We start from the raw sequence: 72,089 nt of genomic DNA, 5'->3' as shown, positions 1-72,089 counted from the left end.
AAGATAAGAATGTCTCCTGAAAGATTCCATTTTTTATAGAGCTTGCGCCTTACCAAAGCTATGCTCCCTCTCATCCTTTCTTTATGCAAGTTCGGAAACAGCTAATCCTACGAGTTTAAAGGGTTAGACCTACAGGTTTAAAGGGAGGACCTAAAAATTTAAAAAATAAATAGTCGCCCCTTACTTGCACTCCAAAAGGTTGCATGCCCCCAGGTATAAAACAGAGTTTCAAGGTTACCTCTACTTACCCTCCGCCAAAACATCTATTTTAATCGAGAGAGGCTTACCTCTTTCAGGTTACCCAAAGATTGTCTTGTTATTTTTTCAACAAAACACTTCCTCGGCAATGTCTACCGAAATAGACAAGGGTGAATGACCTTTGTCAAACATGTAACTTTGACAAAAGAATCTTATTCTAGAACAACCCCTCTTCCATCCATGGACGGGGTACGGACTAGTCATATTCTCCCGCGGAAATTCTACCTTACACCCAGGGTTTTTTTTGCCCGAAGCAGACCAGGATGCATGCCCCCTGGGTTCCAGTCCCATCTTTCCGAATCACTCGCATTCATCGGGAAGAAGGACTGGGGGTGGAGACATTTCTTGATTGAATAGACCATTCACGGTTGGTATGTGACTATTTGCGATGCGTGATCCCGGAAATGAAAGTTGGTCTACGAGCTTGACCATTCTTCCTTCGTGTGGAAAACACATTACTCTAAAGAGTCAGGAGACTATTGCTCCCATGCAATATATATAGTCTCGTCCAAGGAGTAGGTTATAATCCAAGGGTCCTTGAACGACCATCACGTTCATTTGAACGGTCTTCCCTTTCAATGTAACAGGCACATTGGGGAGGATCCCTAATGGTCGACTGGTTCCTTTATCGAAACCCGAGAGATTTCTTATCTCAGGCAAAAGCGCCGGGGAACCCAGTGCTTTCCAAGCAATAGAGGAAAGGATACTCACAGATGCCCCTTCATCAATGATAGTGCCAACCATTACCATTTTGTATATTTGGACTATGATTCTGAATGGTATACTGGCTGGCAACCGGGGTCTGCCTAGTTGATTCCAATCAAAGGATACAACCAGGTTGCTTGGTGGTGGGACCGAATATACGGCCGGATATGACCCTGACGATGTTCCTTCCTGTGATAAAGGAATGGGCGCATTGCCCTGATGCTCATCAGAGTCTGTGTTGATGAAAAGAATCTGGATGGTGTCATCCTTATTCTCTTTGGTGAGGGTGTCATTTGAAGATGAATCTTCAGTGACGGTGTCATTTGACGATGAAACTTCTGAAGGAAGAACCGGGTCAACTGCCATTTCGACCTTTGGACTTTCGTCTGGTCTGGATTCAGTAGGTTCATTTTCAATGACTAACGCTTCAGCTGACCACTTGAGTGGGCCAGCTGTATTCTCAACCAACGAAGGACTTGGCACGAGTTTTTTGTATCTAGGAGGAAGTCTCAACGGTGAAACTGGATGATCTTCCAAAACTCTCTTCGCTTCATCTAAGAAGGGACAACGGTGGATGGCGTGATCGCCTTCACATAGTCTGCAGGGGGATCTTGCTCCCCCTCTTTGTCTTGAACCTTCACTTTCGCTGGTTGACAGTAAGCATTCAACATGGCTATCAGAGGTTGATGCTCCCGAATTGTGCAAACGAGGGGACCAGTTCCTTAGTATCCGGGGAATACAGGGACAATCTCTATGGAAGTGGTCTCCTCTACATATGACACATGGTGATTTAGGCCCGGTCTGTGCTGTGTGTGGATTTTTGTCAGATGTCTTTTGCTTGCCCCCAGTCGCCTTAGGCTCCTTCTTCTTCTTCTCTCTCTTCTTCTTCTCCTTCTTCTCCATGGGAGCTTGGCTTTTGCCGGCTCTACCTTGCGAAGATGAAAGATCGGAGGAAGAGTTATAGGAAGTAGAAGGCTGGTGGGCAGCTCTAGACTGATCTAACTGTTGACTCGACTGTTCAGGAACCATGGTGTTCTGAACTACATTGGTTGAGAATAGCCAAATTGGCAGGCCAATTGTCAGTCCTGGAAGCGAAAATGTGGCCATGTGGGGCGCACCAACTTCTCCCCAAGAGGAGAAAGGACTAGGATTTCCATCATGGGGAATTCCTCGGTTGGGGCGTTCCATGTTCTCAACCTACAGATCAACGCAGGAATAGGAGGTGATTATGTTCCGTTTAAAATAAATTTTATAACGACGCTTTAGACACAACTTTCTTTTTCACTTTTTAAGAGTCGAGAAAAAGCTAAAGATGACTCTAGTCTCCTTCGATGTTTTAACGAGCCTGAAGTGACAAATGCTCGGATGGACTTTTTCAGTTATAGAGTTTGAAAAAGGCCAAAAGAAACTGCTCTGGAGATCTAGGCAGAGGGTGTGCCAAACTTTTCGCAAAACCACAGAATACGTTTTACGGTACAAGTGGTCGATCTTCGTGAATGCTGTGTTCACTGCATTGCGATCAGTAGGGCGGCCGACACGGCTTTCTATGGATAAAGGCTTTGTTCCTATAGGGGTCTCCCAATATATACGCGACGGTACGTGGGAGCACAAGTCTGTATTGATACTTATCGCTTCACCGTGGAGGAATCACCCAACCACTCAACGCTAAGATATCACGTTTAACGACGCCGGAACACGTCTCTAGCTTAGACCTCTATGTGTTTGCGTTATGTTTCAATGCGTTGTTATGTAAATTCAATTCATTTTAAGTTGATCTTGTTTAGCAGTTTGCCTTTATGGATCACCACGAGATGTATAATACAACTTCCTAAATGCAGTCTAAGATGATAAGCAAGCTTTTCAATCTTTCAACTTTGAAAATCTTAACTACTGAGGGAAAAGAAAGACATCATCTTTTCACACAGATCATAGAGCACACACTAATGCACTTTTCCCTAAATCAACATACAAGCTGTCAAAATGCACATGCACAATGCAGGTATTTCTTTTCTCTTTCTTAATGTTGATGTACTACAAAAAGAAAGCTGTTGTATAATTTCGAATTCAATTTCAAGTGAAAGCAAACAAGCTTTGTCCAAAATCAAAAGACACCTTAAGATTTACTTGTTTCAACACTATAAATACATAAATTCAAACCATACGACGAAAGAAAAAGCTCAATCAGCTATGAACAGCAAACAAACTAACTCTTAATATCAAAACGACACTTATCACAGGTCTAGATCTAAGAGGCCATAGCAAGACTAGTTCACTTTCGCTATGGGAAACTGCAAATGATATAAGAAATACACAAAGAACAAATACAGTTTCTTTATACAACCGAGGTGGAATAGTGGCAAGGAAAGGTGGTTTCAGATAGGTACATTGACTGATAACAGGCTGCAAAAACAAGGATGAAAACAGGGCAACAAACAGCAGGGAACCCCAGTAGCACAAGGCAAAACTGGTTCAACGCAGGTAGTACACTGTCAGTTTGACATTCAGTGCAGGTAGCCCCTTCGGGACCTGCGATGAAATGCTGACTGCCTTCACAGTGCCTGCAATGAAGAGATAAACTTTCGTTTTTCTCAGTTTTCAGGCTACAGATTGCTCAAAAATCCACAGTTTTTGGCCAAATCAAAGGCTATCAATCAAGTACACACTAAAGGGTAATTAGGAGGATGAAAAGCTATCACTAAGAGCTGTTCAGAGTCCTTGTGGATCAGCTCTTCAAATCATAAACATGCTCAGAAACTGAGCTAGAGTAGCTGCCCTCTACTTTGCATTTGAAAGACCCAAATGCAGTTCGATTCGGTACTCCCTGTGTTTAGGAAATGAATAGCAAAAACACAAACAACCAACAAGATACGATCCCCAGTGGAGTCGCCAATTTGTTGTTGGGAAAAGTATCCAATACGGAATGACCCTATCCCACTCTAAGGGTGATAGTACCTCAGCAACAATCGAAGCAAAGCTATCTAAGATTTCTTCTTTATGAAAGTAAAATAGAGGAGAAAGAGATCCACTAACCGATGTCTTTTGCTAATGGTTGATCCAATCTTCTCTCCTTGCTGCTTGCTCCTAGCTCCTTGCTCTTTCACTGGCCCAGCTACACCAAGATCCTGCAAAATGGCAAGAGAGAGAAACTACAAGAAGCATACATTCATAATTGATTCAAGGATTAGAATAAATCAAATACAAAAGTATAACAATACACCATTGAGACACATGCATATAGAAGAACCTCAAATGCTTTATTAATGGAAGAAGTAAAGTTCAGGAAGTGATACAACCATAAAAGGTCCAATCCAACATCACCTCCCAGCAGAAAGAAATCTCCTCTTCACCTCCTTCAAAGCAAATCACCCAATAGTTCTAAACTCAAACCAACAGCACTTCCTTACATTCACAATATTCCAGCCTCCCTAGACCTCATGAGAGAGCTCTATATATAGGAGTTTTGGAGAAAGGATGAGTCAGCTAGAGGCTGGTATGAAGCTGACTAGTGTCCTCTCTCACTTCAGTTATTCTTCAGTTCTTGAGTCCACTTGGAGGTTCTTGCTTCCACTTGGAGATCTAGACCCTCTTACTCTTCACCAGTCGAATTCCCTGATCCAAGTGTCATTTTGGAAGCTTCCTGGGCATTGACACCTTGAGGAATGATTGTGCCACATGTCCCAACTCGCCCAGCGCAGGTAGCCTTCTTTGCAGTTGACATTCAGCGTAGGTAGACAGTGGAGCAGTTGACATTCAGCACAGATGCTCAGTGGAGCAGTTGACATGATCCAGAATTAGCTTGTTTTTGAGTGTTTTCAGGTGGAGAACTGCTATTCAGTGCTGTGGTTTGTTGACCTTGTTCCTCTAGGGGTAGGAACAACATGTTTAGGGACTTTGGATCCCTTAGATTATGGACATTTCATGCTTCATGCTGTAAGGCACAAAAATGTCTATAACACCATGGACCCATGTAGCCCCCAGATTTCCCATAAAACGTCGTTTAGGGCCTCAAAACGACTCCAAAAGTTCAGGACCTGAAAAACTGCTAAAAATAGTAAGTTGTGCTACAATTAAGGAAACTGAAAATGCTGAGAGAAACAATGATGGGGGTCCAGGTGGACTTGGCAGGTGGCCACCAATATCCACCTGGATCAGTTATACCTTTGGAGGAGATACCAGCTGATGTCTGAGATAAATTTTTCAGTTCTGAGATTTTGCTAGGATTCAGATTCCAAGATTGTAGTCAAGTGATCATGTATTTCAGAGTTAACCGAAGAAGGTTCAGAAATAAAGTTTCTAATTAATTCATCTTCGGTTGAATCTTTAAAAGTTAAAGCTTGTCCGACAGTCAAGATGGGCTGGGTCTCATCATCCTCATAATCTAACCATACAGAGTTATCATTATTAATCATAGGTGTAGCATGACGGTAAAGAGTAAGCTGTTTGGGTTCACATCCATTAGAAATTGTCATTGAGCCTGACCTATAGCTGATGAAGGCATCTGCTGTAGCCAGCCAAGGTCTCCCTAAAATCAATGGATAACCCCCCAACTTTGTTTTGGTCTGTAATACAACAAAATCAACTGGGTAGTTCCAAGATTCCACTGAAATTATCAGGTCTTCAATGACTCCTTAAGGTTTGATTGTGGAGCGGTCAGCTAGCTCTAGAATGGTTGGGGTTTCCCTAATTACATTCTTTAACTGTAGTAATTGTGCGGTTTCAAGTGTCATGATGTTTATTGCAGCACCCAGATCTACTAGAACTCTAGAAACAAAAGTTTTTCCAACCTGCACTGTGACCGTAGGATGACCAGGGTCACCATATTTCACAGGAGGGTTTTTTTCTGACATTAGAGTAGCTAGATCACCCATCACATGAACTGTGAGGGGATATTTAGATTTTCTTCTAGGTTTCTTAATACAAATATCTCTGACAGTTCTAGCATAAATTGGTACATCTCTCAGTGCTTGTAAAAGTGGAATTTTAACATATAAATTCTGCAATTCTCCTAAAATATTAAAAGCAGGTGGCTCAAGTGTTTTGGTAAGAGCCAACCGTTCAGGGAATGGTGGCTCTACTGCTTCAGCAGTCTTATTAGAGGATGTTTCAACTGTTTTAGCATTGTTATTAGAGGATGATTCAACTATTTCAGCATTGTTATTAGATGACTTTTCTTTTCCAGTTTCTTCTTTATCAGAATCGAAAGAAGTAATGTCATCAATAATGGGTTCAACTATTCTCCCAGAGCGTAAATGAATATCATTACATTGCATAGGGGAAACAAGTTGATTTTGAATATCAATTACCTACATAGCTTTATTTTTATTTGGGTTGGGGTTAGGTTGCACAGGCAATTGGGGTCTCATTGTCTGATTATTTGGTGGAGCATTTGATGGTAAGGAGAGAGATTGCTGATACTCATGAAATTGGTTTGGAAATGGGATCTGTTGAGCTATCCAATTTGGGTTCCATTGATTAAAATAGGATTGCTGTAGAGCCCAGGGATTCCATACCGTAGGATCAACAAAAGGAGGATTTGGTTGCTGCATGGGTGGGAAATTCATTTGATTAAAGGGTGGGTACTGCATTTGATTGAAGGACGGGTAATTTGCTTGAAAAGGAGGATGATTATTGCAAATATTAAATGGCATGTTAGAATTCATACCTTGTCCTCGTGGTTTCCATTGCCTCCTCTAAGTCAGCAGGTATGCTGCTTCAGCTTCTTCTTCAGTTGGCCGCAATGCTGCTTTTATTCCTGGCAAAGAAGGGCATTGTTGAGTCTCATGGTCCTTTTCACAGATAGTGAAAATTGGTAACTTGTCCAGTGGGCATTCCCTTAGTGGGTTTTTTTTATGCATTTAGAGAAAAAAATAGCCAGAGTAGCTTCTGCTTCTGCCTGCTTCTTTTTAACCTGCAAGGTATCAATTTGTGAAGCAAAAGAGCTTAACATTTCAGTTTTAAATTCTTCAAGTAAGTTACCTATTTCGGCCCGTGTTGCTCCTCCACTTGTTGATTTCTGGACTCTTGAGTATGTACTATCTTTGCTTTTTGGTCTGCTTGCTGCTCCTCTTGAACATCTCTTACAGAGGTTGACAATCATCATGTGATTCCTTAGATATATCCCCTTTTCCAAGCATATTCAACATATCTAAACAATCATGTCATACCCCTTTTAGTAGTATTGACTTAAGAATATCCTTACTCATATCTGGATGATCATATCGCTGCAAATTATACTGTAGTCTTTCCACGAAGTCCTCCAAACTTTCGTCCTCCTTCTGAGTCATCTTAAATAATTCCTCCTTCCTTTCTCTTGTTCAGCAATAATCTTGGTATTTGGCCAGAAATTTCTCCTTCATCTGGTCCCATGTCGTAATCACATGAGCTCCCAAGCTCATAAACCATCTTAGTGCATTCCCTTTTAATGTAGCTGGAAACAACTTCAATTTATAAGCATCATTAACATAGTCATTGCTTCTACACAATATATCAAATTCAAAAAGAAATTCATGAGGATCTTCTGAGGATAAACCATGGAAATTGGGTAATGCTGAAAGTGGGATATTCTTCATAGGAGTTGCTCCTCTGGGGAGATCCCCAATAGGGAATTCCAGGGTGGAGAGAGAATTCTCTCCCCTTCCTTCTATCCACCAAAAATTCCTTCATTGTTATCCTCCATTGGTTGTTTTCCTGATGCGCTTGCCCGGTCTTCGGTGTTCTCTGTTGGACTTTCAATGTCCTGCACTGGTTCCTCCACTTTAGTTTCCTCTATTGGCTCCTCGATATTTTCTACTGGTCCTTCGACTTCTTCCACCGGTTCCTCAGTATATTCTGATGGTTCTATAACCCTCTTTGGTCCCACTACTTCTTCTGATAGTCTGTTTGGAAAGAGTGTTGGGTCTGTGGCCTTCGAGAGCTTAACCTCTGGGATGTCTCAGCTTTTGAAATAATATCGTCAATGAAAGTTTTTCTTCCTCCTCCTTTGCCCTTGCCGCCTGTAAGGTTAGCCTTCCTGCATCCTCACATGCATCCTGCATCTCTAAAAGAAAATCATTAATACTTTTAGAATCTTCAGTCGCCTTCACCGGCAACGGCGCCAAAATGTTGGTCACTTTAATTGTTTATTAATTAAACAGTCGAGTGCCACATAAATTATCAACCCGAGAAAGTCTGATTATTCCAAAGGTGACTACGTACTATATGTACTCAATTTTAATAGTAATAAAAGATGTAGTATAAACAGTTCACTCTCTGTTAAACCCCTACTTTGTGTTACAACAGTTATAGTCTATTGCAGGAATGGAATAAGAACAGATAATTAATTAAAGAAAATAAATCTGCAAACGGAAGTGATGGTTGTCCTATAACAAAGGATCAGGACCCTATCCCCAGAGTAAGGACATTCAACACCTACCTCTGTTATCAAGTTTGCCAATACACTCTATAAATCCTAGTCACCGGTGAGGCACTCATATACAACATCAATCAGTTAAAAGGAAAACAAAGTCTCAGCAAAAGTAAAATATCATTAGAAGAAGTACTCGTGAATAATGTATAAACATAAATCACACACAACACACAACAGAAAGAAGATGGGTGAATCTTGTGATGAAGGTGGGCCCTGTCCTTCTCGCAAGATTCCCCAGGACACAGAAACTAAGATGAAATACTTAGAACAGAACTTTATTCATCTGTCAATATACCATATTACAAGAAAGATTCAGTCTCGTCCTTCTACTACAATTCCTCTGTTACAGCTTGTTCATCCTCTCTCCATACATCTATATCTCCTCTAATGTAGATGTCTCCTCTTTATAGAGGAGACATCTGTTACAAAAGATTTTCATTATACATTCTAGTTCGACCCTTTGTACCAAAAATGGGGAAATCAATTCCCATTAATAGAATGTTGTTACAGTAATGTGGATCATGATCGTTACGACCAATGTAATGATCGATTGGATTCCTTTGTTGTTGCAGATTTGATATGCAAATATCAACTGTCTCCTCGAGGTTCGCATGTTGTCCTTGCTGTTTCAGCTTCGAGGTTCGTGTTGTTCTTGTTGTTTCAACTTCACAGTTCGTGTTGTTTCCGCTGTTTCAGCAACTGCAAAATATGGTCCTGCCAGCTTTAGGCAGTTTCAACAATTGTTCAGCAACTTAGTCAACTTCAAGGATCAATTATAAAGATAGCATGATTATGTGTTGAATAATTAAACATATAGCAATGAGGAGAGTTACTGTATACCTTTGGAATGATTAAGTCAAAACACTAGCAAAGGCTTTTAAATAAGGGTTGAAGAGGGAAATATAATGACAAAATATAAGGTCAAAAATAGACAATATGGGATCCTAACAGTCAACTATGATAAACCAAGTTCAACCATAATCTTTCATATTAATTCCTAGTCAACCATGCTAATCATTATCAATCATGGTCAACTTATCAATCATGGTGAGGTTAACCATAGTCTACCTTGACCAACAATGGTCAACTCTCTTTAGCCATGGTGAACCTTGTTAACCATGGTCAACCCTATCAACCCACTTCAACCATTAATGCAACCATATGTTACATTAATGTAACATCAACCATTGTCAACCATGGTTGCTAATTGTCAACCATGCTTAATCTTAATGTAACAATGCCACTATGGTCAACATTAATGTAATATTGTTATATCGATGTAAAAATAATACATTGTTACATTAATGGTTGACCATGGTTAGCCTTGGTTAACCCTCTTCAATGTTAGTGAACCTTGTCAATCATGATCAAGGTTCATTAACCATCTTCAGCCATGGTCAACCATGGCCAATGAATCCAACCCACACACATTCGCTGTCAACTAATACAACCACATTAGTAAATGTGGTTGATCTACACTAATCGACAACATTTTCCACCTTTTATACACTAATCAATGTATGAAAATGACGTTAATCAACATATATCAACCACATTTGCTAATATGATTATTCTAATTTTGTCCATTATATTTTAAAATATATATATGTATGTATGTATGTATGCCATAAGGCATTCCCCTTTGAAAATCACACCTTGACCTGCCACTGTGCACCGGTTTGCATTGTTGATGGAATGTTATATGACTAAAAGTTCTTCCACCATTAGATCTGATTGCTTCAACAGTCAACCGAATCTTGATTTGTGTAACTGGTCAACTTGTTGATATTTAAAATCATTATAACTCATGAACATAGTGCATGTACCCATTCTTTATTCTACGAATTTTCCTATTCTTAAAGTTATATTGCTATTGTTTTGCAAGGAAAAGGTTTTCAATAAGCCTCTCCACCCAACCCCTTTCCAAGTTCTGAATTTGTTTTACAAAAAATGGTTTTTGTGATGACATAGCCAGCTTCGTCCAATTCTTATTTTGTTTTATAATTATTGAAACATATAATACAACCTTGAAGGCTATGACCATTCTTATTGTAAAAATAATCATTATAATTGTATTAATATTACATCTATTGTCGACCTTTCCTTCAATTTGTACCTGATATATGGTATTAATTACTACAATTTATTATGTTTTTCTACATGTATTTGACACCAAATACTGGTTCTTCATTTTTCTAGTGTGTGACCCCTTTGTTTACTTATGTGCACATGCTACCAACTAGGCTTTTCCTCCCTTGGAAAGCCCAGACATTGTGAAGGCTTCTTTGAAAAAAAATACTATTATACCATCCTCAGAGTAATCATTGACAAAGTGAATAGCTAGAAAGTTTTGTGCAAAGAGATTACCAAGATATTAAATAACAAATATGATTTTTTCAAGTGATCCCAAGTGTACCTCAATACCTGTAGATAGTGAGAGACCTAGTGTCTTGACTTTTTTTTGTTGGCAGCAATAGATAGCGCGTACAATATCATTTTGATAACTTTGTGATGTAACTTGTAGCTCGAACAACTATATGTGTTTGCTAATAATATATAGTTCGTGATAAATTTATTAATTTTTCCGATCAATTCTCAATAGGTTGTCTTCACTTGCAAGATGTTGTTGTGTCTGATGTTATGTTGCACTTAGGATTTTGTTACGAAAGTTTTATTTAAAAACACCATTCGAAATACACATTCAAAAGGTTATTTTGAGATAAAATTTGTCCTATGAACTGGGTTTAGAAGATATGTGTAGTGATATTTTATTGCCCGCTTGTTATAACTTTGTGGAAACCAAAAAAATACCTGTGGAAAATAACAAGAGATGGTTCTTCGTATTTTTGTCTCTTGTTTTTGTTTTGTTTTCAAGTGTGTTTCATTCTCTCATTCTATCTTGGAAAAAAATAACATTTCTCATTTTGTGGAAAACCAGTAAGAGAACAGTAAGAGAAAAAGAAATATGGATTGTATGTGAGTATTATATGTTTTTGTAAAGATTAGAAAATTTCAATTTAATTGCTAATAATATTAAGTGGATGGTAGAGATGTAATATTCATATAATAGTTTAGAATATTCTTTGTAGTACTCAGAGATAAAAAATTGAGTTGTATCCCAAAAGTAATTTTGACCTTTACGTTATTTTAATTAGATTGATTAACTAAAAAATTGTCTTATGAATTATGGAATTTTGGGTATGCGATATTAACCAGTATAGACCTATCTTAATCACTACACTTGAGGTGTGAACCTTTTTTAGAGTGAATTTTTTTTACTAAAAATATTGCACTCGATAAATTTGATCCCTTTGGAAGCCTAATAGATTAGTAACTAGAAATTGCATTACTCGTTGCAAAGGAAATGTTGGAAGGTGGTAGCATACAAGAAAGAAATAAATTTTTTATGCAATTTTATGAAACTACCTTGCTTTTCATTAATTTTGACTCAAATTTTATGTCTAAAACTAGAAAAAATCATAATATTAAAAAACAAATTTATTAAATTAATATTTTAACAAAATAAAATTAAATAAATGTTTAGTTTCTAATCTAAAACGCTCGTTTTAAAAGAGAAATAAATAAGTAAAGAATGTAGAATATCATAGTCGCTAAAATATATGGATATTGAGTGCACAATAAGTTTAATGACTTTAAACTTGGATTTTTCTATATTTTTTTTCTATTTTCAAATCAATTCTAAACTAAGACCTATATTCTTTTCACCGATATAATAATAATAATATATCACTAAAAAAATCATATGCCTAATATTTTACATTAGAAAATAAATAAATATTTATAATAAAAGTCAATGATAAATCAATTGCTTATGATACACAATCAATGACGAATAAAATATTATAATCCTTGCCTTTGACAAGAACTGACAAGTAACCAAAATTTATTACACAACCAAGATATCACAAATTTAAAATGCTTAGTAGTAATCTAAAATAATAGTAATATTTCTCATGCAATAATAGAGAACAAATCATCCTACACTATTATGGGTTAATTGAGGACTAAGGGAAAATATATGGATATTGTGGGTACACCATCTTCATCTTCGCAACAAACATCAATGTCTAAATAATGACGAGTATATGTACAACTATCTCTACATTTGGGATGTCTTTTACCAGGTATATCACCTTCTTATACAATCTTTCTCTATGGTTGGGAAATATTTTGGTGTAAATCAATGCATTGTGGTGCATTATGGAATGACAAACTATTGGAATCCAATCCTTTATCTTGGAACCAGTCCAACAGGGCTTGCATAGTTGGATTTCCATGTATGACACATCAACCCATTAAGGCTAGGTCAGATTCCCATGTTTAGTTAAATGTGGGGGAACAAGTTAAACTATAGAAAATAGAGGGAGTGCCAAGTCTGAAAATTTGTTGCGATTATTTTCAACCTTGTGGCCTAATGTAACCTCATAAAGTTCTAGACAAACTAAACCAGTAGTCATCGCAGTGGTAGTTGCAATAACAGGAATTATTCTGCCAACTATGAACTTTGCCTTAAGCTTATCCACTTCAAGTATGATATATTTCCTTGCTCGCATATTGGCAAGTCCAACGATAAGATCCATGTGATAATTTGTGCTCCATAAACAGTTGTGGATATTCCACTGAATAGTTTGTCACAACATATATGATAATAATATATTAAAATTATGAATTTCTACACCATTATAGTTTATCTAAACCTCTAGATCTATAAATTTAACTATAATTAGTGCATGCATCTGAATGGAAATTATGAAAGGAAGTAGAGAATGAAAAAATAAGCTCACGCACACACATTAGACACAAGATATGCTCTGGAAAACCCTTTCGTGCAAAAACCCAGCTGGAAGGTGAGGTCACTTCACCCTCTTTCCCTATCTGAAAAATAAGGCTACAGGTACAAAGAAGTAAATGCCTGTGGCCCATGGGCTGCTACAGTGCACAGATCCTCTCTATGTGATTTACCTCCTCTCCCTCTCCTGGCTATATTTTCTCATCCATGGAACAAAATGCTCTTGAAAGAACGGAATGCCTCTTCCTCCTAGTGGCCCAGTTATAACACAACCCGATAGCCTACAAGTGGTTAAGTTTGGATATATCAACTCTTAAATAGAGTTACAATATATACTCCTCTAGAGTCTTTTACTTCAAAAACACGTGGCTAGCCCCTTTTCCATGAATAATGGGGGCTGATGCGGCATCCTCCCGGACTATAGGTGTGAAAATAGGAAGGTCAACTTATGAGTGGCATAACGTTTTCATACAGACTCCAATTGATGTGCTTCATGCACCATTGGAAATATCTATGTTTGTAGAACAACATGAAAAGGTTTTTTGCTAAAGTGAAAAAGTTTTACCCCCAAAAAAATGCCATTTAATGTCTCAAAACGCTCCTAGAAGGTTTCAAAGCTTGTTTTGCTACTAGGTCTCGCTGGTAAAAATGGTCTCGTGAGTTGATTCCTCCACTTTTTCCATTATGAATGCATCAAGATGGATGATAAAAAGTACAATGATCCAATCGGTATCACACCTCCCCATTTTTGGATGCTTTTGGTCCCCAAAATATTCTATTGAATGAGATGAGAAAAGTTTTCCTCCACCTTCTCTCTGGTCTACCATTTTTATTTTCCTGGAAGTTTTCCATTCAATCCAATGTGTCGAAGGTCATGCTACCTCTATCTTGTAGTTCTGGACCTCTTGTGCAAAACTATATCTTTTTTTAACTCTTCTTGAGCATCGGGTGTGAAATCCTCCACTGAAGGTAGGACATATTCCTCTTCCTGATCTAGCATGGAAGGTTCATAGAGTTTTAAATTCTCCACATTCACAACTGAGTAAATGCACATATATGGTGGTAAATTGAGTCTATAGGCATTATCACCCACCTTTTCTAGTATCTCAAGGGGACCATACCTCAAAGCCTTGATTTTCTTACCAGGCCTCTGCAACCTCTCCTAATTCAACGATAGCCATACTTTGTCTACCAGCTTGAACGATTTCTCTTTTTTGTGTTGATCGTGCCTGGCCTTATACTTCTCCTGTGACTTCTCCAGTGTTTCTTGTACCTCTAGATAGATATACTTGAACTTCTTTATAAAATTTTCAACCCTCAAAGCATATCCAGTAAGATCTTCCCTATCTCCTCCATGCTACCTATATGCAATATCCAAAGTTGAAGGTGGAAAATATCCAAAACAGGTTTGAAATGGAGACTTTCCTGTAGAAGTGTAGATTGTTATGTTGTAATAATTTTGTATATATACCATATTTCCATCCTAGGTCTTCATATTTTTCTTGTTGTATCCCCTCATAAATTGCACCAAAGTCTTGTTGACTACTTTTGTATGCCCATTTGTTTGTGGATGGAATCTTGTAGATCTCTTCAAATTTGTATCCATATTCTCCTACAATGTAGTCCAGAATGCGCTGAGAAATCATTTATCCCTATCTGAAATGATGCTCCTTGGTATCCCAAAGTGCACCCAAGCCTATCCAAAGAACAAGTTTTCTGCTTATTTTCTATTGGTGGTCTTTTAAAAGTTCATTAAAACACACATCTTGTTGAACCCGTCAACTACCACAAATAGGTAGTCATGTTCCTTCCTAGTTTTCGATAAACCCCCCACAAAGTCCATGGAAATTCTTTCCCAAGGATGAGTAGGTACAGGTAAGGGATGATATAGACCCTATTTCCTATTACTAGGCTTGTTGGTACAACAAAGCATGTATCTTCTTATGAACCTAGCTACATGCTATTACATCTTGGGCCAATACACATACCTCTGCAAGTTAGCCATAGTCTTGCCTACACCAAACTACCCTACAACCTTAGAGGTGTGGGCCTCTCTAATCAACTACAGTCAGTCACCTTTAGGAACACATAGCTTATCTAGCTTGTAGAGTAAGCCATCCTAGATATGGTAGTGAACAGTGTTGTCACCATCGTGCACATGACTCTAACTCTACAACTACTGATACACCTCTTTGAAGTCTCGATCCTCTGAATATGCCTCCCTATATGCATCGTGGTTGAATGGATCCATGTGCATAGGAGTCCCCAAACTTTTAATCTTTGATGTCGGTGGACTTGAAAGCATGTTGACCAACTTGTTTATGCTTCCCTTATATTTGATCACCTAAAAAAACTAGTTTAAAAAACCCATCCACTTGTAATTCATGGTATGTTGTAGCATACCCTCAGCCTGCAAGTACTATAATGGATGGTGATCTGTGTGGATTACTATATCCTTTCCCATCAGATAGTTCTTCCATTACTTCATAGCTTGCACTATGAGATAGAGCTCCTTATTGTGAGTAGGGTAATTAAGAACTTCCCCATGAAATACTTTAGAATGGTAGCATACAATCCTTCCTCCTTGAATCAAGACAATTTTCATAACATACCCACTCACGTCTATCTCGACTTCAAAGGGTTTCTCCAAGTTTGGTAATGCCAGAATTGGTGCTTGACTAGTATTCTTATTTAGCTCCTCGAAAGCCTTTTGCTAACCTTTTCCCAACTGGAAACTCTTGCCACTTGCTATTATTGCATGGAGAGGTGTTGCTATCACTAAAAATGATGCTACAAATTTCCTCAGGTACTCTGCTACCTCAATGAAAATCTTGACCTTAGAAACATTAGTAGGCATTGGTCATTTCATGATGGCCTCCATCTTGGAATGATCTATCTCCAGTTCTCCTCCATGAATCATATACCCCAAATACACCAAATACTACTACATAAACTCATACTTCTTGATATTTTCTAGTATCCAATGCTTCTTCAATGTTTCTGGTACATACATCAAATGTGAAATATGCTCCTCCTGGGTAGCACTATATACGAGTATATCAACCAAATATAAAATAACAAATGAATCTATAAAAGGGTATATTACATCATTCATTAATCATATAAATGTAATTGGTGCATTACATAGGCCAAATGGCATGACTAGCCACTCATACAAACCTTTCTTGGTTTTGAAGGCGGTATTCCAAGTATCTTCCTCTTTGAATCGAACCTGGCGATATCCAAACTTCAAGTCCAGCTTGGTGAAGTACTTTTCTTACTGTAACTGATCCAATAGATCATCTATCTTGGGCAAGGGGTGTCTATTATTCAGCATGATTTTCTTCAACCCTTGTAATCTATACACATATGCCAAGTCCCATCCTTCTTTAGCACAATGATGATGGGTGATGCACCTAGTGATGTGCTTAGTCAAATGATACCCTATTCCAACAACTACTGCAACTATTTCTTCAATTCACTTGCTTCTATAACATACTACATGTACAACCCATTATATGGCAATGGCAAGTCTGACAATAGTTGGATCTCATGTTCCACTTCTCTCTTAGGTGGTAACCCTCTAGGATCTCGAAACACATCCATGTATTCCTATAAAAACTCCTCCAATTGTTGTTTTTGTTTCTTCATACACCCCTCTAGGGATGTCTTGTCTCTTATTGACTGCTCTACATACTGAATTTCTCTTAAAAACAACAAAACACTCTTTTTTATCTACATACTGGTTGGATCTCCTCATAAATATTGCATCACACATGTACATGTATGGACTCTACATACATAAAGGAGGATCACATCGAGATCTACTTCATTAATAAAATAAACATCGATAACAAATCTAATTTTACACTAATTTATTACCTTCATTTTTGCATCCTTAATTACCAATCCCAGTGGATATGGATTGATATGATCACAAACTTCTAGCCCCAACTTATTGACCATATCTACTACAATGAGATCTTCCTATGATCTTGAGTCAAACAGAGCATCAATATTTTCCTTCTTGACTTGTATCTTTATATGGAATACTTTGGTCATTCCTTTCTCTTCCTGTTGTTTAAGGCTACTCAGATTCACCTCCTTTTTCACTGACTTACAAATGATATTCTCATCCACGTCTAAGCTTATTTCAACTTTGTTGCTTGAATCCATGGCCATGAGATTCTTCTTCTTGTTCTTGTTTTGTATGGCCATCAATGTTGTATTGGTTGTTAGGATCTTGACATTGGTGTGTTGTGGCTACCGTCTTTCTACATTTCCCCCTTTCTTCTTTTCTTTCGCCTCCTTAGAAGCTTCTTGTTCATCCTTATGCTTGGATCCACTGGATTGTGCTCACTTTAGGCCTATGCTTTCCAGTTATTATGCCTGTACATAAGCCTCATCCACTTAATTGGGCTTGAACAACATCACTTGATCATGCAGATGGTGATGCAAACCACCCAAATACTTGAGGAGTACATTTGGGTTCTTTGGAGAGATACCCAACATTATAGTCATCTTTCTAAATTTTGTGGTGTACTCCTGCACGCTTTGGCCTTGCTTTTTCTTGAAGTAGTGCCACCGGATCCAATGGTCCTCCACATACCCAATGGGATAAAATTTTGACTTAGTGTGGGTTTTGAAATCTTCCCAGTTAGTCAGTGGAGGTTCTCCCTCCAACCTCAGGGTTTCTGTTTGGCTCTCCCACCAAGTCAGTGCATGGACCTCTAATTTCAACTGTGTGTTGGCTTGAGGAGGCATGACCAAGGTTCAACACTAGTTATCCAAACATATCTCCACACTACTGGCCCTTTCGGCATCAGCCCGCAGAGCTCGAACCAAAGTCTCACCCGAGCACTATGGGGGGATTCTGGAACCAAGTTTTCACACTGTGAGATGGTCGTGATGTCATTTTAGTCCCTTTATTCCTACCTATTGTGGGGAAAAATGCCTATGCAGGACGATCCTATCCACCTAAGGTGTGACAGTGCCTTAGCAACAAACAGAGACAGCTATTCTAGTATTCTTCCTTTATGAATTAAGAATGAAGAGAGATGGATGGACTAACCGGTGTCTTCCGTCTGTCCCTCGATCTGGTTTCTCTTCTCTTTGAGAGTTCCCAGCTACTTGCCTTCTCGCTCGCCCAGCTTCAACAGGTCTCTGCAAGATCACAAGAGGAGAACACTACACAAAGACATAGATTCATATTCATAACTAGTTCAGGATTAGAAATAAATTAAACATACTAATGCAATCATACATCAAAGATACATCAGTATATAGGAGAAACCAAGATAGCTTTATTGATGAATAACAAGGTTCAGGAAGAGATACAACCAAGAAGGCTCCAATCCAGCATCTCCTTCCCAGCAAATGGAATTCCTATCTTCACCTCCCTTCAAAGCATTAAGCACCCAATGATTCCAGTCTCAAACCAACAGCAATTCTTTGCAATAACAAAATTCCAGCCTCTAGATCTCATGGAGGAGAGATCCATATATAGATGTTTGGAGAGAGGATGAGTCAGCTTGAGATCTGACTAGTGTCCTCTCCCTCTGTCAGTTCTTGTTTCCACTTGGAGGTTCTTGCTTCCACTTGGAGGTTGAGAACCTCTTACTCATCACTAGTCGAATTCACTGAGGCAAGTGTCATTGAGGAAGATTCTGGAAGCTTCCAGGGTCTTGACACCTCGTTGAATGAACATGCCATTTGTCAATTCCCGTTCAGTGCACCCTGGTAGTGCTTCTACCTGCATTGCAGTGTAGGTAGCCAGTGCAGACTTTGCATTTCAGCGCAGATAGCTAGTGGAGCCTCTGAATTGATCCTGAATTGACTTGTTTTTGAGCAGTTTCTGGTGGAGAACTTCTGTGAATTGTTGTGGTTTGTTAGCCTTGTTCCTCTAGGGGTAGGAACAACATGTTTAGGGACTTTGGATCCCTTAGATTATGGACATTTCATGTTCAATGCTGTAAGGCACAAAAATGTCTATAACAGTTGCCCCCTAAAGTATGAGGTCGTTTATCGGGTGAAATGCTTTATCAGGAGGATCCGAAGTTCATCCAATGCTGGGAGGAGACCTGTAATAAGATACAATACAATACATTATTTTTCATACTGCTTTCATGATCTGGCTGAGGCGGGCATTCCCATGCTCAGCTTTATAAATTCATTTTTCTGTACATAGAACAGAAATTCGTCTGATGGTAGACTGATAATTTTGATGAAATTATCATCCTTTGGGTAGGATGATTATTTGCTGCAATGATGTACATGTCAATGTCTTTATCTTTCCTGAATATATATCGTAGCCCGGATGGATGAAACTAGATCCGGGGTCTTCAAACTCATTTGATCTTCACTCTAAGTACAAGTCGATCCATGTGAGAAATGTTCTAAAGTCGAACATGGAAAGACATCGCTTGATTACCGGTCAATGAGGTAAACCGTTAACAAGTGCGAGAGGAATCACCGATAATGATAATGACCCTCAAGGTACTGCAGTACAATTCACGTGGTGTGAATAAAGGACTTGGCATCGAACACCACGCAAAATCTTTCGGTCGAAGGTCATTGATGTATACCTGTCGCCGGAAGTGAGAAACTTGCCATTGAGGCATGCAAGCTTCAAAGTACTGAAGGGGTTGTTCCTAGATCCACTTCTTGGATAATGAGCTGATGTTGACAAGAAGCGATCCGTCAAAGGAGGGCCTTAATGAATCCCACATCAATGACACGGAACGGAGCTAATGATTTTGATGGAGGCGAAAACGATCTGATGACATATGATTCAGGGTGGCGGTCATGAAAGGATGAAGGATAATGTATGGCAGTGGATGGGACACGGTTGACTTCTCTGAACGACTTCTCTTGAACATATGGCGACACTGATGTGATGGATCGGTAGCATTGCCCCAAATATGGATGGTATGGCGAGACCATGGTGATGTGGCCGGTGAATGAAACAACCCAACCCGATTGTGGTACGGAGGAAAAGTGTCATGTTCAAGAGCGACTTGCTACCATCAAAGTTTTCTTGAGTTTCTCCCAATTTTTCCCCAGTCATTGCTGACCAGTACCTCTTTATTTTTGTCAAGCTTGAGGAGGATAACATATGCTTGTTCTATAACTTGCCCTTCGGGCAAGCCCATCGCTATGTTTTAACGAGCCTAGCGATAGTGAAACTCGTTCTCGTCTAAAGACAAGTTTGTCGCTATTTAATGATTTTAACGAGTCTAGCGACAAAGATAACTCGGTCCTTTTCATTTTTAGAGAGTCTGAAAAGGTACATAAAGTTAACTCCAAAAGTCCTTTTTCGTCATCTAATCCCTTAGGTCCGAAAAAGTATAAAACAATACAGAAGGGATGAGTTTTCGATAGTTTTAACGAGCCAAACAAAACAAGCGCTCGATCTTTTTGTGTAATAATCCCTCAGGTCCAAAAAGATTAAAATCTAGAGGAGGGATAGCACTTCCGGTCGCTTTAATGAGCTAGAAGGCCGAAACTCGGCAATCTTTTCATATTTTACGAGTCAGATGAAAAGAGCTTAAAGAAGACTCGTCTTTTGAGGAACGAGTGATAAAACGGGTTAGCAGTTGATTCCAGGTACAGGTTGGAATTTTCCAATCACGGCAGTGTCACAAGGATGGCTAGTGAAATCACTCTTCGCAGTTGTTCCTCAAAATGGGTAAACAATCAAATGGAGGTGAATGATCAGCCAATGGAAAAGTGGAGGTGACGGTGCAAACACGACCAAGGCTTTAATGGCTGATAATTTACGTTCGCAGTGGTTATTTACCGGGTAGTTCATCTTTTAACGAGCTTAAACGCGGATTGAAACACTTGCTCGATCTTATGTTTATTTTTTAACGAGCATGAACTATGTGCTAAAACTGCTCGGATCTTGCGTTTATTTTTTAACGAGCATGAACTGTGTGCTAAAACTGCTCGATTAACCCAGTCATATGATAAGAATGTCTCATTGAAGATGCTATTTTTTATGGATCTTAGATCTTACAAAGCTTTGCTCCGGATCCTTTCGCTATGCAAGTTCAGAAATGACTAATCCTACGAGTTTAAAGGGTTAGACCTACAGGTTTAAAGGGAGGACCCAAAAATTTAAAAAATAAATAGTCGCCCCTTGCTTGCACTCAAAAAGTTTTGCATGCCCCCAGGTATAAAGTACGATTTCAAGGTTACCTCTACTTCATTTCCGTCAAAACATTTGTTTCACCGAGAGAGGCCTAACTCTTTTAGGTTACCCAAAGATTGTTCCATTAATCTTTCAAACAAAACACTTCTTCGGCGATGTCTACCGAGATAAACAAAGGTGAGCGACGATGCCCGCCAACTCACATAACTTTGACAAAAGAATCTTATTCTAGAATAACCCCTCTTCCTAGACGGACGGGGTACAGACTAGTCATATTCTCTCGCGGAAACCTACCCTATACCCAAATTTTTCCTGCCGAAGCAGACCAGGACGCATGCCCCCTGGGTTCCAGTCATATCCTTCCGAATCACTCGCGCTCATCGGGAGGACGGACCGTGGGTTGAGACATTTCTTGCATGAAGAGACCATTTAGGGATGGTACATGACTATTTGCGATGCGTAATCCGGGAAATGAAAGTTGGTCCACGAGCTTGACCATCCTTCCTTCGTGCGGAAAACACATTACTGTAAAGAGTGAGGAGACGATGGCTCCCATGCAATATATATAGTCTCGTCCAAGGAGTAGGTTATAATCCAAGGGTCCTTGAACGACCATCACGTTCATTTGAACGGTCTTCCCTTTCAATGTGATTGGCACATTGGGGAGGATCCCTAAAGGTCGACTGGTTCCTTTATCGAAGCCTGTCAAATTTCTCATTTCAGGCAAAAGCGCTGGCGAACCAAGTGCTTTCCAAGCAATAGAGGAAAGGATACTCACAGATGCCCCCTTATCAATGATGGTGCCAACCATTACCATTCTGTATATTTGAATGATAATTCTGAATGGTATGCTGGCTGGCAACCGGGGTCTGCCTAGTTGGTTCCAGTCGAAGGACACAACTAGGTTGCTTGGTGGTTGGACCGAATAGACGGCCGGGTATCGCTCTGACGAACTTCCTTCCTGCGATAAAGGAATGGGTGCATTGCCCCCGTGTTCGTTGGAGTCTGTGTTGATGAAGAGAATTTGGCCGGTGTCGTCTTTATTCTCCTCTGTGATGGTATCATTCGAAGATAGAGCCTCTGAAAGCAAAACCGGGTCAACTGTCGCCTCAACCTTTTGACTTTCGTCATTTATGGATTCAGACGGTTCATCTTCAATGATAGGTGCTTCGGTTGACCACCTGAGCGGGCCAGCCGGGTTTTCAACTAGTGAAGGACATGGCAGGAGTTTTTGATATCCAGGAGGAATTTGCGCTCGTAAAATCAGGCGATCTTCCAAAACTTTTTTAGCCTCGTCTAAGAAGGGACAATGGTGGATGGCATGGTCGCCTTCACACAGTTTGCAGGGAAACATAGCTTTCCCTCTCTGTCCTGTGGCTTCACTTTCACTAGTTGACGGTGTGCTGTCAACATGGCTGTCAGAAGTTGACGCCACCGAATTGTGCAAATGGGGAGACCAGTCCCTTAGTATCCGAGGGATGCAGGGACAATCTCTGTGGAAGTGGTCTCCCTTGCATATGACACATGGCGATTTAGGCCTAGTCAGTGCTGTGTGTGGATTTTTGTCATACGACACTTGTTTGCCCTGAGTCGCTTTTGGCTCCTTCTTCTTCTTCTCTTTCTTCTTCTTTTCCTTCTTCTCCTTAGGAACTTGGTTTTTTGTTCTACCAGTTCCGTCAAGCGAAGAGGAAGGAGGAGAGGAAGAATTAGATGAAGTAGAAGGCTGGTGGGTAACTCTAGTCTGGTCTAACTGTTGATTCGACTGTTCAGGAATAGTGGTGTTCTGAACGACATTGGTTGAAAAGAGCCAGACCGGCAAGCCAATTTTCAGTCCTGGAAGCGACAATGTGGCCATATGGGGTGCACCAACATCTCCCCAAGAGGAGAAGGGACTAGGATTTCCACCAAGGGGAATTCCTTGGTTGGTGTGATCCATTTTTTCAGCCTAAAGATCAACGCAGGAATAAAGGGTGATTGTTCCGTTTAAAATAAATTTTTAACGACGCTTAGACACAACTTGCTTTTTCAATTTTAAAGAGTCGAGAAAAAGCTAAAGATGACTCTAGTCTCCTTCGATGTTTTAACGAGCCCGAAGTGACAAATGCTCGAATGGAATTTTTCCATTATAGAGTCTAAAAAAGGCCAAAAGGAACTGCTCTGGAGTTCTAGGCAGAGGGTGTGCCAAACTTTTCGCAAAACCGCAGAATACTTTTTAGGGTACGGGCGATCGATCTTCCTGAATGTTGTGTTCAGTGCATTGCGATCAGTAGGGCAGCCGACACGGCTTCCTATGGATAAAGGTTATATTCCTATAGGGGTCTCCCAATATATACGCGACGGTACGTGGGAGCACAATCCGTACTGGTACTAATCGTCCCTCAGGAGGAATCACCCAACCATCAGTGAGGCGACCAGTGACCAGGTTTTACGACGCCGGAACACGTCTCTAGCCTAGACCTCTATGTTGTGCGTTATGTTGCAAAGCGTTGTTAAGTTCATTCAATTTATTTTAGGTTGATCTTTTTAGAAGTTTTCCTTTCTGGATCACCACGAGATGTATGATACAATTCCTAAATGCAGTCTAAAGATGATAAGCAAGCTTTATATCTTTTCAACAATGAAAATCCTAGCTACAAAGGGAAAAGAAAGACACCATCTTTTCTCAAAGAGCAATCAGCACACTCTAATGCACTTTTCCTAAATCAAGCATGTAAATTATCAAGATGCAAATGCACAATGCAAGTGTTTGTTTTCCGCTTTCCTAATATTGATGCCTAAAAAGAAAGCTTTTTGTACAACTTTGAATTTGCTTTTAAATGTCAAATACAAACAAGTTTACTTTTTTGAAATCAAAAAAGGTAGAAGAGAATACAACACTTTACGACTTTCGAAATGAACACTTGTTTCGACACTTAAAAGAGACAAACTCAAACCAAAAGCAAAAGTAAATGTATAATCAACTGTAAACAGCCAATGAACTCTCTCCTAAGATCACAATCAACAGACCTGAATCAAGGGCTACAGGATGATTATTTCTCTCTTGCAAAGGAAAACTGTAAATGATGCCACAAACACATAAAAACACTCACAGTCTTTTTGTACAAAAGGAGGCGGAATTTAAGCAGAGAAAAGGAGTTATCAGACTGGTACCTATGCTGGTTACTGGCTGCAAAAATCAGAGATCAAAACAAGGCAAAATAGAGCAGAGAACCCCAGCTGCACAAGGCCTAACTGGATCAACGCACCCTCAACATAGGGGTTTTGACATTCAGCGCAGGTAGCCTTCACGGGACCTGCGTTGAAATGCAGAACCTCTTCACAGGGTCTGCGCTGAAGGAGAAACAAGAGTTTCTCACTGGGTTCTGGGTCACAGTTTGCTGATTAATCTACGGTTTCAGGCCAAATAAAAGCAACAAGCAAGGTACAATCAAAGTGATGCTTTGAGGGAGGGCTAAGATCTATCACAAAGGATCATCAAATCATTTGTGAGTCCATTTTTCAGATCATAGACAAATCCAGTGATTGGATCAAAGCAGCCGCTGTCTTCTTTGCATCTGAGAATAGCAGATGCAGTTCGATTGTTGCTGTTGAGTCTATGAAACAAAAAATGATAGAGACACAAATAAAATGCCCAAACAGATCTCCCCAGCGGAGTCGCCAATTTGTTGTGGGGAAAAATGCCTATGCAGGACGATCCTATCCACCTAAGGTGTGACAGTGCCTTAGCAACAAACAGAGATAGCTATTCTAGTATTCTTCCTTTATGAATTAAGAATGAAGAGAGATGGATGGACTAACTGGTGTCTTCCGTTTGTCCCTCGATCTGGTTTCTCTTCTCTTTGAGAGTTCCCAGCTACTTACCTTCTCACTCGCCCAGCTTCAACAGGTCTCTGCAAGATCACAAGAGGAGAACACTACACAAAGACATAGATTCATATTCATAACTATTTCAGGATTAGAAATAAACTAAACATACTAATGCAATCATACATCAAAGATACATCAGTATATAGGAGAAACCAAGATATCTTTATTGATGAATAACAAGGTTCAGGAAGAGATACAACCAAGAAGGCTCCAATCCAGCATCTCCTTCCCAGCAAATGGAATTGCTATCTTCACCTCCCTTCAGAGCATTAAGCACCCAATGATTTCAGTCTCAAACCAACAACAATTCTTTGCAATAACAAAATTCCAGCCTCTAGATCTCATGGAGGAGAGATCCATATATAGATGTTTGGAGAGAGGATGAGTCAGCTTGAGATCTGACTAGTGTCCTCTCCCTCTGTCAGTTCTTGTTTCCACTTGGAGGTTCTTGCTTCCACTTGGAGGTTGAGAACCTCTTACTCATCACCAGTTGAATTCACCGAGGCAAGTGTCATTGAGGAAGATTCTGGAAGCTTCCAGGGTCTTGACACCTCGTTGAATGAACTTGCCATTTGTCGATTCCCGTTCAGCGCACCCTGGTAGTGCTTCTACCTGCATTGCAGTGTAGGTAGCCAGTGCAGACTTTGCATTTCAGCGTAGACAGCTAGTGGAGCCTCTGAATTGATCCTGAATTGACTTGTTTTTGAGTAGTTTCTGGTGGACAACTTCTGTGAATTGCTGTGGTTTTTTAGCCTTGTTCCTCTAGGGGTAGGAACAACATGTTTAGGGACTTTGGATCCCTTAGATTATGGACATTTCATGCTCAATGCTGTAAGGCACAAAAATGTCTATAACACTACCTTCACGCAGGTCACTTCGCTCTAAGATTTGGCAAACAAGCCTTATATTCTGTCCTTCAATACCTCTACAAAAGGGTTTAGCTATCCTTCGCGTAGCCCTGGCCCTTGATCTATACTCTTTCGCGATGCCAAGGCAGCATACCGTACATATTCCTAGATTAGTCCAAGTGTCTTACTTATATTAATAGTTATTGACAATTAGCACCACGTAAACAAATATTCTTATATGTGTTCAGTTAACCAACATAATCATACACATTTGCGCATCACATAAGTATTACAAAGGAAATTCATACATATATTGACAAGATGCCTCAATCCGAACAAAGACATAGAAATCGCAGAATCCTTCTCTTCATCAATATCTTCCAAGTGATTACAGACTCTAACCACCCTGCACACACAGCTATAGGGGTATATGCACTCAGCTACAGAATTTCTACTCTATGCCTCTACGCACTCAGCTGCAGAGCCTCTACCTATGCTATGACCTAAAAACTTAGACTTCTTACTTCAGAGCTATCACTCTCTTACATTGTGTGTCTCTAAAACTACTTAGAGATTAACTCTTTGTATATAATCCCATGGGCCGTGGGCAATGGGTAGATCTCTTATAGCTGACTTTACTTTACAAAACTAAGGGTGGACAACCCTTTATGACTTATAAGACCTACACACTTCACGACCACAAAATGTGGAGTCTTTACAAGTTTCTTACAAAATTTGACCAAAATATGGGCTTTTAGCCCCAAAACTGTGCTTTGGGGGATCTCGTTCCCAACAGGCCCTCAACACAAACATCATGACTCGCCCTTGAGTCACTCGATAGGCATGGAGATCTTTGCACGAAGTCCTTCCAAATCAACCCATATGACCGCAACTTCGGTTGTGCACTGTGCTCCCACCTACTTTACGTCTTCCATTGTCTTCTCACTCATTGCTCCTGCACTGTCAGCCTAAAGATTTTGTTGTGTTGCCTACAGAGTTGCAAGATTGCCTTCGATATTCCCTGTTATTGTGTAAGCCTCGTCCAGCTATGGCTTTAGTCTTGCCTTGATCACTGCTTCCTTGTGTAGTGATGTGTCCAACTGTTCCTTCAGTTGCTTCACCTCCTGTAGCTTGGCTAGTCTCTGTGTCACCGCGACGCTTGACGTTGTGCCCTTAACCTCATCGTAGTGTTTTTGTAGCTCACACACTTCCGTCTCTAGCCTCTGTACATTGGGATCCTCCTCTAAGCTTTTCAGGACCTCAAATGACTCTTTGAACAATTCCGTGTAATCTGCTACTACACTGTCCACTGTCGTTACTGCTTCTATGACAATGGTCGCCCACTGTTCCTTCACTTCTAGTAGAGTTGAACGTTGGGACCTCAACTGTAACTCTGTAATTTGTAGGTTCAACACTAATTAAACCTGTGCCATCTCGGTCTGAGTGTCACACACCCCTGTGGCCAACTTGCCGATGCGTACCTTGACTAGCTCCTCCTTCGGAATGGCCAACTCTGGGACCATTCTGCATGCCTCCTCACTGACCTGCAAAATTTACTTTCTCTGATTGGTCACCTCAGTCTCAGCAGTGATCGTAGCATTTCTCTATAGGGCCATCTACTCATTATTAATCCATTGTTCACTAATCACCTAGAGGGCACAGTGCTCTCGGGCCCTTAATTCTACAATTACTCCATACTGTAAGAGGTGTAGTGCTTCGCGCAGGAGTGCTATTGGGTGCAACCCTACTCCCTTTAGGGCACTGACAGTGGGCCTGTCAGCCTCCTTATCTATGGTCAATGCTCTATCTAGTAGCACTATTTCACTAAAAGTCTTCGTGTGTAGCATATCGACAACCTCTAAAGTGCTAATAGCCAAGTTGGTAGACATAGTACTATCCTACAACGCGCAGGTCTGCAACTCCTGCAACCCTATTTGGATGGCCCCTAAGATGATCTGCTGCTACTATTCAAACTACTCCAGGGCCTTTGGGGTGACATCCCTCACTCTTTTACAGATATCATGTAAATCACCCTCTGTTAGTGTAATGGGGTCCAGCGAGGTCGTGGTTTCCTTTGATTTCTTCCTGGGAGCTCCTTTCTCTAGCTCTCTTGGGTGCTTGATGCGAGTGGATGTCTCCTGAGGGTCTGCAATGTGTTGTTTATTTGTTTCCTCCTTGGTCTCAAGTGAAGGAAACCTCACGCCTTTGTCAGAGCCACGCTCTATCCCACATGTCTGCTTCGCGGCCTCGCACTCTACCTGAGCCTTATCAATAGCCTCCTTTTTCCTCTTCTCAGCTAGTTGTGCCATCTTAAGCTTAGCCTCCTCTTTTTTCTTTTGTTTGGTAGACTACCTACCGCCAAATCTATTATAGAGTTCCACTCTACCGACCATTGATTAAGCACTGCATCAATGGCATCATCTGTTGCCAAATATAGCAAGTCATGTAATTTCTGTACAGGGTCCTTCCGAACCCTGATGGATACTCAATGGAAGTCTTCTTTAAACTCAGCGTATCCCTGCAAGTTGGCGTACACCATAGGCAAAAATCATGGCTTTCAATTGATGGCCATCCAAATGTTCATTTCCATCAAGATCCAAAAGATCTTCTTGTCTCAGACTCGCTGTGTGTCCTTAGTCACCCATAGCGAAGTGTACTTCGCTGCTTCATGGAGGTTTGGCGCGACCGAAGGGAACTGGCTGTCCTCTGGCAGCTCTCACGCTACCAGCACAATTAATAGAAAAATCCACACGTAGTGGAATGTCTTTCTTAGCTCTTGTGCTTCGCGGCAGCTTGCTAGGAACTCTCCGCGAAGCTAGTCCGACCAGTTGAACTAGACTCCTGCAGCGCACTGTGTTGTGGGCGCAATGATAGGCACTAGTACCTAATCGACGTGACACTTCCTCATTACCTTCCCTGCTAAGATCTACATTGTTACCTTCATAGCGGGGTCATAGATACTGGATATAGTGTATCTGAGCGTCTTCTTCACCAGTTTAAATTTTTCCTTCATTGACTCCGCAAGAGCCTCTTCGCCACCTTTTCCACCAAATATCATGGCCATATTCTCTCCTGTATATGGCAAGCGCGTTATTCAATGAATTAATCTATTTTTGTTGGGTATCATCTCCTCTAGCCACAAACACCCATCATGCACCAAGAACAATAGCTAATCGATGACCAAAATTGTTACCCAAGTGCAGTCATAGTGTGACACCCAGAGCAGGTTGAGAAACCCTACCTTTTCTATCACCTTGTGCGACCTCCATGGCTCCAATGTGGTCATTCCTAAATTCATGTCAATGATGCAGCACATTAGTTGCTCGGTCATGAGATGTGGGAACCTTTTGTGGGCCTCTAAGTCCCAGTCTTCAAGTTTCAGCATCGGCACTCATGCCAAGCGCAGACGATTGAAAACAATGTCATCTAGCAATAGAGGGGTTTGCACGGGAGTCTTGCTCTCATCAATGTCCTTCGGCACCTTGGACTTAGGCTTGCGTGGAGGGACATACTCCAGCAACCGAGTAATAGGGTCCATGCCCTCGATTTCAACCTCCTCAACTTCAACTCCCACATCCTCGTTGTTGTGGGGAAAAATGCCTATGCAGGACGATCCTATCCACCTAAGGTGTGACAGTGCCTTAGCAACAAACGAGTACAGCTACTCTAGTTTCTTCCTTTATGAAATGTGAAAGAAGAGAGATCAATAGACTTACCGGTGTCTTCCGTTTGTCCCTCGATCCGGTCTCTCTTCTCCTTGGGTGTTCACAGCTACTTTCCTTCTTGCTTATCCAGCTTCAACTTCCTGCAAGATCACAAGAGAACAGCTACTTGTGACAAGAGAAGAACACTACACAAAGATAGATGTTCACATTCATAACTAGTTTAGGATTAGAAATAAACCAAATACACTAATGCAATCATACATCAATAATACATCGGAATATAGGAGAAACCAAGATAGCTTTATTGATGAATAACAAGATTCAGGAAGAGATACAACCCAGAGGGCTCCAATCCAGCATCTCCTTCCCAGCAAATGGAATTCCTATCTTCAGCCCCTTCAAAGCATTAAGCACCCAATGATTCCAGTCTCAAATCAACAAAAATTCTTTGCAATAACAAAATTCCAGCCCCCTAGATCTCATGGAGGAGAGATCCATATATAGATGTTTGGAGAGAGGATGAGTCAGCTTGAGATCTGACTAGTTTCCTCTCCCTCTGTCAGTTCTTGAGTCCACTTGGAGGTTCTTGCTTCCACTTGGAGATTTGGAACCTCTTACTCATCACCAGTCGAATTCCCTGAGGCAAGTGTCATTTTGGAAGCTTCCTCGGTTTTGACACCTTGAGAAATGAGCCTGCCACTTGTCCATTCTCGTTCAGCGCAGGTAGCTAGTGTTCCAGTTGACATTCAACATAGGTAGCTAGTGTTGGCTTTGACATTCAGCGCAAACAGCTAGTGTAGCCACTGAAATGATCCTGGATTGACTTGTTTTTGAGCAGTTTCAGGTGGAGAACTTCTGTGAATTGCTGTGGTTTGTTAGCCTTGTTCCTCTAGGGGTAGGAACAACATGTTTAGGGACTTTGAATCCCTTAGATTATGGACATTTCATGCTCAATGCTGTAAGGCACAAAAATGTCTACAACAATTGCCCCCTAATAATGAGGCTGTTTATCGGGCGAAAAGCTTTATCAGGGGGATCCGAAGTTCATCCAATGCTGGGAGGAGACCTGTAATAAGATACAATACAATACATTATTTTTCATGCTGCTTTCATGATCTAGCTGAGGCGGGCATTCCCATGCTCAGCTTTATAAATTCATTTTTCTGTACATAGAACAGACAATCGTCTGATGGTAGACTGATAATTTTGATGAAATTATCATCCTTTGAGTAGGATGACTATCTGCTGCAATGATGTACATGTCAATGTTTTTATCTTTCCTGAATATATATCGCAGCCCGGATAGATGAAACTAGATCCGGGGTCTTCAAACTCGTTCGATCTTCACTCTAAGTACAAGTCGATCCATGTGAGAAATGTTCTAAAGTCGAACATGGAAAGACATCGCTTGATTACCGGTCAATGATGTAAACCGTTAACAAGCGCGAGAGGAATCACCGATAATGATAATGACCCTCAAGGTACTGCAGTACAATTCACGTGGTGTGAATAAAGGACTTGGTGTCGAACACCACGCAAAGTCTTTCGGTCGAAAGTCATTGATGTATACCTGTCGCCGGAAGTGAGAAACTTGCCATTGTGGCATGCAAGCTTCAAAGTACTGAAGGGGTTGTTCCTAGATCAACTTCTTGGATAATGAGCTGATGTCGACAAGAAGCGATCCGTCAAAGGAGGGCCTTAATGAATCCCACATCAGTGACACGGAACGGAGCTAATGATTTTAATGGAGGTGAAAATGATCTATGACATATGATTCAGGGTGGCGATCATGAAAGGATGAAGGATAATGTATGGCAGTGGATGGGACACGGTTGACTTTTCTGAACGACTTCTCTTGAACATATGGCGACACTGATACGATGGATCGGTAGTATTACCCCAAATATGGATGGTATGGCGAGACCATGGATGTGACCGGTGAATGAAACAACCCAACCCGATTGTGGTACGGAGGAAAAGTGTCATGTTCAAGAGCGACTTGCTACCATCAAAGTTTTCTTTAGTTTCTCCCAATTTTTCCCCAGTCATTGCTGACCAGTACCTCTTTATTTTTGTCAAGCTTGAGGAGGATAACATATGCTTGTTCTATAACCTGTCCTTCGGGCAAGCCCATCGCTATGTTTTAACGAGCCTAGCGATAGTGAAACTCGTTCTCGTCTAAAGACAAGTTTGTCGCTATTTAATGATTTTAACGAGTCTAACGACAAGGATAACTCGGTCCTTTTCATTTTTAGAGAGTCTGAAAAGGTACATAAAGTTAACTCCAAAAGTCCTTTTTCGTCATCTAATCCCTTAAGTCCGAAAAAGTATAAAACAATACAGAAGGGATGAGTTTTCGATAGTTTTAACGAGCTGAATAAAAAAAGCGCTCGGTCTTTTTGTGCAATAATCCCTCAGGTCCAAAAATATTAAAATCTAGAGGAGGGATAGCTCTTCCGGTCGCTTTAACGAGCTGGAAGGCCAAAACTCGGCAATCTTTTCATATTTTACGAGTCAGATGAAAAGAGCTTAAAGAAGACTTGTCTTTTGAGGAATGAGTGATAAACAGGGATAGCAGCTGATTACAGGTACAGGTTGGAATTTTCCAATCACGGCAGTGTCACAAGGATGGCTAGGTGAAATCACTCTTCGCAGCTGTTCCTCAAAATGGGTAAACAATCATATGGAGGTGAACGATCGGCCAATGGAAAAGTGGAGGTGGCGGTGCAAACACGAACAAGGCTTTAATGGCTGATGATATTACATTCACAGTGGTTATTTACCGGGATAGTTCATTTTTTAACGAGCTTAAACGCGGGTGGAAACATTTGCTCAGTCTTATGTTTATTTTTTAACGAGCATGAACTATGCGCTAAAACTTCTCGGATCTTGCGTTTATTTTTTAACGAGCATGAACTTTATGCTAAACCTGCTCGATGTTATACGGTCAAATTTTTGATTTTTACCATGACTAGCTTTTCCCTTTTCAAAGATAGTACTGTATCCTCAATTGCTGCATCAAACTAGTTAGAAATGATTGACATTTGCTTGAAAATGAGATTATAACCCTAATATTTTTCTTTGAACTACGTAAAAAGCCATTAAAAGGTGTTTTTACCTCTCATTTTACCATTTCATTTGAACTTGGTTTGTTGGAGCTTTGGAGGTGCCTCTTCCCACTTGATTTTCACCAGCTGATTCCGGGAGATTCTGCGGACGATTTTCGACGCCGTCTGGACCAGGTAGGAGCTAAAGTCTAGCTCTTCCTTTTCATGGTTTCCTTTTTTCCATTCTGTGCCTGTTTTCATGTTCCCATGAGCCCCTGGGGTTTTGCTAGGGCGCTCTGCCATCAGCGCAGGCAGTCCATTCGAAACCTGCGTTGAATGTCAAGCTGCATGAAGGCAGTTTGACCTTCAACGCAGGTAGGACACTAGCCAGTTGCGTTGAGCATAGGAAAACAGTCCTGTTGCACAGTTTTTGATGAAATTTTGCCAGTTTCTCATCAAATTCAGGATCTTACTCTTTCTCTTGTTTGTTTTGCAGGGACTTTTGAGAAAAATGACCCTCACATGGCGAGAACGAGAACATGAAGAAGAGGACATGATTGCCCTCCATGACCCTGTCACGGTGAACGCGCTGCGGAACTGCGGCCTGCTGAAGTTCTTCAGTATCTCTAGTATGAGAGCACAGATCTCTTTACTGCAGTATATGCTTGATGCTTGGGATCCTATTAACCAAGTATTTCAGATCAGGAGTAAATCCATCCCTTTGACCGTGGTAGACATTTACTTCTTGACTGGTTTGTCGAGGTGGGGTGCCCCCATTTCTTTGTCAGGTTCGGCCCGAGGGAATGACTCCGTGAGAGATTATGTCCGCCAGTATTGCAAGGAAGGATCCCAGCCGAGTAGAGACGGTAAGGTTGTTATCCGTGAGATTACTGACAGGTCTCTCAGGTCCATTCTGTATACTATTGGTAGGATGGCCGGTAGCGCATCTTTACATGTTGCCAACAGATCTTATGTGCAGCACGCCTTGGAGTGTCTCCAACCGAAAGTATTCAACTGGTGTGATGCAGTACTTCTTCAGATGAAAAGTCAGTTGAACAAGGTAAAGGATGGGAAGCTGAAGAACTTTGGATTTGGTTCTATTCTGACTGCCTTTGCCTTGGAGAAAATACCACTGATGCAGCCTCAGTATATCGCACTCGACTTGCCTTCTCCTACCGAGCCACGCATGCAGAGATGGGTTGATCACATGTTTAGGCATGCTGGTCAACCTCAGATTTCTTTCACTGATACCTTCTTCAGGTGGTTCGAGTGTCAGCAGATGGTCTATTCCGAGTATCCATATGTTGGTATGGATTTCCGAGGTGATCCGGACTTGGTACTGCTGGATGGCGAACAGTGGGGCGCTATTGGTAAAATCTTTGACCATATTACTGTTTACTGTTCTTATTTATAATGTCCTTGTGCTTTGTTCTATCAAGACTTTAATCAAACTCATGTGTGCATGCAGATGTTGGTCCTGATCGTCTAGCAGTTCGCCCGAGAGCACCAGTTGCTGCCCCAGTAGGGGAGACTGCTGGGAGAGTTATTCTCCGTGACCTTGACGTAGCTGAGACCCTTACAGCTGTGCCGGAGTAGGTTGAGAGCCTTACTCTCAGCATTCCCGATGTGAGGATTGATGAGTTACATTTACAGTTGCAGCGGCATACTACTGGTGTGCCTAGACGATGGACTCGTCTCTTGCGCATGATTGCACAGGCCGTGACGTGCTATCATGAGCATCACTAGACTAGGGTGCCCCCTAGCATTTTTGAGTTTTTGGGTCATATGACCGATTTTGTCTTGGTTACAGAACATTATGTATGAACCATAAACAGCTTATATATATTTTGATTTTCGAGTTTTATTCTGGTTGAGTTATATGATCCATATGTACAACATTGATGATGTGTCTCTTTTTATAAATGTCGTAAATGTCTATCTAACACATAGTTTGCTAATGAGTCGGTTAATGTGTTTAAGTCTCTGGAAATATGCTGGTATTGAATTGAATCAAATCATCTTTCCAAAATCTTAACCCTTAGGAACATGCGATAAATAGCTGGATTGCGAACAGAATATATACCATTGAGTTGTAGTATTACGAGTTGTGAGTCTAGCCTGACGATTAGTCGGCGTATACCATGGGTGATGGCATCAGAGAGTAGTTCTATCAATGCGCTATACTCAACGATGTTATTCGTTGATTGCCCAATACATACACCTCTGAAACTTACCAACTCGTCGCTTGGATAAAAAATGGCCCAGGCTGCGGAGGACAGGTTCCGCGAACTACGACTCGCTTCGTCGGCATAACCAACACATGTCTCCAGAAGGTTTGACATCTGCAATAAATGTAAAAAGGTGGATGACTCGACCAAAACAAATACTTTAACGAAAACAAAATACAACAAAAGCATACAGGTTACTATTTAAGCATAGTAACGCTTGAGGTACAACCCATTACGGGGTTGCGCCAGTGGAATTCCGTCATAATCCATTAACTCATAGGCTCCTTTTGCTAACACTCGTTTAACAATATAGGGGCCCATCCATAAAGAATTAAATTTACCTGCTCCCAATTTATCAGATTCTTGGTCATAAAGCAAGACCAAGTCACCTTCTGAGAAGACACGGGGTTTGACATTTTTGTCGAACTGTGCCTTGACTCGTTTCTTATGGGCTTCGTTAGCCAAAGTGGCATCACAACGGGTTTCATCCAATTGGATTAATTCCAAAAAACGAGCCTCTTCTTCCGAAGTTCCGGGGAGGAGATCAATTGCGAGTTTAAGAGACAAAATTTCACACTGGATTGGCAAGACTGCTTCCAGGCCATACACCAATTGGAAAGGTTTGAACCCGGTCGCGTTCTTTACTGATGTTCGGTAAGCCCATAAGGCTGAGTACAGGATTAGGTGCCACCTTCTTTTATGAACCCCGATCATCCTTTGCAACATACGCTTCAGGACCTTGTTGATTGCTTCAACTTGTCCGTTGGCTTGCGGATAATATGGGTAGAGCTGTCGTGAGATAGCCCTAGCTTGGCAGCTAATTCAACCATCATGTGATTGCGAAAATGTGATCCATGATCTATAACTATAGCCTGTGGTACGCCGAACCTGGTGACTACATGATTGAAAAAGAAAAGGGCAGCTGTTTCACCAGTGTTATCTAATGTAGGCATCGCCTCGGCCCATTTGGTAAAATAGTCAACAACGACTATAATATACCCATGCCCCCCGGTCGAGGTGGGGTTACATTGCATGAAATCAATGCCCCATTTGGCGAAAGGCCCAACAACAACTATTGGCTGTAAAGGTGCGGGTGGTCTTCTGGTTTTGCTATCGAAAATTTGACAAGCATGGCAACTTCTGACTGCGGTTATGCAATCTTTGAACATGGTTGGCGAGAAGTATCCTGCTCGTAAGATTTTCTGTGTTGTAGCATATCCAGATTGATGCCCCTCACACGCGCCTGAATGACATTCATTCAGGGCTTTTTCGGCCTCTTCATGGGTGAGGCACCTCCTCAGAACTGTATCGATACCACGACTGTAAAGCGTATCACCGACGATCATGTAGTCTTTCGCTTGGTATCGTATACATTTCTATTTTGAGTGAGAGGTGTCAGGCCTGAATTTTTGGGTTTGGAGATAAATTATTATATCTCCATACCATTCATCGCTTGCAGATATCAGAAACAAACTTTCGTCCACGATTGACTCTTCTGATGTTTCATCGTTGGACGACGATGGGAGATCGCACAATAATTCTGCGAAAACTAAAGCTTTCTTTGATTTGGATTTTACAAATTCCAGATCGAACTCTTGAAGGATCGCTATCCATTTTGAATATTTGCCCCCCAGCAACTGTCGCGACAATATATAAGTCATGGGCTTGCAATTTGATAGAATGGTAGTTTTCCGAAAGAGGACATAATGTCGAAATCTTTGTATCGCTTGAACAGCAGCGAGTGCTAGCTTTTCAACATAAGAATATTTGATTTCTGTATTATTCAAGTTTTTACTTAAATAATATATAGGATGTTCAATTCCATCGACTTCTTGAACTAAAACCATCGCAATGGTCGTATCTGCTGCAGCCAGATACAGGTTAAAATCTCTTTGATAGTCCGGGGCATACATTAATGATGCTTTTACTAGAGAATCTTTCAGAGCATCAAAGGAAGCTTGCACCACCTGATCCCAGACAAAAGGTACATCCTTTTTCAAAAGACGAGTATAACCTTTAGCAAGTTCTGCGTAATTTGGAATGAACCTCCTCAGAAAGTTTGCTTTCCCTTGGAGTTTCTGAATCTGAAGCAAATTTGAAGGTGGAGGCAAATTAATGATTGCCTGAACCTTGCAAGGGTCGAGCCGAATCCCATCCTTAGAGACTACAAAGCCAAGTAAACGACCAGAACCGACGTAAAACACACATTTGTGCGGATTGAGTCTTATCTTGTAGTGTCGGCAACGTAGAAATATCGCTCTTAAATGCTGCGAATGATCAGTCCGCTTTCGCGAATGAGCCGGAAGGTCGTCGAGATATGGTTGAACGATGTTCTTGATGTCATGGAAGGCATAATTCATTGCCCTTTAAAACGTCGCCCCTGCGTTCTTTAAACCAAAGGGTAATTTTTGATAAGCGAATGTGCCCCACGGACAGATGAATGCAGTCTTTGACTGGTCCTGTGGGCGGATATTTGTTTGATTATACCCGGAAAATCCATCGATAAATGAAAAGATTTCACATCCGGCACATTCATCAATTATCTGGTCGATGAAGGGTGTAGGGTAGTTGTCCTTTGGACAAGCTTGGTTTACATCCCTATAATCGACACACACTCTAATTGTCCCTTGTTTCTTCATAACAGGGACAATATTCGATACCCAATCGGTTAGAGGAACCGGGTAGATGAATCCAACATGGAGAAGTTTTTCAACTTCTGCCTTAATGGCAGCGACTTTCTTGGGGTGCACCTGTCGAAGCCGTTGTCTTACTGGTTTGAAATCAGGATACATTTTAATTTCATGTTCAACAATACTCGAGTCAATGCCTGGCATTTCATCATATGACCAAGAAAAGACATCTCTGAATTCGCGGAAAAGAGCATTATATATTTCCAGTTCTGAAGGAGAACATCCTTTGCCAACATAAATATTCTCGACAACATTTGTTTTAGTCGAGATATTTATGGCTATAGTCTCTTCAATATTGTATAAGTTTCGCTCGGAATCCACCGTATTTACAGTATTTGATAGGAATTCAAAAACTGAAGGGTGGTAAAGGTCATGCTGAGTATCTTCTTCATATTCTGGAAGAAGGGAACGATGGTGGCAATCATTCCATGGTGCCCCCTCAATCAACATCGATTGTAGGATTCCTTCGTCAGTCCCATGTACTTTCGACCAAGGATCTAATGGGGTACCATATTCTCTAGACCTATCTACCCAAACGCTTGATGAGCGTTGATTTGGATTCGCCTCCCAGGCTCAAAACATTGATTGCTACAATATTTCTATAGGGCTTGGGGGCAAAACCATTGCATGATCCATGTCGACATCGTCTTTTGAGATCTTCGTGGAAGATATAATGTTGCAAGTTCTTACCAATGCTACTTCTCCTATATAGACTGGAGGTGGAAGTGCGAAAGTTCCCATTAATGTGGGGTCTTTCAGTAGGCCTACTCCGATGTCTTGAAGCGAGTGGTTGCTTCCATGGATCATGGGAATGCTTCCTGTAACTTGTGAACCATTAGGGAGGAAGTCTTGTTGGTCGACGATCGTAATCCCTCCTTGAAAAGGGAATGCGATCTTCCTAAAATAAGTCGACACTACAGCTGCCATGGCATATATCCACGGTCTTCCCAATAGGATCTTGTAGTCCAGATTCCCATCGATGACTTCAACATCTATTTCTACTGTTTTTCCTCCTAGTTCAACTTTCAAGTTATTAAGGATACCGCACGGGGTATATGTCCTTCCGTCGAATGCTTTGAATGTCGTCGAAGATCGCGACAAGGTTGGAGATCCTAAAGTTTTCTAGCAACTCATTGACATAATACATGTAGATGCCCCCTCATCAATAATTGTTCGGTGAACAGTTTTGTTGAGGGATTTCACTTGAATAAGGAAAGCTAGTTGTGCTGGTAACTGAGGATCGTATCCTTTATGGTCGAAGGATACAAGATTGGAACCCTTAGGATCAATTCCACCAATAGCCGATAACAAAGCCTGCCTTTGGGGTGGGCAATTTTGTAGTACTTCAAGAGTCGACATAGCGGACGGTGATTGGGCCAAATCTTCCACTATGTTATAATGCTGCGTCGCTCTGGCGCGAGGATTAAACGTCGACTTGTGTACTACTCCCTTTGGCGGTTTTAGTGTTAATTCAGGTATGATGGGCGGTACAACTTCTTTCGAAGTTGTTTTCGAACTACTTGGTTGATATTTACCTTTTTCGTTCGACAGCTGCGGATTCCCGTAATCTTTGTTCCTTGTCGAAATCAAAGCATCATTTTGCTGTTTTGAAACCGACAACATGAGCACTTGCGATGGGGAAGCATTTCCACTATCAACCAGATTTTGACCTGGATTGGGAAATGGATCAGTTAACACAGCTGAGGTCTGCGAACTTTTGAAGAACCTTTTTAGCTCAGCTTTGTATGGACAATCCTTTGTCCAGTGATCCTCATCGCATATTTGACATGGATATTTCCTATTTCCAGGAGGGTTTGAAGAAGTTTTTCCAGGAGATGACTCACCCTGTTTCTTCTTCTTCCCTTTGTTTTGCTTCTTCTTGCTCCCTAGTTGTTTGGTTTCTTTGACCTTATCTGCTGATACGACATTTACTTCCGAAGCAAGAATTTCATCTTTTGCATTTTGATCCGAATTCTTACGGGCTTTCTTAGACGAAGCCTTTGTCGATTTCACGTTTGCCGTGCCAATCACACCATCGCCGGCATGAGAGTCACTATTTGATTTAGGAGGAGGAGGAATTGAGAATTCCGGTCTAGGGGCGTCAGGTATTTTGTCGTAGAGCGTGCCAAACTGAGTATAAACTAAGTCTAGATATTGTGCACGAGCAATAACTTGCTCCTTTGTTACGACCCCCCCTTTGCCACATCTTCCGTTATAGCAGGAAGTAACGACTTTATAAACCATTCAGCTAACAGCTGATCGGGAACGTATGTTTTTACCATCCTGCGACGACGACGCCATTCATGTATATGATCGGATATATGAGTGGCAGTTGTCTGCTTGAAGTTGGTTAAGATTTCCGTTCCCATTTCATACCTTATCGGTAATTGAAAATGTGTTAAGAAAGTTGTGGCTAGGGAGCTGAAATTGTCGAACGAGGCTCTAGATAATTCAATATACCATTTTGCCGCTGGACCCATTAGCGTCCTCTGGAAAAGGCGAAGCCTTATCGAATCATCATTCAGGGTGTTTGATGAACACCACAGATGAAAAGTCATCACGTGATTCGATGGGTCTTCACCTGGATTTCCATTGAATTTAGGAATGTCAGATGGAAGTTTGTGAGGAATCGCTGGCCACCAAGGGGCGTAAGCAATCAGATCGTTGGTTAACTAGTGTAAATCGGGTAACTCTAAAGTTGCCACGAATGGTAACTGTTGATTCAGGTTAGGCGAAGCATATCCAGGGTACGATGGAATCGCTTGAGCAGTGGGCCTTTGCATACTAGCATAATGTAATTGATGTTGGTATGACTGATACGGTTGGTGGACTTGACCACTGTAAAGCGGTTGGTTTTGACCGTTTTGAATATACGGTTGTCCACTGTTCGCAAAGATCTGCTGCTTAGAACCTTGGTACACTTGCTGGAATTGTGGTTGTTGGTATTGCACCAGCCATGGTTGTGAAGGCATGTTCTGTTGTGCTATACTAACTGTTGGACCAAGGTGTGGGGTAATTGTACCCGTTTGGACCTGTGTCGCCCCACCAGTTGGTGATTGTGGTTGTGTCCCAGGGTCAAGGGGCTGTTGCATTACAACCTGAGAAATCTGAGGCTGACATACAACAGGCATCGCTTGAACTTGTGACACTGTTACAATAGCCGGTGTGGTCGGGATGTTCGACATAGGTACACACTGTTGCATAGAATATACAACCCTTGGTTGTTGAGGTAGCATAGGTACCCAACCACTTGATGTAATTCCAGTATAACCTGAATACTATTGCGAACTCCCGTATGGATACCCTCCCGGAGGGGGTAATGAAAGGGCATACTGCCCCCCAAACGGTAGCAATCCGAAACTCAAGGGGATTGTTTGCCCTTGGGGACTGGATTGCCCAAATTGACCTCCAAATGGATCAATCTGGCGAGTCTCAACATAAGAGTTGCCGGATATTATTCCAGATGAACAAACTGGAACAGACCACACTGTCGAAATAGTCCCTTGGTGGACTCCTTCTAGTGGTTGTGAGCTAGTCGGGACAGCTGGTATGCCGACAAACATTGTCGGAGTGACGGTAGGGGCTTCTTCTGTCGCTGTGTCATTCGACACAGTCCTGGATGTTGACGGTTGTTCATACATTTTGAGTCTATCCAATAGATTGCCTAGCGATTCTACAGGAACTTCCACTTGTGGTGGATTAACTTCTGATGAAGGAAATAGAGTGACCCCGACTCCAAAATGGGTTGGAGTACTTGCTTGCGGGTCCTCTACAATTTCCTATATCGCAATCAAACCAGGTGGAAGAGGAAGACCGTCAGGTCCGTAAAATATTTCTGGTGCTAAAGAAGGGGTTGAATCGACAGCGACAGTTGTTTGAGGAGCAAGACTCTCTGAACCGGTTATAGATGGAACTGGTTCAGTAACACAAGTATTTGCCCCCAGACTAGGATCAGTGTTACTGTCCCTCTGTGGCTGTTGAACTTCTTCTATAGAGGCAGGGTTTCCAGAAATGTTTGGAGTAACTGGAATCTCAGATGTGGTTGGAACACTTGTTCTAACTTTGATAGGAGATTTCGAACCGGTTAAACGAGTTCACTTTGTCCGTACTGTTTTTGATTCCGGAGACAAAGACGGTTGACTCATAAGCCTCCGTGAACGATGGGGTTTCAATTGACTTTCTTCCATGATTGCGGATTACTCGATAAACCAAAATACAAAAGGGGAAAGTGTGTTTCCAAATTAAACGAATTTTTTAGACGCTTTTAGACACAACTTGCTTTTTCAATTTTAAAGAGTCGAGGAAAAGCTAAAGATGACTCTAGTCTCCTTCGATGTTTTAACGAGCCCGAAGTGACAAATGCTCGGATGGACTTTTTCCATTATAGAGTCTAAAAAAGGCCAAAAGGAACTGCTCTAGAGTTCTAGGCAGAGGGTGTGCCAGACTTTTCGCAAAACCGCAAAATACTTTTTAGGGTACGGGCGGTCGATCTTCCTGAATGCTGTGTTCAGTGCATTGCGATCAGTAGGGCGGCCGACATGGCTTCCTAAGGATAAAGGTTTTATGCCTATAGGGGTCTCCCAATATATACACGACGGTACGTGGGAGCACAATCTGTACTGGCGCTATCGTCCCTCAGGAGGAATCACCCACCATCCACGAGATCGACAGTCACCAGGCTTAACGACGCCGGAACACGTCTCTAGCCTAGACCTCTATGTTGTGCGTTATGTTGCAAAGCGTTGTTAAGTTCATTCAATTTATTTTAGGTTGATCTTTTTAAAGTTTTCCTTTCAAGGTTCACCACGAGATGTATGATACAAATTCCTAAATGCAGTCTAAAGATGATAAGCAAGCTTTATATCTTTTAAACTTTGAAAATCCTAGCTACTAAGGGAAAAGAAAGACACCATCTTTTCTCAAAGAGAAATCAGCACACTCTAATGCACTTTTCCTAAATCCAACATGCAAACTATCAAATGCAAATGCACAATGCAGGTGTTTGTTTTCCTCTTTCTTAGTATTGATGCCTACAAAGAAAGCTTTTTGTACAACTTTGAATTTTCTTTTAAATGATAAACACAAACAAGTTTACTTTTTCGAAATCAGAGAGGGTAGAAGAGATTACAACACTTAATGATTTTCGAAATGAATACTTGTTTCGATACTTAAAAGAGACAAACTCAAACCAATAAGCAAGAGTAAATTTATAATCAATCTGCAAACAGCCAATGAACTCTCTTCTAAGATCACAATCAATAGATCTGAATCAAGGGCTTCAGGATGACTATTTCACTCATGTAAAGGAAAACTGTAAATGATGCCACAAACACATAAAAACACTCACAGTCTTTTTGTAAAAAAAGAGGCAGAATCTAAGCAGAGAAAAGGAGTTATCAGACTAGTACCTATGCTGGTTACAGACTGCAAAAATTAGAGATCAAAACAAGGCAAAACAGAGCAGAGAACCCCAGCTGCACAAGGACAAACTGGTTCAGCGCAACCTCAACACAGGGGTTTTGACATTCAGCGCAGGTAGCCTTCACGGGACCTGCGTTGAAATGCAGAATCCCTTCACTGGGTCTGCGCTTAAGGAGAAACTCTCGTTTCCCTCAGGTTCTGTGTCACATATTGCTATTTAATTCACTGTGTTAGGCCAAATAAAAGCAACAAGCAAGGTGTAATAAAAGGGATGCTTTGAAGGGCTACTAAGATCTATCACAAGGATCATCAAATCATTTGTGAATCCATTGTTCAGATCATAGACAAGTCCAGCAATTGGATCAAAGCAACAACTGTCTACTTTGCATCCGGGAAAGATGCAGTTCGATTGTTGCTGTCAAGTCTATGAAACAAACAATGATAGAAACAAAAATAAAATGACTAAACAAATCTCCCCAGCGGAGTCGCCAATTTGTTGTGGGGAAAAATGCCTATGCAGGACGATCCTATCCACCTAAGGTGTGACAGTGCCTTAGCAACAAACAAGTACAGCTACTCTGGTTTCTTCCTTTATGAAATGTGAAAGAAGAGAGATCAATAGACTTATCGGTGTCTTCCGTTTGTCCCTCGATCCGGTCTCTCTTCTCCTTGGGTGTTCACAGCTACTTGCCTTCTTGCTTGTCCAGCTTCAACTTCCTGCAAGATCACAAGAGAACAGCTACTTGCGACAAGAGAAGAACACTACACAAAGACAGATGTTCACATTCATAACTAGTTTAGGATTAGAAATAAACCAAATACACTAATGCAATCATACATCAAGAATACATCAAAATATAGGAGAAACCAAGATAGCTTTATTGATGAATAACAAGGTTCAGGAAGAGATACAACCCAGAGGGCTCCAATCCATCATCTCCTTCCCAGAAAATGGAATTCCTATCTTCAGCCCTTTCAAAGCATTAAGCACCCAATGATTCTAGTCTCAAATCAATAGCAATTGTTTGCAATAACAAAATTCCAGCCCCCTAGATCTCATGGAGGAGAGATCCATATATAGATGTTTGGAGAGAGGATGAGTCAGCTTGAGATCTGACTAGTGTCCTCTCCCTCTTTCAGTTCTTGAGTCCACTTGGAGGTTCTTGCTTCCACTTGGAGATTTGGAACCTCTTACTCATCACCAGTCGAATTCCCTGAGGCAAGTGTCATTTTGGAAGCTTCCTGGGTTTTGACACCTTGAGAAATGAGCCTGCCACTTGTCCATTCTCGTTCAGCGTAGGTAGCTAGCATTCCAGTTGACATTCAACGTAGGTAGCCAGTGTTGGCTTTGACATTCAGCGCAAACAACTAGTGTAGCCACTGAAATGATCCTGAATTGACTTGTTTTTGAGCAGTTTCAGGTGGAGAACTTCTGTGAATTGCTGTGGTTTGTTAGCCTTGTTCCTCTAGGGGTAGGAACAACATGTTTAGGGACTTTGAATCCCTTAGATTATGGACATTTCATGCTCAGTGCTGTAAGGCACAAAAATTCCTATAACACTCGTCGTCCAGTGGGATGTCATAAATGTCCTCATCATTTCACTCTAAGTTTATGGCTTTTCCCTTCTCCTGCGTAGCAGGCTTCAGTGGGTTTCTTCTTGGTGATGTGTGCACCGGTATGGCAGAATACTTACCCTTCTTATCCTTCATGGTTTCCTTAGTTTGGGTTAGCTCGGCGTCCTCAATGATTTAGGGACCTTCGCCAATACTTTGGCCACTTCCACAACAACTGCTTCTACCTCTATTTCCATTATCTATGCCGCCTGATCTACTACTTGCTCGGTATTTATAATTTTTGTGGGTGCCAAAATAAAACTTTCTAACAGTGCTCGCATCATGTTTGGCAAGTTTGAAACTTCGAAAATCTCCTTGAAAGTCTCGAAGAATTCTCATTTCATGGGTACTTGAGAGCTCAACAACTCAATTCTCAAAATGCCATGTGTTTTTTGCTAGATCGACACTTGTAATTTATAGGGAATTTTGAATTCAAATATGACCATTTCCCCCAAATTCGATTCATTAATGCCAGATTGGTGACAAATTTTCAAGGATCTGAGCCATAAAATTCATCCTAAATGCTTGCCATCCGCTCCATTTGGCCACATTTCAACTGTCAAATCATGAACAATGACTTTAACGGTGACTTTTTGGCCGACCTACATGATTTCTTCCTAGGTAGCGTAGCTCCCTCCGCACTGCCACAGACCCTATGACACTTCCTTGCTTCGCACCATCCTCCAATCGTGTAGCTCCCCAACCTGAGCAGTGTAGTTTATAGTCCCGCACCTCCTTTCAGCTGCCTGGAGTGCTAAGACTATGCTACCTTCATCTAGTCACATGGTCAGACCACCGTTCTATGGCTTCAATCAACTGGCTATCACCTTTGCTGGGAAGGGATCTCCATTCAATTTGACGGGCTGTATCGCTCCTCCATCAGTAATATCCTTAATGACATAAGGCACTAACTAGTGCATCCTGAACTTTCCTACAAATTTATCAAACTTACTATCATATAACAAAACTAGTTCATTTACCTTAAAGGTGTGCAGCTTAATATGTCGATCATGCCATGCCTTTTTGCACTTCTTTTGTACATGCTGGTGAAATCCAGCTAGAAATCTCTCTTCCTCAAGCTCATCCTGCTATGCAAGCCTCTCTTCCAGGGCTCCACGATCCGTCATACCTGTGAGCACTGCTATGCGCAGACTAGGCACAATATATCACATAGGCATTATAGCTTCAACACCATAGACAAGCCTAAAAGGTGTTTTTCCAATCAACTTCTTGAAAGTTGTTCGATAAGCCCATAGTACTGCAAGTATGCGTAGGTCCCAATCACTTCATTGAGCATTGCAAACCTTGGTCAATGCGTTCTCCAGTACTTTATTGAATGCTTCCATCGTCCCGTTAGCTTGCGAGTGATAAGGCATCCTCTTTTGGTGATATACCTGAAATTCCTCCATTAGCGTGCTAATCTTCTCATTCAAAAAGTGCGTACCACGATTACTCATCGACATCTTTAGACAACTAAATCGTGCTAGTACATGCTCAAAGAGGAATTTTGTAGTAGTCACACCTGTGCAATACTTCATATGTTGTGCCTCCACCCAACAAGTCAAATACTCCATCACAGTGATAATGTACCTCACTCCCGTCTTTCCTTAGGGTTGAATGGGGCCCAAAAAATATATTGCCCATTTCTCAAAGGGTTGCAATATCATTTGAGGATTCAAAGGCATCTCATCACTCAACAATGGCCTGCCATCCCTTTGACATACATTGCATGCCTTGCAATATGCTTTTGAGTCTTGATGGAGGATTGGCCATCACAACCCTAAGCGTAGAATCTTCTACGCGGTCACTCTCCCTACATAATGTCCTCTCGCAGTGCCCCCATGAGCATCTACAATGATGTTACGTCCTTCAAACTTGGGTACATATGATCGCTATATCTCATCAGACCCCATTTTGTATAGATACCCAGCTATGATAGAGAAATCTGCCGTGTGCACCACTAGTTCCTTCTTCTGCTGGATAGTGTATTCTTTCGGGATAGTTCTTTTCATTAGGAAGTGTATTATATATTCCAAATGACCATTCGCGATGCACACTATAGATAGTTGCACGTCAGGCAATCCTTCCTCCAAGTTAATGGGCTCTTCCCCTGTTTCAATGCGTGAAAGATGGTTTGGTCCTGCATTTAGTCATCCAGGCTTCACAATAACTTCGAAATCATACTCCTGGAACAATAACAACCATCTATGGATTCTCCCCCCCCCGCCAACATAGGCTTATTGACCAGGTACTTTAGCACAAAATGATCTGTGTACGTCTTAAAATGGCCTCCCAACAAGTAATGCCTAAACTTCTGGAGCGCATATACCATGGCTAACCCTTCATGCTTGGTAGTGGAGTAGTTCTTCTCTACTTTAGATAAACTTCTACTTGCAAATGCGATAGGTTGGTCCAGGTCTTCTCCACCAGCCTGCATCAGTACTGCTCCTAGCGCTATACATGATGCATCGACATGTATGTGAAACTCCTTCTTCCAATCCAGGAAGACTAGGATCAATGCAGTGACCATCTTTTCTTTCAATACATCCATGCTCTTCTTACACTCTTTGTTCCAGCAGAATATGGCATCCTTCTTTAACAATTTCTCCATAGGCGTGGTGATATGGGCATAGCCTTTGATAAAATTTCTGTAATATCTGGTATGTCCCAGGGTAGTACGCAGCTATTTCACACTCCTCGGTGCTTACAAGTTCAGTATCATCACGATCTTTGTGGGATCTACCATCAATCTCTACCTGCAAACCACATGACCCAAAAAGGTCCCAAAGGGAACACAAAACAGACATTTCTTTAGATTGATCATGATCTGGTATCTTTGACAGGTATCCAGCATCAGGCACATGCCTTCTACATGGCATTTCACCAGCCCGAACACAGTCTAATCATCAAAGTACACTTCTAGGAATTTATGAATAAACTCCTTAAACGCAGCAACAACTACACACAATAAAATTGCAGGCACATTCTTCAATCCAAACAGAATTATAGTGTACTAAAAGCAACCGCACTCAGTCACAAGGTTGTTTTTCTCCTATCTTCCAGTTCGATTTTGGTCTAGTGGTACCCCGGGAACCCATCAGTAAAGGAGTATGATTCATAGCCACCTACATTTTCCAACACTTCATCAGTGAATGGAGTTGGGAAAGGATCATGTACACAGGTGTCATTCAGCTTTCTGAGATCGACACATATCCTTATTTCATCCTTCTGCTTCTTCTCTTGTACCACCATAGGGCTTACCCAGTCAGATTCTTCCACAGGCTCAATAATGCCTATCGTGAGCATATTTTCTAGCTCTAAGTAGACCTTTTACCTATATTTTGGATTGAGACGATAAGGCCTTTGCTTAACCAGCTTTGCGTTGGGCTTCAACGTGATCTTCATCAAGCCTAGGTCCCCGACTATCCCCTTCAGATCCATGAACTTGGTAGGGAATAAATCTTGGTATTCGTAAAGTAATTTAGCAAGCTTATCCACCATCGCATTGTCCCAATAATCTCCAATATTCATGAATTTGGGCTCTGCCTCTGTACCAATGTTTACTTGTTTCATTTTCAGTGGCGCGGTTATATCCAGATTCTCAACCTGTGGTCCTTCAACCTCGCGGTGACCTTCTATCTCAGGGATGTTAATTTTTTGCGGATCCTCATCTTCTTCTTCAACAATTACATTATAACATTCTAGCGCATGAATCAGCTGAGTAGCCCATTCATGCTGCATCAAGTCTAAAGGATCCCATAGTATCCTAAAGATTGCTACTTTTACCTCTTGTAGTGCTTCATTAATATTGTCAAACCCGTCCTCAAAACTGAATGTCATCTTGATCCTTCGTGCAGGATATCCCATTCGCTTGTCCCATGGTGGAGCTCTGTTTCTACATACCAGTGCATCAAGACAATATCTAGGGTGTGACAAAACAAGTGAACCCATTCAGGTTGGGGTTTCTCTCCATAAGTCTGGGCCCATTTGGCCAAGCGCGCACATGGATCTTCTTTCCCATCATACTTGTCTGTCACTCACATCTTTGGCTCCCCAAAGCAAGTTCTCATCATTCTCCTACATTCATGCCAATCATCAAATCTTCCCTTGTGCATAACCTACCACCTTGCAGCTGTAGCACACAGTGCCCAGTCCAATGCCTGGAAGCACTGCCTTTCTGGTACCTCCCTCTCAATTGCATGCAGAAAGATATCTACATAATTTAGGCCATCATAAGTAGGCAAATTTCTTACGTCTGACGACACACAACGTAGTGACCAAGTCATCATGTTACAACTCAGCGTAGTTACTTCATGTAACTGATTCTTCCAGTGCTCTAGTTCTTCATCAGAGTCTGAAGTGCATGAACTCTCATAATCCCATGTAATTCACCCATCTGCTATTGGATTCACCCAATCTTGGTCTCACGTTGTTATCTTATAGATACAATCCATACCGTCATCACTCTCATAATTGCAGACTAGTTCAGTATAACGCGACCCTTTAGTAGGATCTAGTGGTACTATTATACGGAGTGATTTCTTTTCAAATATAATCTTCCACTTCTTTAGGTTGATTACCTCGTTCATATCAGTAGCCCAATCACTTCCAAGGAGCGCAGGATATGCTTTCTGGTCACCAACAATTTCTATTACTTGGAAATTAGCCAGCACACTCACACCTTCAATATCCACAGTCACCCCCTGCAACCTCCCCATGGGGATGGTCTTCTACTGATTCACCATCCTTAGCTGAATCAGAGACCATTGTAATGCAGGCCTCCCCATCCATTCCCAAGTTTGTGTAGGTAGGACATTCGCATCTAACCCTAGGTCCAAGATAACCTGATCCATCTCATACTCTCCTATCTACGCGGCCAGTCTCATCTCTCATCCCATCCTTGTTTTATTCTTACCTATCTTTTGCACTACGCATGGCTCAGTCAGAGTGTTTCTGGAGCATCTATTTATGAGCTCAAGCAGCCCCTTCATAGCCTTGCTAATGTGCAGTAGCTTCATGTAGGTCTCCAAGAAGGTTGTAAGTATAGAAGAGTCCATCTCCTAATTAGACTTATCCTTGCTTCTTGAGGTGGAGGCCTCAGCGAAGCTCTTCTTCGCTTCCATGAAGGTTTCACGTGCACGCTCTAAACCAAACTAAGCTTCCTTTGCTATAGCTTTGTGAACCCATGTATTGTCTTTTGGTTGTTTCCCCTTGTCATCTCCTATTGCGATTTTGCTTCGGAGCACTATATTCATGTTTGGATGCTCTTCGTGTAGTTTAGACCTCATCATCTACAGGTTCTGAGTCGACAAAGGTGGTAGCGTCCCTTTGTCACGTATCCTAGTTGTCAGGGTAGGACAGTCTTCTGTTTCATGATCAAACAGAGTGTAATACTTGCACGATGGATGTGTTGGGTTAGTGAAATCATGGGCATAGCATCTTGGCCCTCCGTAATTGTAGCAGATCAACTGTCCTTGACCTCTACCAAGTCCTCCTTCGCCTCAGCCTTTTCTGCACCCCTGAAATCATGTCTGCGCCATCCCTCCATTCTAGTCAGGGGGTTGCGTTTCGTCTTGAACCCTATAGGTAGGCGTTATATCCATCATTAATTCATAACTTCTACAATTATGCTCATCATGCGCTACCGACTTGCAAAAGTTGTAGAACAGTTGTTGCGGTGGTTGTACAAACTTCTGCAACAGATGATAGTTATATGTGGCATGTTTCCCCGCTACCTAGTAGATAACACACCACAATGAAGGCCCTGCACTCAGTCTTGCTTGAGCTTTCGGCCTTAAAGGCATTAGACCTCCTCCTGTAAGGTAGTTCGCAAAGACTAGAAAATGGTCTTTGTCATGCCCTTGACTCTTGCATTGCAAACACCATACCTCCTCACACACCTCTGGTCAAACTGTTCTGTCCTGCTTCAAGCTTTGCATCTCAAGGAAAATATTTTTCAACTGCACATGGATCTGCTAAACCCCCAGATTTGGATCCTACATTAGTGTTTCATGCAGCCTCATTGTGATCTCCAAGGCCTCTGCCTGAGTTGTTATCTTCTCCTGTGACAACGCAAACCTTAAGTGCAGCAGGAGAGAAGCCACAAACCACTCGCGATGTTGTCTGTCTGTTGGGTTCATGTTAGCTTCGAGGATTGTACACTTCAACCTCTGATTGAGTTCCCAAGGTGTCTCACCTGGTTTCATCATGATTTCTTTGAACCCTACAATAGACTGTGCTTCATATTTATGCCTACTGAATTCCCTATTCAATGTTGTCTAGATGTCTGCCACTCCAGCATTTGGGTTATCATTAGCACACTTGATATACCATGTCAGCGCATGATCCTGCAGAGTGCTAACCAATGTCACCGTCTTCATTTTTTCATTTTTAATGCCTTGAGCTTCCCATACAGCTTTTACAATGAACCATAATTGGTCTGGGTCCTCATTCCCCAAGCCTTTGGACAAAGGCAGCTTCACTGAATTTTCCATACTCAATTGCAGTGGTGGTAGAAGTGGTATTCACGGGAATCCTTGCCTTATTAACTGAATAAAACTTCACTAAGAAACCTATGATATTCCCTCTTTGTCACGTCGTGGAGGTGAAATCAATGGACTATATTCAGGACCCTTTTTTCCTTCATTTCTATAATTTTTTTTGCTTCGTGTAGCCCCAAACATCAAGGTAGTTGTATAACCCATTTTTCACACAATATAATTTTAATCCAGGTAATCAAAGATTTCACGTACTTACCTCGCGGTCCTTTGAAAAAACATCACTCCACCTCACTGTACCTGACAAAGGTGTCGACCACAAATTCTGTTACAAATCCTCCTATGACGTGATCGAGCCAACAATCAATAGTGCGGGCAAACTTATCTTCCGATGCTTCCAACCTTTGCACTAGCTCCAAGGTCCGCACAATAGGACCATCAAGTTTCCACCTTCCTTGGTTATCTACTAGCTTCATAATCCACTCGTATAGCTCAATTAGAAAGGAGCAGAAAAAGATCTCATGGATCTCTGCATACAAGTACCTGTCCAGCCACTATTCCTTTGTCACTCCCTGGCTTCTATTCTCTTGCACTACAAATTCATGGATCTTCCTATCCAAACAGTCTCCAACCTCTTTCTTAGTCAGATTCCAGTGATACGACATCACACATCTCTTATGCAGATTCTCGTCCTGGCAACAGAACCATTTGTTGGCTTGAGGGTGCCTGACCCAGGTTCAATGTTAGTTAGCCAAACAAATCCCTACACTACTGGCCCTTTCGGCATCAGCCCACGAAGCGTGGATCGAAGTCTCACCCAAAGCAATATGGGGGGATGTTGGAACCAAGTTTCTGCACCCTGAGATGGTCATGATGTCATTTTAGTCCCTTTATTCCTGCCTTCGTGCAGGTCCCTTCACTCTAGGGTTTAGCAGACAAGCCTTCTCTTTCGTCCTTCAATACCTCCGTGAAAGGGTTCAATTGTCCTTCGCGTAGCCCTAACCCTTGATCTATACTCTTTCGTGCTGCTAAGGCAGTGTACCATGCAGATTCCTAGATTAGTCCAAGTGTCTTACTTATCTTAATAATTATTCACAACTAGCACCGCGTAAACAAATATCCTTATATGCATTCAGTTATCCAACATAATCATAAACATTCACGCATCACATAAGCATTACAAAGGAAATTCATACTTAAATTTGACAAGATGCATCAATCCAAACAAAGACATAGAAATTACAAAATAATTCTCTTCATTAATATCTTCCAAGTGATTACAAACTCTAACCACCCTATGCACATAGCTGCAAGGATCCGCGCAATCAGTTGCAGACTTTCTACTCTAGGCCTCTGCACACTCAGTTGCAAAGTCTCTACCTACGCTACAACCTGAAAACTTAGACTTCTTACTTCAGAGCTATCACTCTCTTACATTGTGTGTCCGTAAAAATACTTAGAGCACAGCTCCTTTTATACAATCCCATGGTCTGTGGACCATGGGTAGATCTCTTACAGCCAACTTTACTTTACAAAACTAAGGGCATACAACTGTTTATGACTCATAACACCTACGCCCTCCACGTCCACAAAATGCAGAGTCTTTACAAGTTTCTTACAAAATTTGACCAAAATATGGGCTTTTAGCCCCAAAACTTCCCTTTGGGGGATCCCATTCCCAACATTGTGTGAATGAGATCTTTTTCCCTTCCTCAATCTAATGGACATTGAAATAAACTTCTATTTTTTGTAAACAATGGTTCAACTTCAAAGCATCGATCTCACCGTGGTATGGCTTGATGTTAACTTTTGCTTCCATTTTAAACAAGGACTAATTCATGACACTTGAATTGGGTTGATCTTTTATGGATTGTTTCTTCGATTGGTTCTCCATTTCTCCCCACTATTCTAATCCCCATTCTGATTTTTCCTCTGCATTTGAACCCTCATCTTCTGCAAATATCACCATATTTCTATTCAAGGCCGCAATGAGGTAGTTTACATTGGGGTTGATATCTGCAACTTGTTGTTCCACCTGTGTAAACCTCACCTCTGCAAGATCACGAGGTTCATTTATAGATTCATCAGCCATGATTATGGTTTTATGATTTTCGACCCACCGATCTAGATCCCTACAATATCCACAAATACCTAAAAAATCCACTTTGATATAAAATGTTCCAAAAACTGTGATGGGTATTCCACTAGACAATTTGTCACAACATATATGATAATAATATATTAAAATTCTGAATTTCTACACCATTACACTTTATTTAAACCTCTATATATGTAAATTTAACAGTAATTAGTGCATTCATGTGAATGGAAATTATGCTGAAAATTAGAGAATGAATAAATAAGCTCAGACACACACATAAGACATAATATATGCTTTGGGAAACCCTTTCAGGAGAAAACCAAGCTAGAAGGTGAGGTCGCTTTGCTCTCTTTCTCTGTCTGGAAAATAAGGCTACAAGTACAAACAAGTGATGCTTGTGGCCTGTGGGATGCTACAAGGCATAGATACTCTTTGTGTGCTATAATTCCTCTCTCTCTTAGCTATATTTTCTCATATATGTATTAAAATTCTCTCGAAAGAATGGAATGTCTACTCCTTCTAGTGGACCAATTATAACACAGCCTACTAGCCTACTAGTGGTTAAGTTTGACAACATCAACTATTAACTAGAGTTACAATACAGAATATTATACAGTCTTTCACATCAAAAACATCTGGCTAACCCCTCTTTCATGAGTAATGGGGGTTGACGCGACATCCTTCCAAATTATAGGTGTGAAAATAGGAAGGTCATTCTGAGTGGAATAGATTTTTCATACAAACTCTGATTGATGTGGTTCTAATGTCATTAGAAAGATAACATGAAAATGTGTGGCACTAAAGTGGCAAATTTTTTCCCCCAAAAAATGTCGTTTCGTGCCTCAAAACACTCCTGGAAGGTTTCAAACCCCGTTTTTCCAAACTGGTTCTCGCCGGTAAAAATGGTCATGTGAGATGATTCCGCCACCTTTTCCACTCTCAATGCATCAAGATGGATGAAAAACAATATAATGATCCAATATGGATCAATTTGTATCATCATCCTACATTGCAATGAATCAACAACCAAAATTTTAGACTAAGTTATCCTACAATGGATACTATTAAATTGAAATATTTTATTTCAGGGAGGAGAAGTTGTGTAATTAGTAGAGGATAATAGGGATCATCAATGAGGAAAGTTAGAGAATACATTTTCAAACTTCTTAGGATTCATGTGAAAGCCTAAAGGCATATTTTGATACCATGTTGCAGCGTTGTGATCAATTTGTCAATCAATTCAGCATCATCATCATCATCGTATAATGTAGAAGGGTTCACATCTATACTTTCTCATATAACAATCTTCACCCATTATTTTTACTCAAAAACTGGAATATGCACTTTATGAACCACCCGTGCCAATCTGCTTGAATTTGGATTTGAATTCTAGTCAGGAATGGGAATGTCATAAGTATTAGCTTTTAAAATGGAGGTTCTAGGAATTAGGGACATGTGACTGGGATCATGGGAAGAAAAATGGAGGGGTTTTTGGAAATGCTTGGGGGCATACCAGAATGGTGCACCTTCTCTTTTATTTGTATCCCTAGGGAAGTTGAAATTAAGTTGCTTCAAATGATTTGAAAATAAATCCTCAAATGAGTCAGTGATTTGCAAATCTAGTTTAGTGAATTTTTAACATTTTGTAAATAGTAATTTGTGCTAAGATTTGTTGGAATGCAAGATGGAAATGAAAATTTTTTAATCATAGAAAGGGACGGGAAGGGAAAAAGGAAGGTGATTTAATTACTTACTTGATTCTATCCCAAAAGATGAAATCTTCAAATGTTAGATATTTGTGTGAAACCAAAGAATCAACAACAAACTATAGAAGTTCTTGGGCCTGAGCATCACTACAAACTTGATTTCTGCTATGTATTCTTCTTATTTTAAAAGAAAATAAATTTCCTCAGTTGTAGTTTTGTCTATGATATGTGTTGATGATTCTTGGAATTCCGTCAAGAAATGGGGTGTTACAGGTCAATTTGGGCACATCAACCCTTGCTTCCAGATCCATATTATTAGGGTCCATCAATCCCTAATTCAATTGTTTTCATTCCCTAATGAGGTTAACCTACATCATGCTTGCCTCCCAAGAGTTTCCATGTCACCATTCATCCAAAAAATGCCCCTAAGGAGATCAGCGCAGGTGGCCCTTTATCAAGCTACATTGCAATGCAGGAATTCACTGTATGGGTGCATTGCAGTGCAGTTGCCCTTTGTTTCACCTGCACTGAGCGAGATTCATCAAATTTCTGAAATGAATCAATTGGATTCCTCATCCAATGGATGCTTCTAGAAGTTTCCAGATGGATTGAGCTCGATTTTGGATGAGGAAGAGGATGAATGAACCTTAATCCATTATCCCTCCCTCCATGGAACCACTTCCCAATTTTGGCAAAGCATTCATGAGGGCCATTAATGGTTTAACCTCCTCCATTCAGCCATAAATTGATCAAGCATCCAAAGGCTGGTCTAGGTTGGAATTTCTTGAGCTAAGGAAATGCTGTTTGAATGAGATTAGTAAGAATATTGTAATGATGTTGAATTGTTGCTTCATGAGGAGAGAAGGGTTTGAAGCTGGAAGGATGACATTGTATTGAGCGTGAATGTTCATGGGTTGTAATATTTCCTTCTATTAATTAAGAATTCTAAGATTTTTTCATTCATGTGTTTATATGATGTATATCATATTCTGCATTCTATGATATGTTTAGTTAACAAATCATTATTGTATGCCTTGATGGGTTTCTGTCTCAGCTTGTGTGCAGGTACTTTCTAAGCGAGTTAAGTATGGAAAGAAGCAGCGAAATCAGTCAAAGGAGAGAGGTATTAAGTGAAATTTATAGGTTGGTTCCTTTATTTCCTTCTCTTATCTGTTAATTATAGGAAAAGCAGTGAATTACTTCGTCTGTTGTTTCTAGACTAGCTACTAGGTCTAGAGGGTTAGGTGTTTGAAGAAACACTAAATTTTCCCAAAACAAAATGGGGACTCTACTAGGGAATTATCCTATCCCTTTTAGTAGCTTATCAATCTCTTAAAACACTTTGAAATATTGTACCTTCTGTCATTTATTGAATTCAAGTCCAATTCACTGGAAATTGAGTCAAAATTGAGCATAAAATTGTCTTGCTGTAATCAGTTCACCTCTATGACTGACACAATGCACTACAATGCACCCTCTCCATAGACTCAGTGTGATTCAACGCACTTTCTCTAACTATGGCTTGCGTTGATCCCTTTAGGGTCAGCTTTTCCATCTAGGAACTGAAAACTTTTATCAATTTTCAGCAATTTGAATTGCTTGTTGGATATAGATGAGGTCTTGTCTCTGAAAACAGTCTTTGTTTCCTTATTTCAACCCAATTTAGACTGGATTGTTGAATTTTTCTTATATATTTGTTTTATCATTTGCAGTCCATTGTAGAAAAGTAGTTTCGACTAATTGTTTTGTCAAAAATGAAGTGTCGTAAAGTCTTCCTTCATAAATAATAGATTGATATATTTGTGCATTTGATTCATATTTTCATTTAAAGTGGCCAAAATCTTCATTTCTTTAAAGTTGAAAGGGTCGTACAGTCTTCCTTTCCCTTTAAGAGAAATTGTCATAAATCAACATTTTTTGTGAAAAGAGTTTCTGAATTGTTTGTGCATTAGTTTTTCTTATTGCATCATTCACATTAAGAGAAACTGAAAAGAAAAATAAGTACATGCAATTTGCATTTTAGAGTTTGATTTTGTGTGTTCAAAAGGAATGGTTTAGGGAATTAAATTAGTTTGTGCTCTTTGTTGTTTGTTCAAATATTACATGTATGCTCTATCCCTCATAGCTAGGATTTTCATTATTGAAAACAAATGGAAAGAGTGCTTCTCATTCTAGTTGCATTCTTAGGAATTTCGGAAAACATCTCATGGTGAATCCTCAAAGGCAAATTCTAAGCCAGATCAACCTAAAATTTACATCAATTAACCTAATAACGCATAGAAACTTAATGAAAACATATAAAGGTCAAGGCTAGAGACGTGTTCTATCATCTTAAAACCCGGTGGCTATCGTTTTCATTGAGGTGGGTGATTCCTCCTCTCTGATTCGATAAGTACTAGTATGGACTTGTGCTCCCTATACCATTGATTATATAGTGGGAGACCCAAATAGGTTGAAATAGTTTATCCCTAGGAAGCCAAGTCTGCCGCCTTACCGATCACAATGCACTGAACATAACTTTTGGGAAGACTGACTGTTGTACAGTAAATCCTTGGTAATTTCTCTTTCATTTACCACCAAGGTGTATATTGCAGTTTTGTGATTATTTTGGTAAACCCTCTTGTCTAGAATCTCTAGAGCAATCACTTTTGTTCATTTTCAACTCCTTAAAAGAAAAGGTTAATCTGAGCACTTGTCCCTTTAGGCTCATTAAACATCGAAAGTGACTAGATTCATCTTTTATTTTTTCTCAACTCTTTAAAAACGAAAAAGCAAAGTTATGTTCTAATGTTGTAAAAGTTAATTGACTACGAATAACATCCTTATTCTTTAGTTTAGTTTAGGTTGATAAGAACAATTAGCAATTTTTGAGGAAGATCAACCTCCACTCCATCGTTCAACAAGAGTTACGAGCAAACTCCCTTGCCATCGGAAGCGACTCCCATCAGGTCAAGCCAGACTCGTCAAACTGAGTCTAGTACTTCAAGAGTTTCTGGTACTTCATCTGAATTACCAGAGCTGCCTATCATGGCTAGCACTAAGGCTCAAGTTACTCCAACTATTTATGGTACATCTGTTACAGAAAAAGAAGTTACTCAACTACCTTCGGCTACTATAACAGAAGCAAGTGAAAAATTAACTGAAGTTGATCCACAACTTGAAGTTAATCAACCTGAAATTACTTCAGAACTTGAACCAGTTCAATTGGAATTTGATCTAGAACCTATAACAGCTGAAACCGAAGACATTCATGAACTTGAAGTTGTTCACAAACCTTCCCTTGAAACTAAAGTTCTTTTAGCAGAACATCTGGATTTTGACCTTGAACATTCTGAAGTTGTTACTGAAATACCTCAGTCATCTATAGTTCCTGAAACTCCATCTTTAACACCATAAGTTTTTTTCGGACCTGACGGTGAAATCCTTCCACCTGGATTAACTGTTGTAGAGGAAGAAGCTGAGGAAGATTCTACCCCCGGGACTCCACATCATTTTGGACTTGGTTTGTATATTTATTCTCATTATCTTCCTCATTCTGCTGCTTCCTCTGAGATACCACTTGATTTATCAGGTCAAATTTTGGGTCAGTTAACCATGGCAGAACAACCACAAACATCCCAGATAGCTTCATCTGATGCAGTTGCAGCAGAATCCTTTGTTGCTTCATCTTCAATGTTTACTACCACACCTGAGTCACATTTAAATGGATAGCCATATGTCCCGGATGGTTACCAGTCTATGTCTGGAATCCACTCAGGGGTTTCTTCTTTTCCATGGTCATCATCCATGTTGTCATCAGGAATTTTACCCGGTTCTTCTTATCAAGGACAACAATTTGATCTTGCTTACCAGTATCCAACTGGGAAATTCAGTGAACAAAGACCTGTATATCCTCTTAACACTGGACTCCCACCATATGGTCAGCAATATGTTTATTCACCGCACCCTCCCTATTAAGGAGTACAACCCTATGGTTATGTCCCGCAACCTGAAATGAGAGTCTATCAGTGGCAGCCAACTATGCCACCACAACCAAGGCTTGTGTATCCAACATAACCTATGCAAACTGAGCTGATTATTTCAACCCAACCTATCGTGACTATACAACCATAGATACAAGATCAACCTGTTGTATCTCAACCTGTGCAAGTTAGTTCTGCTACCTCGCAACGACAAGTTTCAAGTCAACAAACCCAAACTTCTGAGGATGTTATGCAAAAACCACCTTTTTTTGGGGTACAATTACCTCAGGTTAGTGTGCCATTAGCTAGAGTGACTCCAGTTGCTACAGATTTAGTTTGTCCTCAGCCTGATCAAATTGGTGTTGGGGGGCAATATCAAACTTCACAACCGATACCCCAACAACCTTGGTAGCCACAGTATCCACAACCTCCTTTTCAAAATGTCCAACCTCAGTATGGGCCTGCTTTCCAAGCTCAACTTGGGCAAGGACAATATCAAGCGTATCAGGGTCCTATGTATCAAGCCCAACCCGGTTACGGAAAAATGCAAGGTCAACCTAGTTTTAGTCCATATATTGGATATGTCCCACCGCCCTATCAAGGATATCCGCCTTATGGAGGTATGCAAAGGCCTATGGCACAAGAAATTCCATCTTATCCCTGATATGCTCAACCTGATTTGAATCGACAGTTGCCATTTGTGGAAACTCTAGAATTACTAGATCTAAATCGGCTTACCAATGATCCAATTTTGTATGCACCATGGTGGCTGGTAATTCCTCATAAGTTGTCTTATGATATTCAAAAGTTTAACAAAAATCCTGGAGAAGACTCGTCAAATCACATTATGACTTATCATTTATGGTGTTCTCCCAACTCCTTGAATGATGATTCGGTAAGACTCTGTATTTTCCAAAGAACACTCACTGGTTCGGCTACTAAGTGGTATATTGAATTGCCCAAAGCTTCTTTTAATAATTTCACCCATTTAGCCACTACCTTTTTCACCCACTTCTAGTTACCCATCAGATATGAAACTGGAACGGAAATTTTGACTAACTTTAAACAAACGAATTCTACTCAAATATCAGATCATATTCATGAGTGGCGTCATCGTCATCGAATGGTTAAAACATATGTTCCTGATGAGCTTCTAGTTGAGTGGTTCATTAATTCCTTATTGCCATCTATCACCGAGGATGTGGCTAAAGGTGGAGTTGTTATAGAAGAGCAAGTGATTGCTCGTGCCCAATATTTGGATTTAATTTACACATAATCCGGCACGCTCTATGACAAAATTCCACATGCACCATGCCTAAATCAATCCATTCCACCTCCATCATCGAATAGGGACTCTCATGCCGGAGACGGTGTGATCGGTTCCTTGAGCACACAAACAGAAAGTAGACCATCTGGTCAAACACTTGCCATGAATAAAACTGTAAATGCATCTGAGGTTCCTGCTTCCGAAGTTAATGTCGTGTCATCTGACAAAGGTAAGAATCAAAAGCAACCAGGAAGCAAGAAGAAAGGGAAAAATAAGAAGAAAATTGAAAACCCTCCTCAAGAGAAATCATCTGATTCCTCTAATCCAGGAAAGAAACCTCGTTATCCATGTCTAATATGTAATGATGAGCTCTTTACAAGAGACTTTCCTCATCGCTCGGAAGTTTCTAAGATGTTAAAAACTTCTACCGCATCCGCAGTCTTGACAGATCTGTTTCCAAACTGGGATACCAATATGGTTACAACTGAAAATGCTTCCACATCCCAGGTATTAATGTTATCCATCGCAAAACCTAAACATGATATTTTGGTTCAGAAATGTATTAAATATTATGGTAATCTTCCATCGTCGTCAAACAATGAGGCCACTGATCAACCTAGTTCTTCGACTTCGACCGCATCGGAACATATTCCATTGCCCATTGCACCAGAGTTAACAATAAAGCCACCTAAGGGAATTGTGCACAAATCAACGTTTAACCCTCGATCTCGAGCCGCTCAAAATTATAACATAGTAGAAGATCTTGCTCGGTCTCCTTCTGTTATGTCGATGCTTGAGGTATTACAAAATTTCCCCTCCTAGAAACAAGCTTTATTGTCAGCAATAGGTGGAGTAGATCCAACAGATTCTAATCTTGTGGTTTTTAATCACTCAAGATATACACCATAGTTACTAGCGCAATTAGATTTCCTAATTCAGGTTAAATCTCTAAACAAAAATATTCATCAAACCATCATAGTTGAGGGAGCTTCTACTTTTATTATGTCAATCAGCTGCTGGAAAACATTGGGGTCACCTACGTTGTCAAGATCACCAACCACATTGAAGGCTTTTGATGGAAGAACCTATACTTAATGTGGGATTTTGAATCATTTTCAGATAGAACTAGGGTGCAAAACAGTAACTGTTGAGACTGAGGTGGTTGACAGGCCCCTTGACTACAACATTTTACTTTGATGACCATGGGTTTATGCTATCTATGCTATTGTTTCCACGCACTTTCATACGATTGCATTTCCTCATAAAGGTGGAATAACAGTTATCGACCAAACATCATTTTTTGCCTCTAGTTCTCAAGTTATGGGAAGCATTCCGTTTTTTAACAGACACCCACTTTCACTTCAATCTGTTGGTGTAGGTATTTTCAAAGATCCCTCCCTAATGGGTACTTTCACACTTCCTCCACCATCTGGAATGTTGGAAGTTGTGAGAGTTGAGACATGTAATATGTTATCCTCTACTTCATCTGATTTAAAGAGGATCACCAATAGTAATGAAGATGAGAGTTTTACTGAGGTTATGCCACTAAGTCCCATCAAACTCGCATAGCAATCAATTTTTCTTGCTTGTGCAGCATTTCCAGATCCACAATCACCAATTGTATGGGTAGATTGTTCACTTGAATACGGTACTTCTTCAGATCCTTTTGCTTGTATATACTCTACAGATGAGGAAATCATCCAATCAATGATTATAGGAGAAGAACCATGGGAAGATTATAATCATCGTTCCCATCTTCCAGATTCCAGTGAAGATTATTCAAATGAGCTAGTACACCCTTCGATTGTAGATTTGTTTTCGAATTCTGTTAGAATTGATTTGGTTGATTCTAAGCGTAATTTGTCTGACATAGAAGAAACCATTTCTATAGACATTTTGACCAAGCCTCACATTGTAGAAAACATTCATGTCAGAAAATCTTGTTCTCCTTTGGAACTCGATATTTATCGTGCTTTGTTTCATGAATTTAGAGATTTATTTGCATGGTCTTTTGAGGAGATGCTAGGCATTGATTCAAGCATTGTTGAATATCAAATCAAAATGTAACCTGATGTCAAACTAGTACGATAGCGGCTTTGACCTATACATCCAAAGAAATCTGTTCCCATTAAGTCAGAGGTTTAAAAAATTTTGCATGTTGGCTTCATTTACCATGTACCTCTTACTGATTGGGTATCAAATATTGTTCACATGATGAAAAACAAGGAACAATTCGAGTGTGTGTTGATTACTAGGATGTAAATAAAGCATGTCCAAAAGACAATTATCCTACACCCTTCATTGACCAGATTATTGACGAATGTGCTAGATGTGAAATCCTTTCATTCATGGATGGATTTTCCGGCTACAATCAAATCAATATCCGGCCAAACAATCAGTCGAAAACTGCATTTATCTATCCTTGGGGCACATTCGTATATAGGAAGTTACATTTTGGTTTGAAGAATGCAGGGGCTACATTTCAGAGCGAAATGAATTATCCCTTCCATGATATTAATAACATCGTCAAACCATATCTTGATGATTTGCCTGCTCATTCACGAAAGCAGGCTGATCACTCACAGCATCTTAGAGCAATATTCTTCTGGTGCTGACACTACAAAATAAGACTCGATCTGCAGAAGTTTGTGTTTTGTGTTGGCTATGATTGAATTCTTGGATGTATGGTCTCAAAAGATGGAATTCGACTTGATTCAACTAAGGTTCAGGCAATACTTGACTTGCCTCCACCTTCGAATTTATTAGAGTTACAGAAACTTCAAGGGAAGGTAAACTTTCTAAGGAGGTTCATTCCAAACTATGTTGAAATGGCTAAAGGTTTTACTCGTCTGTTGAAGAAAGAGGTACCATTTCATTGGGGTGAGGTTTTGCAAGCTTCCTTTAGTGCCCTTAAAGATTCCCTAATTAAAGCATCATTAATGTATGCCCCAAACTATCAACAAGACTATTAGTTGTATCTCATCGCTGCAAATACAACCATCGGAATGGTTTTAGTCCAAGAAGAAGATGGAATAGAAAATCCAATATATTATTTGAGCTATAATCTCAATGATATAGAAAGGAAATATTCTTATGTTGAAAAGTTAGCTTTGGTAGTCGTTCAAGCTGTGCAGAGGTTTCGTCACTATATCCTCCTACGTAAAACTAAAATTATCTCTAATTGCAACCCTATGAGATACATTTTGTCACGTCAATTGCTGGGGGGAAAATATTCAAAGTGGATAGTTATATTGCAGGAATTTGATTTGGAATTCATTAAGTCTAAGTCAAAGAAATCTCTCGTATTTTCTGAACTACTTTTCGATCTTCCCTCGTCCTCCAACGATTTAACATTAGAAACATAAATCTTGGATTAGTATTTGTTTCTCATTTTGTCAAGTGATCCATGTATGGGGATATATTGATCTATCTCCAGACCCAAGATTTCTGGCCCGATACCTCTCTCTCTCAACAACGATGTATCCGATACCAAGCCAAAAATTATTTGATCGTTGGTGACACGCTTTATCGCCGTGGTATCGATATAGTTTTACGTAGGTGCCTCACCCATGAGGAGGCCGAGAAAGCTTTGAATGAATGTCATTCAGGTGATTGTGGTGGAATTTATCCGGATATGCTACAGCACAGAGAATTTTTTGTGCTGGTTACTTTTGGCTAACAATATTTAAAGATTGCATAATGGCGGTCAAAAGCTGTCATGCATGTCAAATATTCGATCAGAAAACAAGATTAGCACCTACACCTTTGCATCTAGTAGTAGTTGTTGGACCATTCACTAAATGGGGCATTGATTTTATGACATGTAACCCCACCTTGACTAAAGGGCATGGGTATATTATAGTTGTTTTTTACTATTTTACCAAATGGGTCGAGGCGATGCCTACATTAAACAACAATAGAAAAACGGCCACATTGTTTTTCTTTAGCCATGTGGTTGCTATGTTTGGTGTACCACCGGCCATAGTCACGGATCATGGGTCGCATTTTCGCAATCACATGATGCTTGAGTTGACTGCCAAATTAGGACTATCACATGATAGTTCTACTCCATATTATCCACAAGCTAATGGACAAGTTGAGGCTATCAACAAGGTCCTAAAGCGTATGTTGCAACGAATTATTGGAGTTCATAAACAAAATTGGCATTTAATTTTGTACTCAGCTTTGTGGGCATATCGGACCTCGGTGAGAAGTGCTACCGGATTCACATCCTTTTAGTTGGTGTATGGTTTGGAAGCAGTCTTGCCAATTCAATGTGAAATTTCGTCACTCAAACTTGCAATTGACTTCCTACCTAATACTTCTGAAGAATAACCACGTTTCTTGGAATTAATCCATCTGGATGAAACTCGTAGTGATGTCGCATTGGCTAACGAAGCGCACAAGAAATGGGTAAAGGCGCAATATGATCAAAATGTCAAACCTCAAGTCTTCTCAAAAGTTGACCTGGTCTTGCTTTACGATCAGGAGTCAGATAAAATTGGAGCAGGAAAATTCGAACCACTTTGGATGGGCCCTTATATTGTTAAGCGTGTTTTGACGAAAGGTTCCTATGAGTTAGTAGATTATGACAGAATTCCATTGTCTAAGCCCGGAAATGGGTTGTATTTAGAATTTTACTATGCTTAATTAAGTGTGGTAAAACTCATGTAAATATGCTTGGATTGCATTTGTTGCAGATGTCGAACTTTTCAGAACCATTTGTTGGTTACACTGACGGTGCTAGTCATAGTACGCTGAACCTGTCTTTTGCAGCATGGGCTATTTTCGCTCCATGCAGCGAGTTAATGAGCTTTATAGGCATTTATATTGGTCGATCGACAAAAAATATCGTTGAATATAGCTCATTGATTGAACTTCTCTCTGACGACATTTCACTTGGCATTCATTGAATCATCATTAGGCTAGACTCATAGCTCATTGTGCTACAAGTTACTGGTGTTTATACTGTCTGAAACCCAACAATTCATCATATGTTCCTTAGAGTTCGTATTTTGGAAAGGTATTTCGAGTTTATTCAATATCAACATATTTCCAAAATTCTAAACACATTAATCGACTCTCTAGAAAATTATGTGTTAAATAGACATTTGCAACATATGTAAAGTAAAATCTTTCAATTAGCATCATTAGTTGAATAGGATTGCATCACTTAATCATAATAAAACCTTGAAAGTAAAATTGTAAAAAGTTTTTACAAACAGTTTGTGTCCAAGACAAAAATTGGTCATCTAACACAAAAACTAAAATGTATGCAGAAAAAGTATCTTAGTAAACTAGTGGTGCTCATGATAACAGGTCACTGCCTAGGCTATCATGCACAAAAGTCTCATCCAACAACCTGGAACACCAATGGTGTGGCACTGTAATCGCATAGGAAGCTCCTTAATCCAGACATACAGAATGCCCAGGGTTAATCCCTCTATGTGATCTTGCAATTTAGCTAGAGTCTTGGCCAAATACAAGTCTCGGAGAACCGCTCTCCCTATAGGTCTCTATGTTGGTCTAGCTACATCTCGTGGGTCTCCCATAGGTTGAACATGTAAAATATCTGTATACATAAAAAATTGATTTTTTTTAGTCTTGGAGTTAATCAAAAACACAAAAAATGAAAAAACTTTAAAAAATCTAAAAACACTTGGTCAAACAATTTACCAATAGCACCCCACATTGCTCTAGCTAGTAGTGGTAAATCTGGATCGCCACAGAAATCCATTCTTGAATATGGATATTCTGCGAAAGTCATCTCCTGTCGATTTAACCATTCAAAGAATGTAGGGGTAAATATAATCGAAGAATGGGCACCATGCCTAGCCATTAGATCTGTCCACCCCTGCATCCATGGGTTTCTTGTTCCAGACACACCCAGTGAAATGAGTTGTGGCAGCAAGAGAGGTATTCTCTCCAAGGAAAAAGAAATCATGATTGATCCATAGCCAAATTCTTGATCGTTTCTTTTTTCACCTTGGTCAGTTGTTCTTTCATAGATGAAAAGATAGCCCCGCACCAGTTGAACACTTTTGGCTCTAAACATTCTAAGGCATACTGCATGTATGATTTGTTGGCCAAATGAAGTGTAGAGCTGCCAGCCAATCTGGCAATGGTAAAAAGGATCGTCCTTAGTAGTAAGTCACTAACATCCTTGATAAGTATCCTTATGTCTCTGCTAGGATGGGCACCTTGCCTACAAAACTGTTGCACATAATCTTTCACTGGTATACCCCCATGGGCAAGTCCTATTAGTGAAATGGGGGCACCCCGCCTTGACAGTCTAGTTAGGAAGTATATATCATCGATGGTAAAAGGGACCTCTTTGTCCTGAATGTGAAAAGACTGATCGATCAGATCCCATGATTGAATAAGGAACCGTAGAAGATCCATCTGTTTCTGCATGTTGGATAGCTGGAAATACTTGAGTAACCCACAATTTCCTAGGGCCTTGACTGTTCCCTGATTACTCAAGGCTATGATATCTTATTCTTCATGCTCTCATTCTCTCCATATGATTACCATTTCAATTCATGAATTGGAAAAATAAACCCTAGTGGCCTTAAAACCCTAAAATGTTCTTAACTAAAACAGGAGATAAAGAAAATGAAATAAAAGAGAACAAAGTTAGTTCCTACTTGGTCCAAACATCACAAGGAATGATCCCTTCAATCCTCTGCAATCAATTGGTGAACTTTGGGAAGAAACTGCTCCAGAGATCAGAAGGTAAAATGAGATGGTGATAATGAATGGTAAGAACCAGTTTTTATGTTTATTTCTTGCACATTAATCGAGTAAACATTGGTTTTCATTTATTTAATCCATGAAAATGTATTGTTTAATATTTTGATGGAATCTTGAGTAGGATTAACAACTGGCAAGCAGTTATGATGTTCTTACATGTAAATTGAACATCTTTGACCACAAAGCAAACTTTTATCGTTTTTTCGAGCTTTGTTAAAAACAAAAAAGGAACCCCCTCGGAGTCCTGTTTAAGCTCTTTTCAAACTCTCTAAATATGAAAATATTGTCAAGCACTTGTCATTTCTAGCTCGTTAATGGATTAAAATCAATATCTACTCAACATAGTTTTACCCCTTCTTCAGGCTGAGTTAGATTAACTACGAAAAAGGTACTCGTTGGTCAAACATGATCCATAGGTTCTCTGTTGTATTGTTTTATGCTTTTTCGGGCTTAAGAGACAAATGTATGAAAAACAACTTTTGGATTTTCCTTTTAGTCCCTTTTTAGACTCTCTAAATGTGAAAAGGACCAAGTTATCTTTGTCATTAAACTCGTTAAAAAACATTAAATAGTGACAAACTTGTCCATCTAGACAAGATTGAGTTTCACCTTCGCTAGACTCATTAAAACATCCAATAGTGATGGATTCACTTGAAGGGTGGAATTATACAACAAGCATATGTTATCCTCCTCAAGCTTAATGAAAATAAAGAGGTACTGGTTAGAAATGACTAGGGAAAATGGGAAAAAGTTGGGAATACTTTATGGTAGCAGGTCGCTCTTGAACATGACACTTTCACCTCATCACCATGACATGTGGGTTGGGTCATTCAGCTTGATGGTTATCATACCGCTGGTCTATCATACCATCCATTTCTTTATTTTGGGTCAATGCTACCAATTCACTTTAGTGTCGCCGATATGTTCAAGAGAAGTCATTCAGTTCAAAAATTCATCCTTTACAGTACAGTAAACCTTCATTTCTCATGACCGCCATTCCTGAACCTTGTGTTGTCATTTGATGTTTCATCTCCAAAATCATTTACCTCATTTCGTGTCATTGATGTGGGATACATCAAGGCCCTCCTGTGACGAGTCGCCTCTTGTCAACATCAGGACATCATCCAATAAGTTGACTTAGAAACACCCCTTCAGTACCTTGAAGCTTGCATACATCAATGGCAGGTTTCTCACTTCCGGCGATAGGTTGACATCATTGGCCTTCGACCGAAAGACTTTCTATGGTGTTCGATGTCAAATCATTTATTTACACCATGCAGAATGTACTGCAGTACGTTGAGGGTCATTATCATTATCAGTGATTCCTCTCGCGTCTGTTAACGACTTACATCATTGGATGGTAGTCAGATGATGTCTCTCCATGTTCGACTTCAGATCATCTATTCACATAGTTAGACTTGTACTTAAGTGAAAGATTGGACAAGATTGAAGACCCTAGATCTAGTTGCATCCATCCAAACTGAGATATATTTTTTAGGAGTACTATATCAAATGTACAATGGCCTTACATTCATAGTCATCCATTCAATGGTCTACATCTGTAGATGACTATAATACATGTAATGAAAGTTTATAAGCTAAGCATGGGTATGCCTTCCCTCAGCTGATATGTGAGAAAAAATCAAAGTATCATGATATATGTATTGTAACTGATGTAGGTCTCCTTCCATTTTCAAACCTTCTCTCCAAGTGGTAAAGCATCTCACTCGACATGTTTATTTTCAACTTCATGCTTTAGGGGGCAACTATTACAAGTAAATTTGGGCACATCAACCCCATGTTGTGGAGGTAAATCCCCTCTGCGGACAGAGGCGATCCCTACTAGTCCAAACAAGGTCTAGCAACAATCAAACAACGCTAACATGCAGGTTCCTAATTACACATAAAAGACTAATGATGAAGGCCTACCTGGATTCCAATGCTAGTACTTGTAGAAGAGTTGATGCTCCCGTCCCTTTGCCTCGGCTGGTCACGATCCTCACAATCCTCGTGTACGGACACCTGCACATGCAAAGAACGATACAAACACAAGCATAAAATCCAGTAGATGTAACTATATATCAGTCAGAAAGGATATAACTCAAACATCATCATAAGGATATTAAGAGTGGAACCATAATGATAGTCGTCTATTATTAATAAACAAAGAAGAATACAACCATAGTTCTGACGTCAAATCCTTCTCAAGAGGGTCCAGCCAGCAAGTCTCTTAAGCATTCACCCTTGGAGGTAGATCTCCCAAGACAAAAGCTCTCTCTCACACAAGTTTACACAAGAAAGAAACACTTCACAACCTTCCTTAAGCTCCCTAGCAATCCCACACTTGTCACACCAGCTACCTATCAAACTCACACACTAGCAGCAGCACTCCAAGCACTATGAATTCCAAAACTAGCTGCTCATGGCAATGGTAGAGGCTTAAATAGGAGAAGGAGTCTCCATGAATGGTGGGAGGATGAGCTTATCTCCAAGGAAGGTGGCTCAAATGAAGAAACAGACATGCCAGAGAAGGGAGGGCGACATTTACAAGGCCAACAACTAGGTCTGGAGTCATCTGGAAGGTCGGCTGTTAGAACAAACTCGCCCAAACTAGATCAGCGCGGGTTCATAACTGCACTGGGGCACTGACATTGTTGCTGAATAATAGAGAAGTTCATGTCAGCGCGATCCGATATGAATAACAGACGCGCTGTCTCATGAAATTCGACCAGTGCGGGAATCACGTGTACTTCCGCGCTGACAGTGCATTCGGTCTGTTATGGAGCACCCATCAGCGTGGTTATTTTGACAAAAGTCGCGATGATGCAGAAACTGTGGCAAAGTGGGTCATTTAGCAACATTAGAGAGCATGAGAATGAGTAATTGGGTCCCATGACACAGCAGGAACACTGACAGGGAGACAGTGACAAATTACTGTGTAACAGATGCCCCCTAAAGCATGAAGCCCGAGAGAGTGGGAGGGGTGAAATGCTTTACGAAACTGGCTGAACTGGAACACCACCAGGAAGAACCTGCACGTGTGTACAACCGATAGCTTTCATAATCAATTACATGTAGTCTAGGCATGGGCGCAACCATCCAAAAGACATATGAAAGAGGTCTGTGGTATGGACATAGCCACCGAGCTAATGAGACCGTGATGATAGTAAAGGTATGATCGCAGCCATCCATGAAGACTCAGGTATGGTCGTAGTCATCCATCAATGAGCCATGTAATGATCATAATAACCCACAAAATCGTAGCCTGGATTTTAATAGACAAAACCCAGGGTCTTGCGCTCCAACTTGACCTGAACAAAGTACAAGTCCAAGCTGTGAATATAGGAGTTGAAGTCGAACATGCAAGGACATTATCTGATTACCAGTCAATGCTGAAAACCGTTAACAGATGCGAGAGGTACCACCAATAATGACAATGGTCCTCAAGGTACTATAGGTACAATCCACGGCATGTGAAATAATGAGTTGGCGTCGAACACCCGTAGAATCATCCGATCGAAGGCCAATGATGAAAACCTCGCGTCGAACATGAAGAACCTACCATTGAGGCATGCAGGCTCTAAGGCACCTGAAGGTAGTCCCTGGGTCAACTTCCTGGATAATGAGCTGAAGTCGACAAGAAGTGATCTTGATCGAAGGTGGGCCATAATGTTTCCCACATCATCGACACGAGACAGAGAAGGATAAGATATTTTGTGTGAGGTATCAGAGGGAGGTTGAGTATTCTTGCAGAGGTCAACTTCTCTTGAACATATCGGCGGCATGACAGTGGACTTGGCAGTATTGATATTCAAATGATCAAGGGTCATGGTGACAAGGCAATGAGTAGATGAAAATTCAAACAGGATAACCCAAACCCATGGAGGCCAGTGTAAAACAAGATGAGAGGTTCCCACCCAGACACGAATGTAGACAAGTGCCATGTTCAAGAGCGACATACTGCCGATACGACAATAATTATGGGTCCATTTTCCCCACCATTGCTGGCGAGTACCCCCGTTATTTTTAAAAAGCTTGATGGGGATAGCATATGCTTGTAAGGCATCATTACGATATAATCTGATGTCATTAAGTTTTAACAAGTCTGAAAAAGGAAGAACTCGGTGCCTTTTCCTATTTAGAGAGTCTGAAAAGACAGCAAAAACTCTAGGGGGGTCCTTTTTCGTAAATTTGTGTCTCCCGAGCCCGAAAAAGTATAAAACAATGCTCAAAAGAACCGCCCGACCAGTATGATCAAGGAGTACTTTTCGTAAGTAGTGACTTCGACCTAAAAAAGTAAAAAAGCGACCAAAATCACGTCGTTTCATAACCGTTAACGAGCCTGAAATGACAAGGGCCCGACAATCTTTTCATTTTTACACGGTCAGAAAAGGGTTTAAAGACGACTGCCTCTCATTTACATTTGACGAGTCGAGATGAATAACTCGGCAATATTTTCATATTTAGACAGTCAGAAAAGAGCTAAAAGCAGACCTCCATTTTTATTCTCTTTAACGAGTCAAAAAGGGAAAAATACTCGGCAATCTTTTCATATTTTACGAGTCAGAAAAGAGCTTAAAGGTGACTCGTCCTAGAGGAATGAGTGGTATAAAGGGTAGCAACTGGTTCCAGCAATGGTGGAACTACTCAAAACATGTAATGGTCAAGAGGCTGGCTAAGAAAACCACTCATCGTTGCGGTTCCTCAGGAAAGGAAAAACAACCAAGTGAAAGCATATGATCAACCAAAGAGATGGTGGAAATGGAATGAAACAACCAAGGCTCATCTAACAGAATTCAGCGGATAAAAATGGCAATCACGAGATGTAAATCGGGTATGGGTTCATTTTTACACAAGCATGAACCATGGAGAACTTTGCTTGGATTCGGTTTCAAGTTTACACAAGCTTGAAACGAAAAACTATGCTTGTTATAAGTTCGCATGCCCCCAGCATAATGACGCAAAACAAGGTACATGCCCCCCAAGCTTCATTGCATTCAACACAGTGGATGGAATGAAGGTTCACTTTCGGGATCTTGGAAAGACTCGACTTGGATTTTATGAGATCTTAATCAAAGACTCGATTGGGAAAA

At 40.6% G+C, this 72,089-nt stretch overlaps 2 pseudogenes; both read right to left on the bottom strand.

Annotated features, from left to right (window-relative positions):
• Positions 1 to 12,382: 12,382 nt before the first annotated feature.
• Positions 12,383 to 27,934, bottom strand: LOC149197232 (ubiquitin-activating enzyme E1 2-like; annotated as a pseudogene).
• Positions 27,935 to 28,971: 1,037 nt separating this feature from the next.
• Positions 28,972 to 57,907, bottom strand: LOC149197231 (ubiquitin-activating enzyme E1 1-like; annotated as a pseudogene).
• Positions 57,908 to 72,089: the final 14,182 nt, after the last annotated feature.

Source organism: Pinus tabuliformis, chromosome 2_2 (genome assembly GCF_031772625.1).
Source record: "Pinus tabuliformis cultivar Carrire ecotype Pingquan chromosome 2_2, CPIR1, whole genome shotgun sequence".
Lineage (NCBI taxonomy): Eukaryota > Viridiplantae > Streptophyta > Pinopsida > Pinales > Pinaceae > Pinus > Pinus tabuliformis.
This window is presented reverse-complemented; position numbering and strand designations above follow the sequence as displayed.